General features: G+C 40.2%; 2 protein-coding genes and 2 pseudogenes across 5 annotated transcripts; 1 reads left to right on the forward strand and 3 right to left on the reverse strand.

Annotated features, from left to right (window-relative positions):
• Positions 1-9156: 9156 nt before the first annotated feature.
• LOC144216657 (transmembrane protein 202-like) lies at positions 9157-13837 on the reverse strand. Of its 3 annotated transcripts, none has more exons than XM_077746078.1 (5): positions 13748-13837; positions 13188-13440; positions 12414-12560; positions 11696-11827; positions 9157-10767 (listed from the first exon to the last, which is right to left on the reverse strand). In XM_077746078.1, the coding sequence occupies exons 1-5, from the start codon at positions 13823-13825 to the stop codon at positions 10232-10234; spliced, it is 1146 nt and encodes a 381-aa protein (XP_077602204.1). In that variant the 5' UTR covers positions 13826-13837; the 3' UTR covers positions 9157-10231. The 3 variants fall into 3 exon arrangements, with proteins under 3 accessions (XP_077602204.1, XP_077602212.1, XP_077602220.1); XM_077746086.1 differs by having other exon boundaries at positions 13665-13837; XM_077746094.1 differs by lacking the exon at positions 12414-12560.
• A 10773-nt stretch (positions 13838-24610) lies between these two features.
• Positions 24611-34378, reverse strand: LOC144216673 (transmembrane protein 202-like). 2 transcript variants are annotated; one of them, XM_077746110.1, is made up of 5 exons: positions 34271-34378; positions 33796-34051; positions 25964-26113; positions 25492-25623; positions 24611-25015 (listed from the first exon to the last, which is right to left on the reverse strand). In XM_077746110.1, the coding sequence occupies exons 1-5, from the start codon at positions 34349-34351 to the stop codon at positions 24819-24821; spliced, it is 816 nt and encodes a 271-aa protein (XP_077602236.1). In that variant the 5' UTR covers positions 34352-34378; the 3' UTR covers positions 24611-24818. The 2 variants fall into 2 exon arrangements, with proteins under 2 accessions (XP_077602236.1, XP_077602230.1); XM_077746104.1 differs by having other exon boundaries at positions 33796-34075; positions 34271-34301.
• LOC144218922 (small ribosomal subunit protein uS8 pseudogene) lies at positions 32009-32404 on the reverse strand (annotated as a pseudogene).
• A 3224-nt stretch (positions 34379-37602) lies between the features above and the next one.
• On the forward strand, positions 37603-39169 carry LOC144219014 (NADH dehydrogenase (ubiquinone) complex I, assembly factor 6-like; annotated as a pseudogene).
• The last annotated feature ends 32597 nt before the right edge of the window (positions 39170-71766 follow it).

Genomic DNA, 71766 nt, shown 5'->3' on the forward strand with positions numbered 1-71766 from the left:
AAATGGTATATAGATTTTATAAAATTCTAATGCTGAGTTTTGAGAGGAGAGCAACAGGAACAGAATGATGATTTGTAAGAACACAAATTACTACAGGTTTTCTAGAGGGCAGTTTGTAAGCAAGAAAAAAGAAAACCTTAAAATGATCAAATGCTTTAAAAAAATTTTTTTAATGTTTATTTATTTTTGAGAGAGGGAGACAGAAAGACAGAGCATGAGCAGAGGAGGAGCAGAAAGAGAGGGAGACACAGAATCCGAAGCAGGCTCCAGGCTCCAAGCTGTCAGCACACAGCCTAAGGCGGTGCTCGAACCCACGAACAGTGAGATCATGACCTGAGCTGAAGTTGGATGCTTCATCGATTGAGCCACCCAGGTGCCCCTTAAATGATCATATCCTTTAATCCAGCAACATTTTTTTCTAGTAAATTAACCTAAGGAAATTAGTATCAAAGTCTAGCTCCAAAAATATTCAGGGAATGAATTGGTAAAACAAACTATAATATAAAATCAAAACCTATGCTACCACTTAAAATGATACTGTAGAGAAATATTTGATCTGGAAAGATCGTCATGATATCTGGATAAACAGGAAAAAGGAAGTTAAAACCAGTATTAGAGGATAGTTGTACAGTGTATGTGCTTTTGTATGGGCAGAAAGAAAGCTAAGAGGATTCTTCACTCACATATTGTAAAATTTTATTTACATACCATAAAATTCATCCATTTTAAGTATATGACTCAATTATTTTTAATAGATTTACAGAGTTCTGTAACCATCACGTTTCAGTTAAAAGAATTATTCTCTTCTTATTTAAGCCTGTTTGTTTATACATCTGCAATAAGCATATATAATAGGTCATTTTAAAAGTTAAATTCCTCCTTTACTACTGACTTCTCAAAAAAAGGCAAAATATGAAATGTCAAAATAATTATAGTAGTAGTTAAAATGTTTTCCAAAGAATAAAAAAGGTAATGAGAAAACACACTTTAATTCTTATAGAGGAACTGAAGACCTACTGAGATTGAAAGATCTGCTTTCAGTTTGTGGTAGTGTGCCTATTTGCAAAAGGGCTTTACTCTTTTATCTCCATCTGCCTTCTCTCCTTGACCTTGCTGATCTTCTCAACATATTTCACCTTAAAGGAATAAGGAGTTTTAATTCTGGGGCCATTATACTTCTAATTCAATCTTAATTCTTCTGATTTTTTTTTTTAAAGTAAGTTCTACACCCTACGTGGGACTTGAACCTACTACCCCAAGATCAAGAGTCACATGCTCTACCAACTGAGCCACTCAGGTGCCCCTAATTCAATCTTAACTCTTACATTGGATTTGGACTTGATAAACACAAAGAAAAATGAATTCAAGAAATAAATAGAACATGGAATCAGAAAAAAATGATAATAGAATAGATGGATGTTTCAAAGATGAATGTATGATAACCAATTGCTATAACTGTGGAAACTATATGATATGTTCCAAATAAACACTGATTTCATGGGCAAAACCACAATGATTTTCTACCAGTAAACATCTAATGCCACCGTGGAGAGATCAGATCTTAAAATGCTAGATAATTAGGGATGAGATTTAAAATTTCCTAAAATTTTATCCTGCCCAAATACATTCTGTTTTGTAGAAATAGAGATAGAACACACACCTGTGTTTCACTGTTATTATGTAAGCTAGTTCTGGAATAAATATGAAAATAAGGGAAAATGATAAAAATTCCAAAACCTTTCCATGCAATGTCAGGAAAAAATAAAATCCAAAAATACATTTTTCACACAATAGGATCACAGAATAATATGAAATGAGATTCTAGTTATCTCTACTTCAATTTCGTTTCTTTACAAATGAGAAAATCAGAAAGATCATGATCTGTCCACAGTGATATTATTAGCTCAGTGTCACAAAAACTAAAAACCTTCATCTCTTTCTTCTTAATCTACTGGTTTTTACCTTAAGCCATGTTCCTATGGGAAGCAATATAGTAGAGGCTCCGGAGTCAAAGGGTTTGGTTTCACAAACAAAGAAAAAAAGAGACAAAAATAGATTCTTAATTATAGAGAACAGAGTGACAGTTACCAGAGAGGAGGTGGGGGGGGGGATGGGTGAAATAGGTGAAAGGGATTAAGAGCACACTCATCATGATGAGCACAGAGTCATGTATAGGATTGTTAGATCACTATATTGTATGCCTGCAACTAATATAACACTACATGTTAATTATGTGGAATTAAAAAAATTATTAAGTGTCTGGTTTCAAATCCTGGGTCACTACCTAACTAGCTATATAAACTTTGGTAGGTCACTTTATCTTTCTGGCTCTCATCTGGAAAGTGGAGGAACTAATGGAACTTATTTCACAAGAGTATGTAAAGATTGACATATTATATATAAAATGCTTAATAGAGCTGCTGGCACATAGCACTCAATAAACAGTATTATTATTCAATGTAAATAAAGTTTTTAAATGATAACATGATAGGTAGAAATGTCACTAAAACACTGCAGAAGTGGGAGTCAAAGAAGTTGAATTTGGGTGTGGAGGTAGGGGAAAAAGAAAATGGTATGAGGTGCAGAGGGAAACTGTGAATTAGGAAATACACTAGGATTGAATTAGAGAAAGACAATCAGAAGAAAACTGGATCATATGAGAATTTTAAATAATGGACCAAAATCTCTGTCGAAATCTGACCTGTGGTGGAATTGTGAGCCTTTGAGTCATAGTAGCAATAGGCTTCCAAGACCATGTTCCCTGAGCCAAGTGTGAAAACAAGCCAGTGTTAGATACTTGTCCGTCCAGAGCAACTGAAGGAAGGAGCTGAATTCAGAAGTGGGTAGAAATAGCATGGGATCAGCAAAATGTATTAGGCTTCTTTTGAGAAACCTAGGTACAGTAGAGATTGACCGTTGCATGGAAGGAATGAGTTCAAGACATTGGAGAGTAAATGCACAAAACTAAAAAACACCAGGGGCACCTGGGTGGCTCAGTTTGTTAAGTGTCCAACTCTTGATTTTGGCTCATGATCTCGCAGTTTTGTGAGACTGAACTGTTATATACTTATGTCATACATAAGTGTATACATACATATTTATTTTTTTAGTTATAAAAAGGTAACTATTTATACTATTAAAAAAGCTGGACTGTGATGTGGTTTGCAATATCCTACCAAACCTAGAGTCAGAGCCAAAACAGTTTTGGGGGGTAGCTACCAGCACACCCATTTACCGTTAGTAAACAAAGAGGCTTTATGGCTTTTTGTCATCACTTTCTCTAGAGAAGTTTGTTCAGAGTTGCCGTAACAGTGATAGCACACGACTTCTATGGACTCCATGTAGAACCTTTCTTCTGAGATAACAGAGCTCCACATGCATAATCTCTCTTTTAAATTATTTTTTTAATGTTTATTTTTGAGAGAGAGAGAGGGAGAAAGATAGAGTGCCAGCCAGGGAGAGGCAGAGAGGGAGGGAGACACAGAATCCAAAGCAGGCTCCAGACTCTGAGATGTCCACCCAGAGCCCGAAGCAGGGCTTGAACTCAACAACTGTGAGATCATGACCTCAGCCGAAGTCGGACACTTAACCTACTGAGACAGCCAGGAGCCTGCATAATCTCTCTCAAACTGTAGAGAAAATTGGAAATTAGAATCTGTATAATGTGCTTTTCGTTCCTCTGAATGTTCAAACAAGTGAAATTGACTAGGTTTAGAGCTGGCAGGGACTTAAGAAGTCCTTCATTTTATAAAAGGAGAAACTGAAGCTCAACAGAGTAAACTGTCTTGCCTGTTCCCTAAGTGACCAACAGCAGAGTTGGCACTAGAATTGCAATTGCCTAACTTCTAGGGCAATGCTCTTTCCACTATAATGGATTATTAACTCGTATTTTTAAACTGATCTATAACAACAAAGTCTGGGGCATCTGAGTGTCTCAGTCAGTTAAGTGTCCAATTTTTGGTTTTGGCTCAGGTCATGATCTCACAGTTTGTGAGACCGAATGGTCATAGCAACAGTTTGTTCTTTTTTTTACTGCTGAGTAATATTCCATGGCATTTATAGACCACAGCTGAACCATTCACATCTACGTTTCTTCTAGTTTGGGGCTACTATGAAAAAACTGCTACAACCATTCCTGTATATGTTTTTTGTGTGAATATAAGTTTTTGTATCTTTATGATAAATGCCCTAGGATATAATTGCTGGGTCATATGGTAATTTTATGTTTAATTTTATGAGAAGCTACCAAACTCTTTTACAGAATGGTTGCACCATTTTACCTTCTCACCTGCAATATATGTGTGATCTGATTTCTCTGCATTCTCAGTAGCATTTGGCAGTATTCCCATTTTTTGGCCATTCTGTTTTTTAAAATATTTTTAATGTTTATTTATTCTTGAGAGAGAGAGAGACAGTGTGAGCAGGGGTGGGTGAGGGGCAGAGAGAGAGGGAGAGACAGAATCTGAAGCAGGATCCAGGCTCTGAGCTGTCAGCACAGAGCCTGATGCTGGGCTTGAACTCACGAACTGTGAGATCATGACCTGGGCCGAAGACAGATGATTAACCAATTGAGCTACCCAGGCGCCCCTGTTTTAGCCATTCTAAATAAATATGCAGTGATATCACAGTGTTTAAAAAATTTTTTTAATATTAAAAGAATTTTATTTTTTTATTATTTTTTGTCTATTTTTTAGCATTTTTTTTTACAAAGTGGATCCTTTTATAAAATTTTTTTAATGTTTATTATTGAGACAGAGAGAAACAGAGCATGAGTGGGGGAGGGGAGGGGCAGAGAGAGGGAGACACAGAATCCGAAGCAGGCTCCAGGCTCTGAGCTATCAGCACAGACAAACCATGAGATCATGACCTGAGCCGAAGTCGGACGCTTAACCGACTGAGCCACCCAGGCACCCCTAGTGTTTATTTTTGAAGGAGAGAGAAACAGAGCATGAGAAGAGGGGGGGAGTAGAGAGAGGGGGAGACACAGAATCAGAAGCAGGTTTCAGACTCTGAGCTGTCAGCACAGAGCCTGTTGTGGGGCTCGAACTCACAAGCTGTGAGATCATGGCCTGAGCCAAAGTCAGATATTTAACTGACTGAGCCACCCAGGTGCCCCCATCCCCCCAATATTTTTAGAGACACAGAGAGTGCAAAGGAGAGGGACAAGGAGGGCGGAGAGAGAGAGAGAGAGAGAGAGAGAGAGAGAGAATCTCAAGCAGACTCCACGCTCAGTGTGGAGCTGGATGCAGGGCTCAATCCCACAATCCTGGGATTGTGACTCGAGTCAAAATCAAGAGTTGGACACTTGACTGAGCCACCCAGGCACCCCATCACAATGGTTTTTTAACTTACTTTGTTCTAATGTCTAATGATGCTGAATATGTGCTTATTTGCTATCTGTATATCCTCGATGGTAAATTGTGTGTTCATGCATCTTGCACATTTGCTAATTGAATCGTTCCATTTTTAATTGTTGAATTTTAAGAGTTCTATATTCTAGATACTAGTCCTTTATCAGATATGTGGCTTGAAAATATGTTCTCCCAGTCATCTGTAGCATGCTTTTCTTCTTCTTAATGGCGTCTTTCATAGAGCCAAAGTTTTTAATTTTCATGGGTTCCAATTTATCAACTTTTCCTTCCATTGATTCTTTTGGTGTCATATCCATGAACTCTTTACCTAGATCCAGAAAATTTTCTCCTAGTGCCTATCCTAAAATTTTTATAATTCTAGTTTGCATTTAAGTCCATGATCTATCTAATTTGAGTTAATTTTTGGATCAGGTGTATGGATTAGGTTGGCATTCATATTTATAGCTATGCAATGTCCAATTGCTCCTGCACCATTTGCTAAAAAGTTTATCCTTCCTCCACTATATTGTCTTTGTGTTTCAGGTGGGCATATTTGTATGATGTCTATTCTGTCTCACTGATCTATGTATCAATTCCTCCACCAATACCGTATTGTCTTTATTATGCAGCTCTATAGCAAGCCTTAGTAGTGGGTACAGTGATTCCTCCCACTTTTTTTTTTTACAGATTTTAGGTTTCTAGGGCCTGTGACTTTCCATATAAATTATAGAATAAGCTTATTTATGTCACCAAAAATCCTTGCTGGGGTTTTGATAGGAATTGCCTAGATCAGTCTGGGGAGAATGACCATTTTCACTATGTTGAGTCTCCTAATCTACAAACATGGTCGGTCTTCCCATTCATTTAGAATTTCATGGAATTTTTTTTCATCAGTGTTTTATAATTTTCAGCATACAGATCCTGTTTTGTTAGGTTTATACCTGTGTATTTCGTTTTTCTTTGAACAATTGTAAATGATGTTATTTTCTGAATTTTTTTTCTACATGTTCATTGTCCATCCTATTTTAAAATCCTCTCAATCACTTTGCTTGGGGCATACATTTTGTATCTAACACTCAGATTTTGTTTTGTGGTCCAATCTGAAACATGTAGTTCTTTTATTAGTTAAATATTAAGTATTCACATTCATTAATGAGTTATTTGGGTTTTGAGGATATCATTATTTTCAGATATGCTTCTGTTATAAATTTTCTTCAAAATGTGGTCTGTGCTTCCTTCACTTTTTGTGTTTCTTCTAGTAAGTTGGAAAGTTTGCATCTTTTCTATTGAATACACTTATAATGATAACTTTATATATACCTTTAATTCCCTTTAAAAATTTTTTTAAAATGTTTATCTTTGAAGGAGAGAGAGACAGAGTGCAAGCAGGGGAGGGGCAGAGAGAGAGGGAGACACAGACTCTGAAGCAGGCTCCAGGCTCTGAGCTGTCAGCACAGAGCCTGACACAGGGCTCAAACCCACGACCTGCAAGATCATGACCTGAGCTGAAGTTGTATGCTTAACCAACTGAGTCCCTCAGGCGCCCTTTAATTCCCTTTGTTACAGATGGGTCTAATGACTTCCTATTATGGGAATGATTAAATGAGCACTAGAGTATTTCTCCTCATTTTCCTTCTCTTCCACCATCTGATTTTATATTTATGTTTTGTAGTATTTATACTTTGCATTTGCTAGAAATGTATGTAGCTGCCTGTAATAGAAACCCCAACTGACATTGTCTTTAAAATTAAGGCTTTTTTTTTTTTTCACATGAATTTCACAGGAATTCTGGAAGGAGGTCATTCTTGACATTGTTTCACCAGCTCCACAATGTCATTAAGGACTTAAGCTTTTTTTCTATATTTCTGCTACGCCATCCTCAGATGCTGGCTTCTACTTCATGCTTGTTGCTTCGTGTTTCTAAGATGACCTGCTGCAGCTCTAGCCATCACACTAGCATTCAAGGCAAAATGAAAAAGCTGGGAGAAGCACCAGGAGTGTTTGCCAAGCAAATACATATTCTCTATAACTCCACAGCATACTTCCTCTGATGTCTCATCGGCCACAAACATGTAATATGATCACCTCTAGCTATAGAGGAGGCTGGAATGTGACTAATTAAGTGGCATATTCCTATTTAAATAAGTTTTCTGTTCTGTCTTATAAGTTCTAGTTTTCTTCACATAGATCCTTCACGTTTGTTTTTATCATGTATTTACTCTTATTAGCTTTATTGTTACAGTTTTGCTACTGGTTATATGGCTAATTTAAATTAGCTGTTGGTTTTTGAATGTTGATTATACTGTCTTTATTCATCCGTGACACTAAAATTTTTAATTTAGTTCTGAGAGTAAGTTGGGACAGTGAGGAGGAAGAGGAAGCACTGACGCTCTGGAATGAGGCATCGATACTCTCTTCCTTAGTCCCTCCTGCAAATGCAGGCCCTTTGAGCTAGCTTAGCCACGCAGGGGGGCCCAGGATCCTTGAAGAGGAGAGCAGTGAGGCAAATACCTCCTCTAAGTGTAGAGGAACTATAGCAATTTCCCACCACAGAAGGACTAGAAAGAAAAGGATCATGGTTTAATATTGTTTTATGTTGTTTTCATCTACTCTTAGAAGGGGAACTTATAGAACAGCTTTTCAAAAATATTCCAAAGAGCAAATATAACTGAAAAGGAAATAAACCCTTCCTTTAATGCTAGATCATGGACCTTTTCTAAAACCCAGAGTTTTATACAAGGTTTTCAAATAGTTACCTGAGCCCTTGGGTCTCCATAAGGAAACCCGGAGGTGATATTGGGTATAAGGTTTGAAAAAAAGGTAAAATTTCCATGTGTAGGAAAATGTGGGAAGGAATGGATATTACTCAAAAAAGGAATGGGGTAGCAAAAGGTAAACAGGACAAAGGAAAGAAAGGAGAAAGGAAAGCCAAGCAGGAACAAAAATGGCTGAGTAAATTTTGTTTTTCCTTCTTACCTTTTAAGAACAGGTTGCTGTAATATTATTCTGTTTCCAGAAACTTTGGGAAAGTCAGTTTTACAAGAAAGACTTGTTCAGTGATTCTCCTCCTAGATGAAGTTCTAGTTATCATTTTTCTTTTTCAAAATAGAGCTCGTTCATGTTTTACCAGTTCCAGGGGCTTTCCTTTAAGCCCCTAGACTGAATTGGGCTGAGCCTTCTGTGTGCTATGAGAATTCCAGAAACCTGTTTTTTATCCTTTACTCTTATTGTCTCTATCCCCCTCTACACAGTGAACTACTTGTTAATGTTCAGTAACTCTTTTACAATTTTTTGATGAATGGATGATGCATGGAAAGACGGGTATGAATACAAGAAAATGGCGGTTACAGGTTTCCAAACTAGTCAAACATCAGATACTTTCATGGTTGTAGACAAAGTTGTAATGGAGATGAAGTTTGTCTTTACCAGTCTCCCACATTTCTTCTTACTCTTTCAGTATGCCTGCCCCTCCCCCAGGTAACCAGCCCCTTCATCCTGACAGAAAGCTCTCAAAATTCTCCCCCCACTACACCTTCCCTTTGCAAAGTGTCTTCTTTCTCCTCTCTCATCTATCAAAGCATCTGCTTAATCGCATTTGGCTATGTAAATATCTAATTGATTTAAGTAATACAAATTAAAGTATGGCCAAACTTTTAACTATCCCCGTAGAGAATTTGCACTTTAAGGCAGACATCTGTTAATTCATATTTGCTGGGAGGATTATCTTTTAATGCTTCCTGCCCTGTCCAACTTCTTCTGTCTCCTGGTTCCTTATCTAACCAGAAAAGCAAATATGTAAAATATGTGGAATAGAGATGGTATCATTTATTGAAGCCACTTTTAAAGATGACAAAATTAAGGGTCATAAAATTTGACTGACTAGCTAGAGGTGCAGGCAGCCAGCAATAGTAAGATAGTGACTATTTAAGGAGTTAAGAGTGGGTTTTCATGGTGAACTACTAATATTTCCAACCAAAAACCTAACTTCTGGTTTCAAAGCCCACAATCTCCTTTGTGAAACTGTTTAAGGCCTCACTGAAATTCCCTGGGTCTATGTGGTAGACTCTGTCACAGAGTCTCAGTCCTTTTGCCTTTCTCTCTTTTCTTCCTTTCTAGTTATTCCAAACAGTTAAAAACAGTGGGATTCAGCTACATTTTTAAATGAGACACCTAAGTGAAAAAATAGGAAGTGAGTTGCCAAAAGTAGCCTTGAAGATAGAGAACTGAATTTAGTTCCTCTGACTAGACTAAGTGACTTGCTAAAATAATCTGGGGTCATAGGAGCCAATGGCCAAAGGAATAACTTCTCCATTGTTTATCATTCATGGCCATAAATAGCACTAGAGGAAATCTCAGACTCTAATTGGTCAATGAAGGATGTTAGGCCCAAGAAAGTTAAATGCTTGCCAAAAGTCAGCCTAATGAATTAGGGAAGTAAGGATCAAGAATGAGAGTTTGAATTTACAAACTGAAAGCTTTTTCAGTTCCACTGACATGTGCCATGTGTGGTCATGGAAATCTGGAAAGGCTCGGTGGCCTGGGCGTCTCGTCTCCTGCCAACCTTTCCCGCTGAGAGCACATAACAGTAACATGGAAACTTCCTTTAATAAGCTTTGCATTTCTTTCCTTGTGATCCTTACATTATTGGTACCTTTGGCCTAACCCATACAAATGGCTTTCTTTCATCCATAATACCAACTTTCTCCGTGAAGGAGGTGTAATCCAGCAGGGTGGGGTTCAAAAGAGTCATCATACTATTATATCAGAATTACTTCTGATACTCCTACCACACTTCTTACAGACCCAACAAAACATCTTTAAGCCTGCTAGGGTTTGTTTGTTTTTTTAATATCACTGCTCTCATTACCTTATAACTAAGATTAATTTTTTGTCTTGTCATCCTCATTTTTCTCAGCTGAATCTCTATCCTCATAATCCCAGTTTTTGGTCATTTTGTTTTCATTACCCTGAAGGGTATTGCTTGACATATCTTCAGCCACACTCCCAATTCCCTCTGCCTCAGGCCTTGGCTCTACTGTGTCAATTGGTTCTATCTCAGTAGCTAACCTTGTAGTTATTAACCCATCTTTTATTGCTGATTCACTTCCTATCTCTGGCTCTGTATGGGTCCCTGACTCAGCCTGGACCTCTGGTTCAATCTGACTTTCTAGCACTTTTGGGGTTACTGCCTGTGTCTGAGTCCCTTTCTCTACACAGACACTTGACTGTGCCACTGAACCCAGCTGCCTTTCTGGTGCCTGACTCATACACGTAGAAACACCTACATTTGTTTCAGTTAGCCCCTGGTCTACTCTGGTTATATTTCCTATTCTTGTCCTTGTTATAGGAATCACAAGGAGATTTTGATCTGGAGAAGAAACCCGAGAACTTATGTGATTGAGTCCAGAGAGGAACCCTAGAGAAAAAGAGAAGGTCAGGGTCAGCATTGTAGATTAGTAATAGATAAAATCTTAAGTCATCAAACTCCCCTGATGTACTGGCTTAATTATAATAGAATTTGCTTTACATTTCTGAATGTCCTGTTCATTATCTTTAGGGACCTGGGATTCAAAACCTTGATCCCAGCTCTTCTGTAGGTACAGTATTTCCCAAGGGGTATGCAAGCCAATTCATTGGGGCACAGGAGGAAAATAGTTTCTTTTTGTATTTTTAAAATGTTTTGTTTTCAGGTCCATTCTGAGTATATTTTACAATGTAATGAATATATTAATGGTATAATACATGTACATATTTTATAAATAAACGTGTCTTTTCAGAATGCTTGCTAAAAAGTGTTTTACTAATAGGGTGTGTGATGCAATGGTTTGGAGACCACTGTTAATTAATGAATAAAAATAAGTATGTGGCCTAGAAGGATTAAAGGTGGAATGTTGCACAAACAAAACTCCTATATTATAGCCCTGCTTTATATTGGTAATATTACAGAGGAACATATGTCATATGTTGAAGCTTTATTTTGGAGATCCATAAGTTGGAGAGGTTATTTGGTATAATAAAAAGGAAATTTAAGAGCTATCTTCTGGAAGGACAGAGAAACTATTCATAGCTCAGTTAATGTCTTTTCCTTGTTCCTCTACTTCCTGAATCTTGCTCCTTCCTGTGTAGGGACAGGTATCATTATAGAAAAAATGTTTTAAATTCGAAGGACTTGCTATTAAGAATTGTTCACTGACATAGAAATAACTCTTGTAGAGCCCTTCCAAATTATGAGATTCTAACATGTCAAACATACAACCAAAAGAAAGCAGAAGAGAGAGAGGGGGACCAACTATGTAGAAATGCCTTTTCTGTGCCTTCACTGTTTAACAGGAGCATTAACTCACCAGCTATCATGTAGAAGACACTGCCCCACCAACTGAGGCGGTAGGCTAATAGGAAATGGGACTCCAAGACGTTCCTACTGTACAATTTCACTTGCATCAGGAACAAAATGAGGCAGAGTAGTAGGCAGGTGCCTGAGATCAGAATGAAAGCTATCACTACCCATCATAACCCTCCTTCTGCCATCCCTCCCATTCCACCCTCTTCCCTCTCTTTGCACTTCCTTGTCACCTCAACCATCTCAATTATGCCATGGAGGCCTATTCCATGGCAGTGGTTATGGGAAGACCCATTTGGCAATTAACTAAGATGAGAGAGCAAAGGGCTTCTGCTTTGATTGGAATAAGGTTATCAAGGTGGGGCCTATAGATAAGACCAATAGAGCAGTTACTAGCTAGCTACAAAGAATTTTTTCTTCATGCCAGAAGGGCCTCCAGCCTAGGAAATCTCCTCTACTAGTCCATCAGATAACAACTCCTAGAGATGTTTCCATTGAGTTAGGCATAATCTCTTCAGGGTCCCCCCATTAAAGAGGCAATAGCCCCATAAGGAGTAAAAGCTTATCAAAAGCCTTCTTCCTTGTGTGAAGAGACACTGTCCTATGACAGCAGTGTTGATGTGAGGCAGGGAATGACTCGGTAAAATAAGGAAAATTGGCCCAGAAGGAGAAGAACTACAAGGACTCCAGGGACAAACTTTTCCAACCTCATCATGTTGTACCTGAGATGAAGGAGAAGATGGATATGCCCAGATCTATGTAGGTTTTGTCTCCTGGCCCTTTGGTGGGAGAGATGCTGAGCCATATAATAATAATGAGGATGATGAAGACAGAGATGAGGAAGAAGGCCCTGGAGTATTGGAGGTAGTCTGCCAGGAGAAGTGGAAAAGGAGAGGCTTGGATGGAGCAGAGGTGACCTGCCCCCTAATAAAGCTAGACAGGTTCTAGGGAAGGGACTGAAGGGCAAAGGAGGACAGAATTAGTGCTTGTCTTACATATAATGGAGTCAGAGTTAAGGAGCCACCAAGTGGGTGGCTTCACAGGCATCAGTAAGGACCCTCTTTCCATCTCCTCATTGACATGTGGAATTCCTTTAACAGGGAAGGAAATAATTTATTCCACGATGAGACAAAAGTTGAAGTTATAACTATAACCTGAGAGGTGTATTATGAGGTAACTTTCATATTAAGGTGCAAACGATTACTTTGTTTCCCCCTAGGGAAGTTGTGAGTACAGAGGTAAGTAAAAGCACAAGGTCACTAGGCATTAGCTTCCAATAATTAAGGAGCTGTGGCTTTGAAGTCGCTAGAGAAGTCTAGTCTAGACAAACTTGGGTAAATTTACCCTGTTTGGAGGAGCTGCCCTTACATGCTTGTGAATCAGGGGAGAAAAGAAGAGGTAGGGTTGTGGGAAGGAGAAAGGGAGAAAGGCAAGGCTGTGAGGGATCTGAACAGATCTACCAAAGGAGGGGGCTCTAGGATTTGGAAGGCACTCACAGGGTGCTTTTGGCACATGGCTCCAGCAGAGATCATGGTGGCACACGGTCCAGAGCCCCGCAAAGAGCTTCTTCTTATCTTTCATTACCATGAATTGCACCCAATGTAAAGGGGACAAGCACATCAGCAGGACAAAGATGAAGCCCAAGAGGCCAGCACAGAAGATGCGCATGTAGCTTCTGGTCCTCTCCAGAAACTGCCGCTGGTATGGTGACAGGGAAGAGAAGTGGTACATGCGGTAGGGGAGAATTGGCTGTGGTGAGGAAGGGAGGAGGACATCATGAATGTCATCTCAGGCATCTCCACCTCCGCTCACAGAAAAGACAAGCCCTGGGTCCTCTACTAGGTGGGAACTCCTCCTCCCTTCACACATCAGGGTCTTTTTCTCCAGAGCCTCCCACAACTTGTAAATATATTCCTTTTTAACTGTCCCCAGTTAAAAAAAAAAAAAGTTAGAGTGATCTTTGCCTTTCCTACCTTGACATTTCCCCCATGCCATACACAAGCTGCTTCCTGCAAAAGAACCCCACACTACTTAGCCTACAAAAAGGCTACCTCACCCTATATGTTGGGTAACCCAAGATGCTGGAATTGTAAACTCTGTGGAAGGGCATGGCATTTCCTTCCCTTCTTTCCATCTTAGTTTCTGGGTCACTGCTCTCCTCAACTGCCGTAGAACCTAACCCACTCTGACCTAACACACTTTCCTGCCCCTCCCCCACACCAGGAAACAGAACTAACAGGAAGTGTACAGTGTCTCTGTCTCATTTGCTAGATCTAGTCCAATCCCTTCCTTCAATCCAGATGTCTACTGAGTTCCAAACACCTAGCAAACTGCCTGATAAACGCAAGTTTCCTATAGACACACCACACCTGAGAGGTCTCGAGACCTCTTTTCTTTTCATCCTATACCGCCTTCCTATGTTCTTTTCTTGTCTCCCACCAGTCAATCACACCATCTCCTGCAATTCCAACTCTTTGATGCTTTTAAGTCCATCTCATTTTTGTTTCCTTTTTCTTAGAACATCTTGTTGTCATATCTGCCTTAGATTGCTATAACAGCCTTTTACCTGTTACTTCTGCTATAAGGCTTCAGTTTATTCTTGACAAATTTGCCTCTAAGTTGCAAATCTGATGTGTGTCTCTTCTGTTCTGATTGCACCCCACTGCTATGAGGTAAAGTCCTAACTTCTTAACATGAATTAATTAAAACCAGCAAGATTAGACTTCTGCTTCCTATCTGACCTCATTCTATCATTCAATACCTCCTCTGTGCCAGGTGTTGTGTGTTCGGTACTGAGGTGTAGTGATGTGTTGGATATCTTTCATTCATCCCTTTGTATCCACTCTTCATCCTTGTTCTTGTTCAAGGAGGCTGACTGATATGGACTACATCAACGGATTCCCTAGCCGTCCAGTCTCTGATTAGGTTTAACCAATGGCAGATGTGGGCAGAAGATCAGAGGTCCAGAGGTCTGTGTGTTTATTCCCTGATTCTCTCCTTACCAGATTACAGACGGTTGTCTGTGTTCTTTTACCTAAAGTAGAGCTCCTCACAGGCAGCCTTCTCCACAGAGCCACCCTTTTCTGTTCTATTAACTGCTCCTTTCACTTGTATGATCAGGTTTAGGAATGGTAATGACTTTTCATCGATCATTTCCCCAAATCCTTTTCAGTTCAAAGAGGACTTTATAAATAGTTCCTTAACTCTCTCAGATTAACTAGTTTGAGTGAGCCATCTGTTTCCTGCTGAACATGGTCCTTATTGTCATGAAGTAGAAAGCCTAGTGACGTTTAGGCTCATTCTCTCCCTCCATGTTCTCTTGTGCTCCAAACAACTTTATTTTCCTTGCAGTTTCTTAAAGTAATCTTGCACATGGTGCAAATGGTATTTACCTTACACACGATGTCTATCACACTTACCACTTTATCTTTGTCTGAATTAATATTAGTCAAGATTCACTTGAATCTAACCCTTTTGGGGAAGGCTTCTCTGAATTCAGCCCTCAGTCCCAGACTTTGTGCTCCTGTGGCAGCTTGTGCTTACTTCTTTCATAACTTATGCTTAGTATTGTAATTTGTCTATACTTCCTTTTGGTCTGTCAACTTCAGCAGTAAGGATTTATCCTCGTATACTCAATATCTAGCAGACTGCTTGGAATATAACAATGATTCAGGAAATGCTTATTGATTGAGTGAGACTAAAAAACGTTAAAAAAACTGGGTTTCTACTTTCTCGTGCAGCATGCAGGAAGCTTGGAGATGGTCACTCCATTATAACAATAAGTAGAAAGCTAAACAATTGAAAAATCAACAACTCTTCTTAGATTTGTCAGAAAAATGAGATCACAAGGCAAATTGTGGCTCTCAAAATTGAAGAGATAGTCAAATACAGAGAATCACAACTGACTGGTATATAAACCCCTGCAAGAATCAATATGAGGATAGGAAAATCTGAACTGTAGCTGATGAATTGGTGGAGGTTTAATGTGGACAACTCTGAGAGATTACAAACTCTAGGGGTATCCAATCTTAGGGACATCCCTACAATTTAGTGAGTTTTACCTCCAGCACTTTGATCAGGCTTTCATGGTGAACATCAGAGAAAAGTCCTCTTACACCAAAGGAGGAGAAAAGGAACCATTTTGAAACACGCCAGAATATTCTGCTCTTCTTAACAAGGCCTTCCTTAAAGAGAAACTTTTTACCAGAGCCTAAACTATTGGAGTTTTATCAGAGCTTAATCAATCTGGGTAAAAGGAAATACTCAACTCCAGCCTGTTGTAACCTTTCATGTTACACTCACTCTCCCATCCTGTCCCACCTAAGGAGGGGAAACTCAGACGTACTTATGAATTTCACAGAAGTTTTCCTGCTAAGATCAGGAACAAGGAAAGAATGTCCCTTCTTACCACTCATTTTCAATATCATACTTGAATGCATTAAGACAAGAAAAGGAAATAAAATGTATAAAAATTGAGAAGGAAGAAATAAGACCGCCTTTGTTTACAAATGGCATGATTGTGTAGAGAATCCCAGTGAATTGACAACAACAGCAAAAATTCTTGAAACAATAAGTGATTATAGGAAGGTGAATATACAAAAGCCAATCATATCTGCAGTGCCTCGCTGGCTCTGATCTCAGGTTGTTAGTTTGAGTCCCACATTGAGTGTAGAGATTATTTAAAAAAAAAAAAGTCAATATTTCCCTATATGCCAGTAATGAATGAGTAGAACTTAAAATTAAAAACACAATATAACACAATATAATTTCCCCAAAATTAAACACTTGATTAGAAAGCTAAAAAATATGTACAAGATCTATATAAGGAAAAATACAAAACTCTGATCAAAGAAAACAAAGGGTTAAATAAATGGAAAGATATTCCTTGTTCATGGGTGGCAGGACTCAATATTGTCAAGATGTCAGTTCTTCCCAACTTGATTTATAGATTCAACACAATCCCAGTCAAAATCCCAGCGAGTTATTTTGTGGACACCAACAAACTGATTTAGTGTATATGTAGAGGCAAAAACAAGAACAGAAAAACACCCGCAAACCCTAGAATAGCCAACACAGTATTGAAAGAGAAGAACAAGGTCAGAGGACTGACACTACCCAACTTCAAGACTTAATATATAGCTATGGTGATCAAGACAGCTGGCACTGGAGAAAGAATAGACAAATAGATCAACAAAACAGAGAGCCCAGAAATACATTCACATAAACATAGTCGCCTGGCCTTTGATAAAAGACAAAGGCGGTACAATGGAGGAAAGAGTTTTTTCAACAAATCGTGCTGGAACAACTGGACATCCACATACAAAAAAATGAATCTAGACACAGACCTAACACCCTTCCTAAAAATTAATTTAAAATGGGTTATAGACCTAAGTGCAAAACACAAAACTATAAAACTCATAGAAGAAAACATAGGAGAAAATAGGTAACATTGGAGTATGGCAATGACTTTTTATATATAACACCAAAAACACAAGCCATAAAAGAAATAATTGATAAACTAAGCTTCATTAAAATTAAATATTTCTGCTCTGCAAAGACATGGTCAAAAATATATGAAGACAAGACACAGACTGGGAGAAAATATTTGCAAATGGCACGTCTAATAAAGGACTGTTATCCAAAATACACAAATAATTACAACTAAGAACAAATAACCTGATTTAAAAATGGAGGAAAGAACTGAAAATCACTCTCCAGAAGAATGTAACAGAGATCAGAGGTGCTATAATGTATCAAAGATAATGTCCAGAAGTCAACAAAAAAATGACTAAACCTGTGAAGAAAAAGGAAATATCCAGATTCAAGAAGAAGGTAGTGAAGAGAAACTGACCTCAAGATGATCCAGTGTTGTAGTGATCAGAAAAGGATTTGAAAATAGCCACTATAAATTCTTATAAGGACTGAAAAGAAGATAAATGCATAATGAATGGGTAGATGTGGGATCTCAACAAAGGTAGAGAAAATATTAAAAGAAAAACTAAATGGAAATTCTGGAACTGAAAAATACAGTAACTAAAATGAAAAACTCACTGTATGGATTTAATAGCAGATTGGAGGAAGTAGGAAAAAAAGAGTCAGTGAACTTGAATATAAGTTAATGGAAACTCCCATTCGAAGAACAGAAAGAAAAAATTTGAAGAAAAATAAAGTGTCAAATTCCAACTGGACCATAAAAGGATGAAATTGGAGTCCTGGAATAAATGAGAATAGTAGTTGCAAACTTACCAAATTTTATGAAAGACATTGAGGTATGGATCCAAAGAGCAGAAAGAAACCGAAAAGGATAAATACAAAGAAAATCACACCTAAACCTATCATAAATTGCTGAATCCAAAGATAAAGTCTTAAAAGCAGCCAGAATAAAGCTACATGTGACAGAAGATCAATGATGTGTATCTGATTTCTCATCAGAAATAATGATAGCCCAGAAGGCAATGGAATGACTTTTTCAAATATATATAATTGACATATATCACTATGTTAGTTTTAGGTATATAATTATTTGATACATTAATATATTGTAAATGATTACAACATTAAGTTTAGTTAACACCCATTGCCATACATAGTTATAAGTTTCTTCTTTTTTTTCTTAGCAATTTTGAAATACAGAATACAGTATTGTTAACTATATTCACCATGCTGTACATTACATCCCATGACTTATTTATTTTATAACTGGAAGTTTGTACCTTTTGACCACCTTCTGCCATTTCGCTGATCCTCCACCTCCCACCAATCTGTTCCTGTGTCTGTAAGCTGAGTTTTTATAAAAATCCACATATAAGTGGGAGAAAAGATTTGCAAAATATAGCTGACAAAGAACTTGTATCCAAAGTATCCAAAGCATTCTTACAACTAATAATGAGATAAACAGCTTAGTTTTAAAAATGAACAGGAGAATAACCATACTTTACAAAGGTAGATATACAAATGGAAAATGGAAATGGCATCAAAGAAATGCAAATTAAAACAACAGTGAGATACTATCTTTGTCCCACTTAGAGTGGATGAATTTAAAAGGATTGACAATAAATGTTGGCAAAGATGTGGAGCAACTGAACTCTCATATATATTACTGGTGGGAGTGTAAAATGGTACAACTGTGGAGAACAATCTGGCAATTTTAACGTTACCCTATGATCTGTGATTCCTCTCTTAGGTATTTAAGAGATTTGTAAACTTATGTACACAAGAGAACTTTACACAAATGTTCACAGCAGCTTCATTCACAACAGCCCAAACTGGCAACAACCTAAATGTCCCTCAGAAGGAACATAGATAAAGAAACTGTGGCATATTCATATAATTGCATAACTAATCTGCAAAAAAAAAAAAAGGAATAAATTGCATACACAACATAAAAGACTCTCATAGATGTTATGTTGAGTGAAAGAGACTGGGCACAAAAGAACGTGTATTTCCACTTATATAAATTTCTAGAACAGGAAAAATTGATCTTGATCTTCCTCCATCCTGACGTTCAAAAATTTTCTTCTCTTTGGGGGCACTTGGGTGGTTCAGTTAGTTAAGCATCTGACTTTGGCTCAGGCATGATCTTACTGTTTGTGGGTTTGAGCCATGTGTCGGGCTCTGTGCTGATAGCTCAGAGCCTGGAGCCTGCTTCAGATTTTGTCTCTCTCTCTCTCTCTCTCTCTCTCTGCTCCTTCCCTGCTTGTGCTCTCTCTCAAAAATAAATACAAAATAAATATTAAAACATTTTTTTCCTTCTCTTTGTCTACATGAACTGGCTCTTCCCATCTGTCTGGCCTCTTCCTCCACTATGCTTCTCTGTGACTACTGCTTTGTAGCTATATTGGCCATCTTTCAGTCTCAGGAATGTCCTAAACTCCTTCTTGTAAATGCTGTTTTTCAGACGTTCTTTCTTCTCCTGGACAAACTCTATTCTTCAAGTCTTAGATTAAGTATTACTTCCTCAGTGAAGGCTTCCCTGGCACTCCAGTTCAGCCTGGATTGACTAATTCTTCAATTACACACTCACAATCTTCTATACTTTTCTTCCTTAGTGTTTAACACAATTGGAATTAAGTAATTATTTGTTGTATAATACACCTCCTCCACTAGAATGTAAGCTTCAGAGAAAAAGGTATGTGTTTATCTTGTTTAACTGCCCAACTTCTTGTAGATACTGAATAAATATTGTTAAATGAATGAATGAATGAATGAATGAAAAGGAAATGAGATAAAAAGAAAACAATCGGGACCAAGTTCTGAGTAGTCAATCTCATGTGGACATCATATCTAGATAGGTAGATCTGTCTCAGCGGTGGAAGAATGAGATAGGCTTCCTCCTCCTTGTATGAAATAGCAAAACTTCCCTAGCTTTGCCTGGTAGAATTTTCTCAATGGTTATTGAGGTACAAGGCAGGTTCCTATTTTTCTGGCTCATCTTTTTCCCATTATCATGGATGGAATCTGAACGTAATGCCCCAAATGGCATCAATGCTTTGATTTCACATCTTTTCATCTTAGGATGTTAGAGCTGAACACAAGATGAGAAAAAGGAGTGTTTGGGGCCAGATATTGTATAATGTGGTAGAAAATAGGTTGAGTCTTTATGTGTAGAGTGGTTGCAGATGGAATATCAATGCCCTAAGTAGTGGTATTCCATTTCATCCAAGGTACAGTGTTTATTTGTCAAAAGGAAGACTACGTACCATCTTGGTGTCTATTTGTCAAGAGGAGAGTTATATAGCACCTTTAATTTAGATTGCCTTTCTGGGACCTAGCGCTAGTCAGTTCCTTGGCTCACTAGTGAGTGTTCTACAGACATTCTTAGGTCTAGTAGCAGATGCTGTTAGTGCACTGCCTGTATCTCTTGGGCCTTAACACTTGAATGTTTTCTGGAAGCCTTCCAGTACCCAACATCTGCACCTTTTTTCCTATCAGCTTCTCTCCTAACCTGACCCAGATGTTCTGGGGAGTTAACAAATCCCTACCCCTGTGTGGGGGAAGCATAATTTTGAAGCATGAGTTTTATATTGTTTCCCATTCTCTCTGCATGAATAAGTCCCAGTTGACCACAGTGGTAAGTAGCTTAAAAATACATTATTTATTGATTGCCATCTCTACCTTTTCTCGCTTCCTCTCTTCCCACCTTATGTATAGCCTAACATCCTGATATAGAGAATAAAGTATGAAAGGGAAGAAGTACTGATGCTATTTGGAGCATCAGCTCCTCCCAGCATTCCATTCGTACCTTCTAAATAACCTACTTATGCTTAAACCTTTGTCTAAGATTGTCTTTTGGAGAAACTCAAACTAAGACAGGTGGTACACTGGGCTGACTCAGCTAAAGAGGCAGAATCTATTGCTTGCTCAAAACTGTAACAGTTCTCAGTCTGAACACATCTGAGGAAGATGACAAACTTCCAAGAGAAACAGTATGACAAACTCAAGATAATCCCAGGTATGGCAAGAGACAGTATATGAAACATGAACAGCAGACAAACACAAGAGAAAGTCATTCCATTGAGAGGCAACATGCATCTGACCATTCTGACAACATATGTCTCATTGACCCACATGAAACAATTGCTAACTGTCTAAGTCACTTGAGACCATAAAAAGTTCTCACTATGTTTCTCCCTCCCTTCCTCTCCCTCTGCTTCATCTATCAGGCAATGTATTTGGAACAGAGGGAAGGTATGGAAGGGTGATTTACTGAGCTATCTTATTGCAAATCCACTTAAGCTTTTTAAGGAATTCTCTACAAGCAAAGAGAGAAAGAATAAAATAGAGCATTCAGCTTCTAAAGGAGCAATGAAAGGTTTGTCTCTTTCTATTTTTTTATTTTTTAAAAATGTTTTATTTATTTCTGAGAGAGAGAGAGAGAGAGACAGCGTGAGCAGGGGAGGGTCAGAGAGAGAGGGAGATACAGAATCTGAAACAGGCTCCAGGCTCTGAGCTGGCTGTCAGCACAGGGCCCGACGTTGGGCTCAAACCCACAAACCATGAGATCATGACCTGAGCTGAAGTCAGACGCTCAACTGACTGAGCCACACAGGCGCCCCTCTTTCTATTTTTTTATTTATTTATTTTGAGAGAGAGAGTAAGTGGGGTAAGGAACAGAGAGAGAGAGAGAGAGAGAGAGAGAGAGAGAGAGAGAGAGAGAGAGAGAGGAGAGAGAGAGAGAATCCCAAGCAGTCTCCGCACCGTCAGTGCAGAATCTTATGTGGCAGTTGGATCATGACCTGAGCCAAGACTCAGATGCTTAACTGACTAAGCCACCCAGGTGCCCCAGGTTGTCTCTTTCTTATAAGATCATTCCTTCTAGCAAAGTAGAAAACTTAGTTACAATTACTACCCATTCTCTCCTAGTAGGGCCTTTATGGTTACTTTCTTTTTTTTTTTTTTTACTGTTTTATTTATTTATTTCTTTTTTTTTAATATTTTTATTTATTTCTAGGAGAGAGAGAGAGACAGCGTGAGCAGGGGAGGGTCAGAGAGAGAGGGAGACACAGAATCTGAAACAGGCTCCAGGCTCTGAGCTAGCTGTCAGCACAGAGCCTGAGGCGGGGCTTGAACCCACAAACCGTGAGATCATGACCTGAGCCGAAGCCGGATGCCCAACTGACTGAGCCACCCAGGCGCCCCTATGGTTACTTCTTATGATCTAGCATTTTTCACACTCACTAAGACCTACTTCAATCCTCTTACCTCACTTAAAACTTCCATTTCCTGAAGAGTCATCAGTACTTAGCTCCTTGTCAGTTCAGTCTTACAATTAAAGTATTAAAACTGAATTATAAATAAAGCTTATCAACTCAATGAATCCCTCATTCATCATTGTGTGGGGTATGCTTAGTGTGGGAGGAGTGTGGGAGGATGAGGACTTCAATCCACAAGTGTTCTTACAACAGGAATAGCCTGAGGAGCCTCTGAAATGAGGCCCCCTGAAGTAAGGAGGTGCTAGTCATTTTGCTGTAACTAAGGTCACCTGTTAGGAAAAGAAGCCAACATGGAGAGTTTCCTAAGGTAGGGTCAAAATGAAGTGTGTGTATATATGTGTATGTATATGTATGTGTGTGTGTATGTATATGTACGTCTGTATGTGTGTGGCTGTATGTATGTATGTATGTATGTGTGTGTGTATGTGTGTATGTGTCTGTATGGGTGTCTCTATGTGTATCTGTATGGGTGTCTGCATGTGTGTGTGTATGTGTGTCTGTATGTGTCTGTATGTGTATCTGTATGGGTGTCTGTGTGTGTGTGTGTGTATGTGTGTCTGTATGTATGTATGTGTCTATGTGTATCTGTATGGGTGTCTGTCTGTGTGTGTGTGTGTGTATGTGTGTCTGTATGTATGTATGTGTCTGTATGTGTATCTGTATGGGTGTCTGTATGTGTGTGTGTGTATGTATGTATGTATGTGTCTGTATGTGTGTGTGTGCGTGTGTGTGTGTATGTGTGTCTGTACGTGCGTATGTGTCTGTATGTGTATCTGTATGGGTGTCTCTATGTGTATCTGTATGGGTGTGTATATGCATGTGCTGCTAAACACCTATCCTTAGGAATAAAATCTAAGGTATTAACCTAATTAGTTTTCAGTTACCACTTGGAAATGTTAGGGAATTTCTAATTAGAGATCAGGATTATCTACATAAATATCTACATAATTATCTACATAAAACTACATAAATTATAAGAACCACTCAAATAAAAATATCTTAAAAAGGCAAAAAAAAAAAATCCAACCCTACGTAATTGCTCCATGCCTGTTATGGAGCAACAGGCATGTTTGTTTTCTGCAAAAGTTACCAATAAATCTTTAAATTAAACCAAAAGGATGCAAAAGCTTATCTTTAAGAGCAGAAAGGGGTTCAAGCTGGGTGCTGCAGTCCTTTCCACTGCCGGGTTTGGGAAGAAGTATGCGCCTCAACCAGTAGATTAGTAGTGGCAGCTACTAAAGGAATAAAGGACAAAATGAATGTAAGGGACTTTCTGCATGGAATCAGATCTGGGTTTGAAAGGGGTCTTTAGTCGTCAAAAGACCTATGTGATTGCCTGACATCACCCCCACTTACTTAGTTTTACAAGGTATATAAAACATGGGGAAAACTTTTAACTTGGTCCACATCTATATACGTAGGCTGAAGAAAGTCCTTTAGCCTCATTTGGCTCATTAAAACAAAATTGAGTAACAGGAATCAAAAGAGTCACAGGCCTATCAAGAATCTGATGGAGTCTGTGGCCCTCTTCACAGAAAAGGGTATCCACAAGTTTTATGCAGAATTTCAGAAAGTTTATGGAGACCTGGCTAAGATATCTCCCAACCTAGGGAGAAGCAGTAGGTTCACATAATAGACTGTAAAGGTTTCAAATGACAAATCCTCATAGGAAATGGGACATCATGGACTCCCCAGAACCCACCTCTCACCCCAGCACCTTTCAGTGACTATGGATGACAGGTATTATTTCCACAGATGTGCATTCCATTGCTGATAATGATCTGCAATTCAGATTCAACAGTGTTGTCCAAGTACCTTCTACCCTGAGTGTGCCCAAGGCCACATATAATAAAGAAAATTTCAAGCAGAATTAGATGACATCTTTCTCTAGATGACATTTTTCTCTATGAATCATTCTGCTGTGCAAGATCCCTGATGCCCAAAGAGATCTCTGATCCACACACTGCATCTACTGTTAGATTCTTTCATTCATGATTCTAACCACAGATGCTTTCTCTTAGAAATGTTTTCTTGGGGTGTCTGAGTGGCTCAGTTGGCTAAGTGCCCGACTTTGGCTCAGGTCATGATCTCAAGGTTCATGAGTGCAAGCCCTGCATTAGGCTCTGTGCTGACAGTGAGGAGCCTGCTTGGGATTCTCTCTCTGCCCCTCTCATTCTCTCTCTCTCTTAAAAATAAATAAACTTAAACAAATTTTAAGTGGATTTTTATTATTTTCTTTCTATATCTATAATACATATCTTGGATCCAGTACACACTAAAGATAGTTTTACTGCTATCTCCTTCAAGTGACATGGACATGACATTAGGAGAGTTTCCTAGAATCTGCACAATCATTTCCAACTCAGCCTTTCCTCCATTTTTACAACAAGCAGTAATTGGGTTTTCGTAACACCATCACGGTTCTGCTTCAGGGGTTGTTTTCTCTTCCTCAGTTGAAGCTTCCATATCAGATCTTAACCCTTCATCTTCAGCAGCTAATTCTTTGGTCACTGGACCAACCCCCAGCCTTGACTTCTCTGTGGGATTTGCATTGACATTTCGATCAAGGGGAGGAAATCTGAAAGTTATGTAGTTGAGGAAGGAGATGATCCCTAAAGGAGGAGAAGAATTTGTGGTGAGTTTCAGGAGACAGATGGATTTTTTGGCTTTCAAAATTCTTATTGATGCTTCAGAAGAGGTTTTAAAGGCCTCTTCTTAGTGAAGCCAACCCTTCTCTCCCCTGGTGGAGTTACTTTACTCTCCTATGCTCTCATTGCATTACAGTATTTCTCATGTGGCAAAGACAAAGCTTGAACCTCCTAGGTTCAAATAACAGTTCCACAACTTTCTTTCTGGTCTTAGGCAAGTCACTCAACCTGTGCATGCCACAGTTAATGGTAGAATAGGTTACTAAATCTAGGTTCCCAGACTTCAAAATCCATGCTTTCTTCACCATACCATGCTGCCTCTCCATGTATAAATGTTCTGAATAGGAATAGTCATTTTTTCTATTTCTCCTCAATTCTACTCGCTTTCAAGAAGTGGTTTCTTCTTCTATCCTCTAGCATAAAGCAGGGGACTAACTCACCAGAAAACGTGTATAAGAAGTCACTCCACCAATTAATATGATAGGTCCACAGGAGATCTGGCTCCAAGGCATCCTTAGTATGCCTGTAAACCTGTGCCAGAAATAGCACGAGGCAGAGGAGCAAGGAGATGGCTAGGACCAAAAGAAAAGATGTCACAACCCATCAGTGTCTTCGGTCTGCCTTGACCCCCCCGCCCCCAAATCTTCTGCTACTTCCAGATGCCATATGCATGGCAGGATTAAAATTTAGGGATTAGCTAAAATGGGAAAGAGAAAGGGGCATCTCCCTCCCCTCTGGTATAAGTCAGCTAAGATGTGTTTTATGCAGTAAGACAGGGCCGGAAGCCGGCAACTTGATGTGATACTGAAGAAGAGGAAAGGGACAAGAAAAAAAGAATAAAAAGCTCCACAGAGAAACTTGGTTCATTTGACAGTTTTACCCTGGGATTACCCTGCCAGTCTAGGTCTGTACCTGAGATGAAGCTGAGTATGGATACCTTCAGATCCAAGTTGGTGGTCATACTTCCTCTTCTAGGCAGGCAAGAGGTGATGAGCCAGGAAAGGGCAACAAGTATAGAGAAGATAGAGATGAGGAAGAAAGTCCTGGAATATTGAAGGTAATCTGTCAAGGACAATGAGAAAGAAAAGGCTTGGTTAGTCCAGCAGGGGGCCTCTCTTAAGAAAACCAGACAGTTGTAGAGAAGGGCGTGAGGTCTAGGGAGGATGAAGCAGAGCTTGCTATGTGGTATCTAGGGCATAAATAAGGATCTTATCTCCAAGCTTTTCTTTTTGTTTTTCTTCAAGTTTATTTATTTATTTGAGAGAGAGAGAGAGCACATGCATGGCAGGGGCATAGAGAGAGAGGGAGAGAGACAATCCCAAGCAGGCTCCGAGCTATTAGTGCTGAGTCCGACACGGGGCTAGAGCTCACAAACCGTAAGATCATGACCTGAGCTGAAATGAAGAGGTGGACACTTAACTGACTGAGCCACCCAGGCACCCATTTCCCAGTTCTTCATTGATACTTGGAATTTATTTACGGTGATTGCCTTCACCGTAAAACTAAATATACAAGTAGTACTAGGTGCATTAACACGTTAACTTAGACATAAACTAGCTTATAGGAGACATGACTCCAACATTACAACACAGATTAAAACATTTTCTTGTTCTTAATTCTAATTCTAAAAGTAATACATGGGTGCACCTGGGTGGCTCAGTCGGTTAAGCGTCCAGCTTTGGCTCAGGTCATGATCTCACAGTTCATGGGTTCAAGCCCCGTGTGGGGCTCTGTGCTGACAGTTCAGAGCCTGAGGGTGCTTCAGATTCTTTGTCTCCCTCTCTCTCTGCCCCTCTCCTGCTCATGCTCTGTCTCTCAAAAATCAGTAAACATTAAAAAAGCTTTTTTAAATAAATAAAAGTAATACATGTTCAATATAAGGGAAAAAAATCAGCCACAATCCCACTGCCTAGAGGCAGCTACTGTTAGCATTTTATATTATTTCTTTCAGTATTTTTCTACCCTCTGTACTGAGTTGATATGATACTGAATATCAAGTGAATTTTTCTAAAGATTATATGGGAAGATTTTCCCCCAAATCACCTGTTGTAAACATCATTTTTATTCTTTTAATTTTTAAAATGTTTATTTATTTATTTATTTATTTATTTATTTTTGAGAGAGATAAAGAGAGAGAGCTCCATCCCACAAACCGTGAGATCATGACCTGAGCTGAAATTGAGAGCTGGTCACTTAACCAACTGAGGCACTCAGGCACCACTGTAAATATCATTTTTAGTGTTAGTTTCCTGAGGAAAGAGCCTAAGTGTCCATCAACAGATGAATGGATCAAGAAGATGTGGTTTATCTATACCATGGAATACTACATGGCAATGAGAAACAATGAAATCTGGCCATGTGTAGCAACATGGATGGACCTTGAGGGTGTTATGCTGAGCGAAATAAGTCAGGCAGAGAAGGACAAATATCATATGTTTGCACGTATAGGAGGATTAGGAGGAACTTGACGGAGGAACAAGGGGGAGAAGAAGGGCGGAAATGGTGGGGGAAAGGGAGAGAGGCAAACCATGAGAGACTCTTGAATGCTGACAAAAACTGAGGACTGATGGATGTGGGGGGGGGGGGGGATGGGCATGGAGGAGGACACTTGTGGGGATGAGCACTGAGTGTTATGTGGAAACTAATTTGACAATAAACTATTAAAAAAAAAAAAATATCATTTTTAATGGTTACCAAAGAGCTTATCATATTAACATATTTTATTTAATGATTTAGCCATTGTTGGACATGTAATTTGTTTCTATTTGTTTTTTCTCTTTCAAATAGATCTGGGTTGTACAGGCCTTGTCTTGTATATGACTACAAAATCAAGTCCCATTTACTTGAATTCCTCTCTTGTAATGATTTCAAGACCAAATTTTCTGGATTGCAGGAATTTAAAACCCAAAGAATATCTTTTTTTTTTTTTTTCCTGAGAGTCTCTCAAGGCCCTGCCTCACATTTGCTGAGAGAGAGATCTGCTCAAGTCCTTTTGCTCAAAAGCCCTTACCCAAATGCCAGAACACTACTTCTCCTCTCATCTCCTGGCTCCAGATCTTTGCTCTCTGAAGATTGGACGTTGGTAAGAGAGAAGAAGGGACATGCTAAACATTACTTACTCCTACCACCTCCCTAATACAAAACAGATCCTTCCCTTGACTTCCACAGCAATGTTTTAAGATACATGCACCCAGTATTTATAGCAGTATTACCTACAATAGCCAAATTATGGAAACCGTCCAAGTGTCAAGTATCTATCGACTGATGAATGCATACAGATGTGGTATGTATGTATGTACACACACCCACCCTCCCCCCCACACACACATGGAGGAATATTACTCAGTCATAAAAAGGAATGAAATCTGGTCATTTGCAATGACATGGATGGAACTAGAGAGTATTATGTTAAGTGAAATTAGCCAGAGAAAGACAAATACTCACATAATTTCCACAGTCCCCCACAAGACCTAGCAACCCTTGCCTATAACCCTGGATCTTTGCCTATAGTCCCCCAATTATAGCTAATTGGACCAACAAAGAGGATCTGACTCATGTTGGACCAATTTGATTCTTATGCTTGGAAATTTGGATTTGAGACTGATTCATGCTAATTCCTCTTTTCCTTGTTTGAGCCAAGAAGATACAAAGCTAGATTGGGATCTCACTTTTTGGGATCTGCACACTAACAAAACAAGAAAAACTGAGCTGTAGTGATAAAACAAAGTATAAACAAAGATGAGTGACACAGCAGCTCTAGAGAGACTGAGTGACTAGCAGACTTGATTTTCTTAGTCTGAGACCCCAATCGCTTCTGGAATTTCCTAAGGTACAGCATACTTCTTGTCTTTGGGAGTCTATGAGATTCTTCTGAATGAGTAAGTTCACTCTATATTTATACTAGTTCAAATGAAATATGATCATTAAAACACAAAGTGCACTAAGATTTCCAGAGTAAGTCCTATCTAAGATATGTCACAGCCTGGTCTTTCTTCTACCATGAGAGGAAGACTTGACTTCGTGTTTTTCTTACAGTCTTCTCTGTTTTGGCACCTCATCTCCTGAAACTACATGAACAAGATCACTCACAACTCCAGAGGAACAACTAAAGATTTGCAGCATAGAATAGTCTAACCCCAAAAGGAAGCCAGTCTACTAGTCATAATTATACACAACTAATTATCTGACCAAACTAAACACTTAACTCCATAGTATAAAATGGCTGCATTTGGTTGACTTCATAGTTTTTTTTCTAATTTATTGAACAAAACAAACATCCTAAAGCTGAATTCAAGCCTCCTTCTCCTATAAGACCAAAAGCTATTTCAGCTTTTAAACATCAGTTTTTACAGTAGCTTGTCAAAGTTGCAAAGATCTTAGGACCTAAGTTGCAAAAAGGCCCTACTTGTCAGTAATAAGCTTTGGTCCATGGAAAGAATATTCCTAGATATAAGGAATACCTACGTAGGTCACCTGTATCCAAATACTGCTTAAGATTTCCTTAGCAATATTCTTTGATGGCCTTGGTTTGCAGGAATAGCAAGGCAAACCTCCCAGGTTACTAAAGGCAATGAAGCTAATGCCCTGGGAAGAGATAGGATGTCAAGTCTCAATTTGGAGAGGAAGAAGTCCAAATCACGTGAAAAGCTTGGTAAGATCCTTGCCAGTGTTCTCAGGATCATCCCAGTCAGTGATTCTGTACTTCAGAGCACCATCGGGTAGGACATAAAACCTACCAAGACTGAAAGGGATACTACCCTACCGAAAAGCAGTAATGATACTCAGTGAATTAAGAACACTCATCATTTGGTAGTTTGGGGTGGATAGGATCTCCTTCTATTGTTATGAAAGTAAAACTTGATCCAGGAGGTTTTAGAAAGTGAGAGGGGCAGGGCTATAAGCCACCTTGCTCTTGTGAATAAATAAGCTTAATTAACATTAGATGCGCTTTTCCTTTACAGCTGTTGACACTCTGGAAGAAATCAATGGGGGCAGCCAAGATGATGTGAGAAGAAAGAAGCGTAGGAGAGAAGCCAGCCATAGGAAAAGCTAAGCACCTAGTACTCAGCTGTGTCAGAGAGATTTGGGGGTGGGATTCCTCTTACTGCACCCGAGTTCCTTCAGCAAAAATCAAAGCCAGGATAGGGAGGCAGTGCTCCAAAAGGATCTATCTCCTTTTAACTATGAAGGAGCTAGACTGAGTGCAGGTGGGGTTGGCTATGGATTTTGAGAATGAAGAAGGTACTGCTGAGGAGTCAGCCCACTTATTTAGTCCAATCTAAACCTCCATGCTATTGCCATTGTATTTTTATTCCAGTCACATTAGGCCAAGATAAAATTTCCCCAGCCTCATGGAAAAGAAGGTGGTTTTGGAATTCAAAAGTTGGAGACCTAGCACCTGGGAGAGGCAGCTGTGAAATCAGCATAGGATTTAGGTCCCTCACACAGCTTGGCCTTATTGTGCAATGGTTTTCAGACTCTGGCTCTGAAGGGTCCAGTGCTTTGACTAAAAGACCTAGTCTTTTTCTCCCAGTCTTCCAAATGTTTCTAGTTACTGTCTATGGCAAAACATTCCTTTATATTATGGTTTGATCTCACCTATGCTACAGACGAGTTAACAGAAGGGTCTGTTCTACACTTGAGAACTAGCAATAAAAGTGAAGAATGGTGTCCACTACTTCCCACCCCTTCTCCATTTTGTTAGCAACTGCTACAGCAGAGTCTATCAATCACCCAGAACCAGGTGAAAGCAGAGGCAGAGGCACAATGGTCTAATGTGACTCCACGACAGAGGAACAAGAGCACACACATTCTTGAGGCCACCTTAGAGAGTCCCCGTGACACTCACAGAAATGACAGGGGGTACTGTGGGAAAGGGGGCTAAATTCTTGCCATCAGTAGGTAAAAGTTTAAAGTTCTTGGATTTGGACAATAGTGTTTTGGGCAATAATAACATATTATTATAGCAAATTAGTTAAGAGCCGAACATACTCATGACATTTGGGGAATTCATTATGAGAATTGCAGACTACTTACTGATCCTAGAATTAGGACTAGTTAACATTGCAAACAGGGTAGATACTTGACTTAAAGTTGCCTAAAGGACTCAGGTGACCACCTCTAAATCATCAACAGTTGGCCTCAAAGGTAAATTCCAGGTTCTCAGAAATAAACTATTTGCTACTGTAAGTGACAAAATTCCAAGAATTTGACTCATTAAAAATTTAAGTAATCATTTTTAAGTCCTAAATTTTACCTGGGCATGATTATATAAATATGATTGCAGCTTAATTTTTATGCCTATATCGTTTCTCCATTTATCTAGAAATCTCTGGATACACATAATCATATTGCTTTGGTTTTAGCCATTTACATGGTCCCCAGTGTATATGAGAGTGTCCATCATTGTGTATAAGCATTTAAAAATCTCTGCTAGGGGCGCCTGGGTGACTCAGTCGGTTAAGCATCCAACTTTGGTTCAGGTCATGATCTCATGGTTTGTGGGTTCGAGCCCCGCGTCGGGCTCTGTGCTGACAGCTAGCTCAGAGCCTGGAGCCTGTTTCAGATTCTGTATCTCCCTCTCTTTCTGATCCTCCTCTGTTCACACTGTCTCTCTCTCTCTCAGAAATAAATAAAACAGTAAAAAAAATTAAAAAAATAAAAAATAAATAAAAATCTCTGCTAATGTCATGTTTGAAAAATCTTATCTTACTGTTCATTTGATTTGCCTTCCTTTAATGATTGATTATGGTTAAAATAGTTTTACCTATGTTTATTAAACATTTTTAGTCTTCTGTGAATTTTGCCTCGTTATCAAGGATTTATTTATTTGAGTATTTGCCTTTTTATTAATAATACTTTTTCTAACTATCAAGGCCATTAGCCTTTCTTTTTTATTTTTTATTAAAAAAATTTTTTTCCAGTGAGGAATTTTATTTGTATGAATGTATTACATCCCTAGAAAAAGAATCCCCCCAGGATTTTCCCTCCTGTGTGTTTTTGTCTTGCTTCTTCATGGTCCATGATGCCAGCTGAGGTTGTCAGTACAATGAAACCAAACTGGCGGGACCGGAGCAGATTATTCTGCCATTTTTCTAGATCTTTGAGTTGTACATCAAACCTGGGGCTGATCAGTCCACACTTGTTTAACCTGTTTGTGAGATTCACAACAATTTTCCCAGTTCTGTGATCATCGATGATTTCAAATTCGCCAATGTAACTATGCTTCATCATCACAGTCAGAAATCAGACTATGGCTTTGGAGCATGGCTTGGTAAGAACCTGGCATTTGCCTCTCTTTTCAGCATTGTTAACGCTCTTGAGTGCGTCTGCCAGGACATTCATGCGCACCATTGTGGTGGCAGGGGAAAATGGTGGAAAGAGGACAGGGCTAAAAAAATTTCTTAACCATATATTTATTTTTGAGAGATAGAGACAAAGCATGAGCACAGGAGGGGCAGAGAGAAAGGGAGACACAGAATCCAAAGCACACTCTAGGTTCTGAGCTGTCAGCACAGAGCCTAATGTGGGGCTTGACCCTATGAACTATGAGATCATGACTTGAGCCAAAGTTGGCACTTAACCAACTGAGCCACCCAGGTGTCCCAAGGCCATTAGCCTTTTACCTTTCATATTTGTTGAAAATATTTTCCTTAGTTTTTCTTTTAAGTTGAAGATGGAATTGAATTGTCTGCCTACCTTTGATTTTAGTTCCTTCTCAAGATTTTGTGTTCGGGTGCTGCCTTTGACTTCCACATGTCGTAGATGCTCCAGCTCAGGTGTGAGCCTAAGTGCAACCCCCTCAACCCCACCTCCAGCATCTGGGACCTCTGCTTATCTGTATCTCTTGGGGATAATAGGAAAACTGTTTAGTGTAGTTCTGTCTTTCCTCTAAGTCTTGTTTCTAATTGAAAACCTCATATGCTAAAACATAAAAAAAAATTTTTTAAAAGGGGGGGGCACCTGGGTGGCTCAGTCAATTAAGCATCTGACTTTGGCTCAGGTCATGATCTCACGGTCTGTGAGCTTGAGCCCCACATCAGGCTCTGTGCTGACAGCACGAGCAGGGGAGGGGCAGAGAGAGAGGGGGAGACACAGAATGTGTCTCCCCCTCTCTCTCTGCCCCTCCCCTGCTCGTGCTCTGCTCGTGCTCTGTCTCTCTTGCTCTCAAAAATAAATAAAACATAAAAAAAATTTTCTTAAAGAAAACCTCATATGCATATGGAAACTTCTAGCCCTAGAAACTTATTTTTCCGTGTTTTATATTGCATTTTCAGATCTGCTTAAGTTCACATAAAATTTGACATTAATAATTTACTCTAAATAGCTAGCATTTGTTATACCCCATATCGAACATGCATTTACATTTACAGTTGGCAGAAGAACACGCTGACCTTAAAAGTTAAATCTGATGGAGGCTGAGACACCTTGCTTTGTTTCCTGGTTCTGATCAATTACATCAATTTCTGCAAGTGACATTAGAATACCAATCACACTGCTTCACAGTGACAGCCTGTAAAGGCCCAATGGGTTCTTCCCAGAGAGTAAAGAGAGTATCAGGTACTAAAAAAGTCACACTGAGAACATCAAAGAAAAGGATGGTTACATTCACAATTTGGCTGAGACCCATCCTGAACTTGGAGAGGTGAGGGCAAAGAGATCTTGGAGGAGGAAAGAGGAAGGGCCAATGTGACAGAAAGCTCTGGAACTGTGGGGCCTGTGGTGTTTAATTTGGTGGAACTCACAGGGTGGTTTGGGTGTGTGGCTCCAGCACAGCTCATGGTTGCATGTGATCCAGAGTCCTGCGTAGAGCTCAAAGCCATTCTTGATCACCAGGAACTGCACCCAGTTCAGCGGGGACATGCAGATCACCATTAGGAAACCAAAACCACACAGGCTGCCACAGAACGTTCGGATGTAGATGTGTGCCTGATTCACGTGCTGCTGCCGCCTCTGAGGTGGCATCGAGGCATTCGGATATTTGCTGACGGGGAGCGTAGGCTACAAGGATGAGGGAAATATTGCCTACCCAGAAAGATAACCATTGATCCCAGGGTCACCTACTCAACTCTACCTTAAGTGTCCCCATGTGGGCTTGATCTGTGGCTGTCTATCCCTACCCAGGGAGATCTTTTCTCTATCTTTAGGATACTCTGTCTAGGCCCACCTTTAAGTAAGTCCTCTTCCTCCCATCTGACCTACAATTAGGTACTTCCTCACCCTTTGGTAGTACCGGTTCCCCTTAATTTTGGGAACCTTAGGATTATAGAAGGTCAAGGCCATTTGTTCCCTGCCCTCCATCTTGGCAGCCAGTTCACTTTCTAACTGCCACGGAATTTGTCTCAGCACCTCCCACTTGTGCTGGCAGAATCAAAATGGGCCAGAACCCATGGCACAGATTCCATATCTGTTTCATATTCTGGGTCTAATCAGATCAGGGAAAAAATCATCACATTTTAATCAGGTGCATGTATATGTGATGTTCCCCACTCCTCCCTTCTCTTTCAACTCCTTTATTAAGTAAATCCACAAATATTTTGTCAGCAGGTGCTCTGTGTCAGGCTTTGTCTTCCTGGGAACATAAAGATGAATAAGACAGGGGTGCTTGGGTGGCTCAGTCGGTTGAGCGTCTGGCTTCAGCTCAGGTCATGATCTTGCCCTTCGTGGGTTCGAGCCCTGCGTCAGGCTCTGTGCTGACAGCTAGTCTGGAGCCTGTTTCAGATTCTGTATCTCCCTCTCTCTCTCTGACCCTCCCCTGCTCACGCTGTCTCTCTCTGTCAGAAATAAATAAAAGCATTAAAAAAAAAAAAAGATGAATAAGACACAGCTCCCTAATAGCAAATAAAAAAGTTAACTCAGGTGTCTTCGGGACTCAATAGCTTGTTGTTAAAATTCAAGACTACTACTACTAGTAGCCTGGCATTCACACTCTTGCCCCTCCACTAAGTGGAAGGCCCTGGGTGTGTCTCAATAGGCTCACGAACCAGTTTGTCTGCCATAGTTCATCATGCAGCATCCTCCCCTTTTCTTCCTTCCTTGTCAGGTTCCCTGTCTTCAATGCCCTCTACTCATGAAGCCATTCAAGGGTGCTACGGTCCTGCCACTGCCAGTGCTGACAGGGCTCACTGTGAAAATGCCAGTATCCCTAGCGCAGGGGGCTAGCAGCCTGTGTGCTGAAAGCTACCATTCACAACACTGCAGAGTGCTGGGTTCTGTGTGAAAGCGAGAATGGCCTTTTCCTGTTTCCACAGCCAGCACAGCTTGTGCCCAGAGTGGCTCAAAGTCTTCTTTTCAAATAACTCTCTCCGTGTTGGTCCTAACTCCTCTCCCCACAAGGGTTCAAAATCAGTCCAAGATGCTGAACAGATGCCATCCTGTTCCACATCATGGACATTTATTCAAATAAATGCCCAGTTGCATTGCCAGCTCTTGTTTTCCATGAACAGATAAACTCTGATTCCTAAATTTGGGCTGAGTCAGAATGCCCTATCACACTTTTCTCCTAGCATACCCTCTCCTCGCCCGCCCCAACCTGTCAAAACCTATATTTTATGTCAGCTGGTGGGAACAACTGGCAGTTAGATCATTTATATCCATGCTTTAGCGTGAAGCTCTCCCTCTCCAAAAGTGTTATTTGACTCTCTGTCTTCCAGGACTTAGCCTAGTGCCTGGGAAGAATAGTATTTAATGTTACACGAATGAATGAATGAGCAATATATTTTTAAATAAAGGACAGAGGTTGGTACAGAGGACAGAATGGTTAACATTGTCAGAGGAAAATTAGGGAAGATTTATTGGAAGAGGTGATGTATTCGCTGGATTTCCAGCTAAGGAATTTTCCAGGTGACAGAGGTGATGGGGCGTTTGAGGCAAAGAGAATGGTATGTCTCAAGGCAGGAAGCCATGGACAGCATGAAGTTCTTGGGACATTAGAAGCAATGTGGTTCTATCAGGTACAAACTCAAAAGTGAGGGTTGAGGGTTGTAGATATCGGCAAAAGCTAGATCACAAAGAGTCCTTTAGGCCATGCTATGCAATTATATTGTGAAGTCTCAATTGCTGTAATACGCTAGTGCTACTGGCATGATTACAGGAAAGATTTTTCCATCTGCAGCAAACTGGCTGTATGGCATGACTATTAGATGCACATGCATGCCTAGGGAACTAGACATTGGCATTGAATACACAGGCCTATATTTCAATCCCCATTCTAGCACTTATTTAAGAAGTTCCAATACTCACAGCTAGGTTCCTTGGGGAAGTTTCCTTAATCTCAATGAACATCAGTTTCTTAATCTCTAAAACTGGGTTAATAATCATTCCTGCCTCATTAGAATTTTTGTGAGGATTAGGGGCGCCTGGGTGGCTCAGTCATTTAAGCGTTTGACTTCGGCTCAGGTCATGATCTTACTGTTCGTGAGTTCAAGCCCTGCATCAGGCTCTGTGCTGACAGTTTAGAGGCTGGAGCCTACTTCAGATTCTGTGTCTCCCCCTCTCTCTGCCCCTCCCATGCTCACTCTCTGTCTCTCAATAGTAAATAAAACGTGGGGTGCCTGGGTGGCTCAGTCGGTTAAACGTCCGACTTCGGTTCAGGTCATGATCTCATGGTTCGTGTGTTTGAGCCCTGCATCGGGCTCTGTGCTGGCAGCTAGCTCAGAGCCTGGAGCCTGTCTTCGGATTCTGTGTCTCCCTCTCTCTCTGACCCTCCCCTGCTCACACTGTCTCTCTCTCTCTCTCTCAGAAATAAATAAAACATTTAAAAAATTAAAAGAAAAAATAAAACATTAAAAATATTTTTAAAAAAGAATTTTGTGAATGTTAAAAAAGATAACATGCATAAAGCTCTTAGTACAGTGCCTTCATAGGTGCTCAGTAAATACTATTATTATTTATTCTTTTTATAAAACATTTTTTAACTGTTTTATTTTTTGAGAGAGAGAGTGCAAGTATGGGAAGAGGGAGAGAGGGGGACAGATGATCTGAAGCAGGCTCTGTGCTGACAAGCTGACAGGCTGACAGCAGCAAGCCCTATGTGGGGTTCCAACTCATGACCCATGAGATGATGACCTGAGCCAAAGTCCAACACTCAACCAACTGAGCCACCCAGGTGCCCTTATTTTTTTTTAAGCTAATTTTTTTTTAGTAATCTCTACACCTGATGTGGGGCTCAAACTCATGACCTCGAGATCAAGAGTCTCATGACCACCCAACTAAGCCAGCCAGGCGACACCTATTATAATTTAAAAAAATTTTTTAATTGTTTTACTTCAGAGAGAGAGAGAGACAGCGTGAGCAGGGGAGTGTCAGAGAGAGGGAGGCACAGAATCTGAAACAGGCTCCAGGTCTGAGCTGGCAGTCAGCATAGAGCCCAAATGTGGGGCTCGAACCCACGAACCGTGAGATCATGACCTGAGCTGAAGTCGGACGCTTAACAAACTGAGCCACCCAGGCGCCCCTATAATTTTTTAAACTGTCTTGCTAAGTTTGCTTGAACATGGCCTTGGCACAGGGCACCCAAGACAGATGAAATACTACATGTTAGTGGATAGCATATGTCACCTGTCCGCACTTCACTAGCAGCACTAAACGAAAACATTACCGAAGAGACGATATTGATGAAAAGTGGGGTAGGAGGTCACTTTGTGAACAGTGTCTGATTGGTAATGACACAACTCTCTAGCTGTTGAAGAAACAGGTCAGGCAGCACTGGACAAAAGGTAGGATGTTCTGGCCCGCTGGGAACTTGCTAGGGCCTGGACACGTATGACAAAACATTATTCATGCATCACTGGTGACCGGGTATATTGCCATTTTCCCCACTTTAAAAAGCAATTTGGGGTTCCCGGCCTGTTTGGCAGCCACTACCCCAGAGCCTGCAGGGTCCAGGAGGAGCATGGCCGAGGCCACTGGATCTTGAGTCTCCAACGCCAACACAACACAACGTGGAGCTGCTGCAGAAACCAGATTATGGGGGCTATTTAGGCTCCCAGCCCCTCCCTGCAGAAGCCTGGAGCTCTGCTCTTGCACTGATGCCTTTTGCTGTGAACTGGTGCAGGCTGGTTAAGGACTCAGTCTCTGAGAAAACAATTGGACTGATGTGAATGCAGTTTTGGAAAAACACGTGGACGATGTATACTGCAACATTCCACCACAGCAGGCTGTAGCCAGTGAACTAGGGGAGGCACCGCAGAGGCAGGCCCCCCTCCTGGGCCCCACACTGACCTCGCAGAGCCCCAGGGGGAATGAAAAGTCCAGCCCCCACCACGGGAGACTGAGAAGAAGAAAAAGCTGCTGGGAAGCTGCTATCAAAAGACGTACTCTGGGAAAAGACGGCTTATGGAAATCATTAGTAAAGGAGACAAAATTTGGATGACGAAGCATATCATAACATCCAGGAACTGAAAAATTATGCTGAAAACACACAGAGCTCTCCTTTTCATTTAACACTAGAGATATTGTTGGGGAGCCTGGGTGGCTCAGTCAGTCAAGCATCCAACTGCGGCTCTGGTCATGATCTCACAGTTCATGAGTTTGAGCCCCACTTCAGGCTCTGCACTGACAGCTTAGAGCCTGGAGCCTGCTTCCGATTCTGTGTGTGTCTCTCTCTGCCCCTCCCCTGTTTGTGCTCTCTCTTGCTCTCTCTCTCAAAAATAAATAAACATTAAAAAAACACACTAGAAATATTGGGTAAAAAGGAACTTCATACAGATCATGCCATAAGTCACCCCGGTAAAGCACAAGGCATTGTCACATGCTTGAAAGCAACACCCTCTCATGGTACCAGAAAAAGGGTATTCCTTCCCTTGGATATTTGCATGAATGACAAATGCAATACATGGTGTTCCACAAGAGGATGTTCTACAGAAGAATTAAGATAAAAATGTGGGAGACGAAGTATGTGCCATTGTTAGCCCAGCACACTGGTGCTTAAAACACGCTAGGTCCTTCCACAAAAGAGTTCTTGTGAAAACATTCTCTGCTTTTCTTCAAGCTGCTCTGGAGGACTATTTAAAGAAAATTCAACAAGAGAATTTTTATATATTCCACCCATCTTTACAGCAGAAGAATGCATAACTTCCATTACCTGTGTATATTCAATCATGAAGACAAAGAACTTAAAATAATTTCATGGTATTGCAAAAGAAAAAAAGCAGTTTCGTTAGAAGAAAATAGAATAACATGTTTGTGACCTTGTAGGAGGCCAAGACTTGTTTTTATTTTTTTTAAATGTTTTATTTATTTCTAGGAGAGAGAGAGAGAGAGAGACAGCGTGAGCAGGGGAGGGTCAGAGAGAGAGGGAGTCACAGACTGAAACAGGCTCCAGGCTCTGAGCTGGCAGTCAGCACAGAGCCCGACACGGGGCTCAAACCCACGAACCGCACCGCGAGATCGTGACCTAAGCGAAAGTCGGACGCTTAACCGACTAAGCCACCCAGGCGCCCCTAGAGTAGGGTAAGATATTTTCAATATGTGTATCTAACAAAAAACTCATAGAAGAATATAATAAAGAATTCTTACAAATCAATGGGAGAAACAACCTAATAGAAAAATGAGCAAAGTCCTTAACTGATGTTTTGCCAGAATAAAAGCATATACATATATAATATAAAAAAGTGTTCAGATTCATTAGCCATGAGGGAAATGCAAACTCAAACCAAAATGCCTTATCACTACACATCCACCAGAAGGACTCAAATGGAAAAATGTTGGCAAGTATGCAGAGCAACCGAAACCCTCATACACTTCTGTTGGGAGTGTAAATTGTTATGTTCATTGAAAAACAGCTTGGCAGTATCTGCTGGAGCTGAATAAATACATGTCCTTCTCATTCTATGTAGGTGTGCAACAGAAAATGTCCACATGTCCACCAAAAGATATGTATTACGATGCTCATAGCAGCACTTGTCATAATAGCCCCAAATTGGAAACTATCCAGTTGCCCCTCAATAGAAGAATGGAAAATCATGGTACATTCGTAAATGAAATACTATCTAGAAATATAAATAATCTATAAGCACAGGAGCAATATGGATGAATCTCATCAACACAATGTTGAGCAAAAGAAGCCAGATACAAAAGACTGCATATGCATGATTCCATATATATGAAGTACAAAACAGGCAAAATCTGTGTTGTCAGAAGTCAGAAATACCCTTGGGAGGAAGATGACTGGAGAGTAAGAGGGGACACGTAAGGGGACTTTGGGGTGCTGGAAATGTTCTATTTCTTGATCTGGGCGTTGATTACCATTCTACATGTGTATTATACTTTAATACAAAGTTAAAATAATAAGTTGGATATATAAAATCAAGAATCTTTTTTTTTATTTTTATTTATTTCTAGGAGAGAGAGAGAGAGAGAGACAGCGTGAGCGGGGGAGGGTCAGAGAGAGAGGGAGTCACAGACTGAAACAGGCTCCAGGCTCTGAGCTGGCAGTCAGCACAGAGCCCGACGCGGGGCTCGAACCCACGAACCGCGAGATCATGACCTAAGCGAAAGTCGGACGCTTAACCGACTAAGCCACCCAGGCGCCCCAAAATCAAGAATCTTAAAAATGTATCCTTTGTCTTAGTAATTTCACCTCTAGGAATCTAGGAAATTAATATTAGTTTTATAGCTTATTGATATAACCTCTTATCTGCTAGGAACAGTACTAAGTGCTTTACATATATTAACCAACTTGTTTTTGTGAATCACATTTTTCCTTTCTTTAAAACATTTTTAATGTTTTATTTATTTCTGAGAGACAGAGAGAGACAGCGTGAGCAGGGGAGGGTCAGAGAGAGAGGGAGATACAGAATTTGAAGCAGGCTCCAGGCTCTGAGCTGTCAGCACAGAGCCCGAGGTGGGGCTCGAACCCACGAGCTGTGAGATCATGACCTGAGCCAAAGTCGGACACTTAACCAACTGAGCCACCCAGGCGCCCCGTGAATCACATTTTTCCATTTCATCTTCTAATTTGTTACTGCTGACACAGAAATAAGTTATTTTTGTCTTTGTATTTATCTTTTATCAGGCCACTTGACTGAGTTACTTTAATTCCGATAGATCCTTTGCATGATTCTCTTGGATTTTCTAAGTAAACACCATATGGACTCCAAATAATAATAATTCTGTCTCTTCCTTTACAAAACTTGACTTTTTGGATTGATTGGACCTCCAAAACAATGTTTATGAAGGGTAGTGGGTGTCCTTATTTTACTCTTGACTTTAATGGAACGGCCTGTATTCCTTTTTGTTTCATATATATACCCATTTTTGTGTTAGTTTCATTCTGTTTCTATTTTGCCAAGAGTTAATATTTAGAATGGCCATATCAAATGCTTTCTTAACATCTAGAACATGGTCTTTCTCCCATTGTCTATTTACCGTAAATGTTGCCACAATACATTTCCTAATGTTTATCTAAGTTTGCATTACTGTACTTAAATGTTTGTGTAGGATACATTATTCATTTTTTCAGATTTTTATTTAATTTCTAGTTAGTTAACATAGTGTAATATTGGTTTCAGGACTAGAATTTAGTGATTTGTCATTTATATGTAACGCTCAGTGCTCATCACCTATTTAGCTCACCCCTTACTCACCTCCCTCCATCAACCCTCAGTTTGTTCTCTATAATTAAGAGTCTCTCATGGTTTGGTTCCCTTTTTCTTTTTTTCCCTCTTCTCATACGTTCAGTTGTTTTGTTTCTTAAATTCCACATATGAGTGAAATCATACGGCTTTTGTCTTTCTCTGACTTATTTTGTTTAGCATAATACACTCTAGCTCCATCCACACCATTGCAAATGGCAAGATTTCATTCTTTTTGATGGCCGAGGAGTACTCCATTATGCATATCCACCACATCTTTATCCATTCATCAGTTGATGGACACTTGGGCTTTTCCATAGTTTGGCTATTGTTGATAATGCTGCAATAAATGTTGGGGTGCATGTAAGTACCCTTTTGAGTCTGTATTTTTGTAACCTTCAGGTAAATGCCTAGTAGTGTAATTGCTGGGTTGTAGGGTAGTTCTATTTTTAACTTTTTGAGGAAACTCCATACTGTTTTCTAGAGTGGCTGCACCAATTTCTTTTTTTTCTTTTTTTTAATATTTTTATTTATTTCTAGGAGAGAGAGAGAGAGAGACAGCGTGAGCGGGGGAGGGTCAGAGAGAGAGGGAGTCACAGACTGAAACAGGCTCCAGGCTCTGAGCTGGCAGTCAGCCCAGAGCCCGACGCGGGGCTCGAACCCACGAACCGCGAGATCATGACCCAAGCGAAAGTCGGACGCTTAACCGACTAAGCCACCCAGGCGCCCCGTGGCTGCACCAATTTCTATTCCCACCAACAGGGTAAGAAGGTTCCCTTTCTCCTCAACCTCACCAACATGTGTTGTTTCCTGTGTTGTTAATTTTAGGCATTCTGACAGGTGTGAGGTAGTATTTCATCGTGGTTTTGATTTTTATTTCCCTCATGATGGGTGATGCTGAGCACCTTTTAATGTGTCTGTTAGCCATCTGGATGTCTTCTTTGAAAAAAAAAAACATCTATTTATGTCTTCTGCCCACTCCTGAATTGGATTATTTGTTTTTTGGGTGTTGAGTTTGATAAGTTCTTTACAGATTTTGGATACTAACCTTTTATTAGGTATGTCATTTACAAATCTCTTCTCTCATTCCATAGGCTGCCTTTTAGTTTTGTTGATCGTTTCCTTTGCTGTGCAGAAGCTTTTTATCTTGATGAGGTACCAATAGTGCAAGTTTGCTTTTGTTTCCCTTGCCTCCTGAGACAGTGTCTAGTAAGAAGTTGCTATGGCCAAGTTTAAAGTTGCCTGTGTTCTCTAGGATTGTGATGGTTTCTTGTCTCACATTGAGGTCTTTCATCCATTTTGAATTAATTTTGGTGTATGGTGTAAGAAAGTGGTCCAGTTTCAGTTTTTTGCATGTCACGGTGCAGTTTTCCCAAAACCATTTGTTGAAGAGACTGTCTTTTTTTCTATTGGATATTCTTTCCTGCTTTGTGAAAGATTATTTGACCATGTAGTTGTGGGTTTTCTATTCTGTTCCATTGATCAATGTGTCTCTTTTTGTGCCAGTACCATACTGTCTTGATTACTACAGCTTTGTAATATAGGTTGAGGTCTAGAATCATGCCTCCAGCTTTGCTTTTCTTTTTTAGGATTGTTTGGACTATTTGGGGTTTTTTGTGGTTACATACAAATTTGAGGTTTGTTCTAGCTCTGTGAAAAATACCGGTGGTATTTTGATAGGGATGACATTAAGTGTGTAAATTGTTTTGGGTAGTATAGACATTTTAACAATGTTTGTACTTCCAATCCATGAGCATGGAATTATTCCCCATTTTGTGTGTGTGTGTGTGTGTGTGTGTGTGTGTGTGTGGTCTTCAATTTCTTTCACAAGTGTTCTATAGTTTTCAGAGTTCAGATCTTTTGCCTCTACAGTTAGGTTTGTTCCTAAGTATGTTATTGCTTTGGGTGCAGTTATAAATGGGATTGATTCCTTGATTTCTTTTTCTGCTGCTTCATTACTGAGCTATAAAAATGCAACAAGTTTCTGTATATCTTTATATCTTATGATTTTGCTGTCCATGTATTAGTCTTAGCAATTTTTTGTGGCGTCTTTCAGGTTTTCTACATAGAGTATCATGTCATCTGCGAACAGTGAAAGTTTCACTTCTATGCTAACAAACAGGGGCAATCTGGAAGAATGGATTAATCCTAGAAACATACAAACTACCAAAACTGAAACAGGAAGGAACAGAAAATTTGAACAGACCTATAAACAGCAAAGATATTGAATCAGTAATAAAAAAAAAAATCTCCCTGCAAACAAGAGCCCAGGGCTAGATGGTTTCCCAGGGGAATTCTACCAGACATTTAAAGAAGAATTAATACCTATTTTACTCAAATTGTCCCAAAAAATTGAGATGGAGGAAATTTTCCAAATTCTTTCTATGAGGCCAGCATTACCTTGATTCCAAAACCAAAGGCTCCACTAAAAAGAAGAATTTATAGGCCAATATTGCCAGTGAACATAGATGCAAAAATTCTCAACATACTAGCAAGTTGAATCCAACAGTACATTAAAATAATTATTCATCATGATCAGGCAGGATTTATTCCTGTGCTGCAGGGGTGGTTCAATATTTGGAATTCAATCAACATGATACACCACATTAGTAAATGAACAAGAACTATATGATCCTCTGGATAGATGGAGAAAAAGCATATGACAAAATACAGCATCCATTCTTGATAAAAACCCTCAACAAAGCAGGTAGAGATGGAACATAACTCAATATCATAAAATCCATATAGGAAAGATCCACAACTAATATCATCCTCAATGGGGAAAGACTGAGAGCTTTTCCTTTATGATCAGGAACATGACAGTCATGTCCACTCTCACCATTACTATTTAACATAGTACTAGAAGTCTTAGCCTCAGCAATGAGACAGCAAAAAGAAATAAAAGACATCTGTTGTTCTTCTGATATAATTCTAGGAGTATTTGTTTTTATAGTTTTCCCCAGGAATTATTTAGAATTTAAAAATATATACATGTTTAGACTTTTTCCAGTTTTAATACATTATGGTCAGAGAACATGTCCTATAAGAATTCTTTTTCCTTCTCACCACAAGAAAAAAAATGTAACTGTGTATGCTGATGGATATTAACTAGACTATTGTGATTATTGTGGTGATCATTTTACAATACAAATATCAAATCATTAAGTTGTACTTATACCTAACACTATAACTAACTATAACACTGACATGTTATATGTCAATTATACCTCAAAAAATGAGAAAAAAAATAATCCCACTTTTTGGAAGTTAGTAATATTTGGGGTTTTTCACAGTTTTTCTCAATGTCCTATAGACATTAAAATTTTTTTAAGTCTATTTCTTTATTTTGAGGGGGGAGAGGCAGAGAGAGAAGGAGAGAGATAATCCCACGCAGGCTCTAGGCTGACAGTGCAGAACCCAATGTGGGGCTTGAACTCACGAATTTTCAGATCATGACCTGAGCCGACACCAAGAGTTAGACGCTTAATCAGCTGAGCCACCCGGGTGTCCCTGTCCTATTGACATTTAAAAACAAGGCATAAGGGTGTGTGTGTGTGTGTGTGTGTGTGTGTGTGTGTGTGTGTGGTATCATCTTCATTGATTTGTCTATCAATAGACGCTTAGGTTGCTTCCTATCCTGGTTATTGTAAATAATGCTGTAATAAATATAGGGGTGCATATATATTCTCAAAGTAGTGCTTTCATTTTCTTTGGGTAAATACCCAGTAATGGAATTATTGGATCACATGGTATTTCTATTTATAAATTTTTGAGGAAGCTCCATACTATTTTCCACCAGTGGCTGTACCAATTTATATTCCTACCAACAGTGCACAAGGGTTCCCTTTTCTCCACATCCTTGCAAACATTTGTTATTTCTTATCTTTTTTTAAATTTTAGTCGTTTGACAGGTGTAAGGTGATATCTCACTGTGGTTTTGATTTGCATTTGCCTGATGATTAGTGATATTGAGCAACCTTTCATGTGTCAGTTGGAAATCTGTATATCTTCTTTGGAAAAATCTCTATTCAAGTCTTCTGCCCATTTTTAAATCACATTGTTTGTTTTCTGGTGTTGAGTTGTATAATTTCTTTACATATTTTGGATATAAATCCCTTATCAGATATATCATTTGCAATATCTTCTCCCATTCAGTAGATTTTCTTTTTGTTTTGTTGATGGTTTCCTTTACTGTGCAGGAGCTTTTTATTTTGATGTAGTCCTAATAGATTAATTTTGTTTTTGTTTCCCTTACCTTTGGAGACATGTCTAGAAAGAAGTTGCAATGGCTGACATCAAATAGATTACTGCTGATGTTTTCTTCTAGGATTTTTATGGTTTCAGGTCTCACATTTAGGTCTTTAATCCCTTTTGAACTTATTTGTGTGTGTGGTGTTAGGAAGTAGTCCAGATTCATTCTTTTCCATATAGTTGTTCAGATTTCCCAGCACCATTTATTGAGGAGACTGTCTTTTTCCTATTATATATTCCTGCCTGCTTTGTCATATATTAATTGACATTTTGGTATCATTTTAAATGTCTCTTATTGGGGTGCTTGGGTGGCTCAGTTGGTTAAGTGTCTGACTTCAGCTCAGGTCCTGATCTCACAGTTAGTGAATTCAAACCCCGCATCGGGCTCTGCACTCATTGTGTGGAGCCTACTTCAAATTTTCTCTCCCTCTCTCTTTGTGCCCCTCTCACTCTTTCTCTCTCTCAAAAAAAAAAAAAAACTTAAAGAAACCAAATGTCTCCTATAAACAACATTTAGAAAGTTCTTTGCACAATCTGAGACAAAGGTCTTTGATTAGTGGAATTTAATCTATTTACAAATGGGTTGATAGTTTAGATAGATTGGGCTTAGTCCTGTCCTCATTATTTGTATTTTCTGTTAAATACATATTCTTGTGTCCTCCTCTTTCCCTCTTATTTTACCAGAATGATCCAGTTTTCTTTCAGCTTGTTCTTTTTCTATAATGACTTGGTTGTCATGTATGTTGTTTCTGTCTTGCTAGATATAACTTACCAATTTCATTATACATACAGTCACAGTGAATTTTAAGATATTAACAGGGGCGCCTGGGTGGCTTAGTCGGTTAAGCGTCCGACTTTCGCTTAGGTCATGATCTCACGGTTCGTGGGTTCGGGCCCGCGTCGGGCTCCGTGCTGACTGCCAGCTCAGAGCCTGGAGCCTGTTTCAGTCTGTGACTCCCTCTCTCTCTGACCCTCCCTTGCCCATGCTGTCTCTCTCTCTCTCCTAGAAATAAATAAAACATTAAAAAAAAAAAGATATGAACAGTAGCAATAAAAGGATAATACTAATATTGAAAAAGTGAAAAAATGAGCATTTTCTTTTTTTTAAATGTTTTATTTATTTCTGAGAGAGAGAGAGACAGCGTGAGCAGGGGAGGGTCAGAGAGAGAGGGAGACACAGAATCTGAAGCAGGCTCCAGGCTCTGAGCTAGCTGTCCGCACAGAGCCCGACGCGGGGCTTGAACCCATGAACTGCGAGATCATGACCTGAGCCAAAGTCGGATGTTTAACCGACTAAGCCACCCAGGCGCCCCTAGAAATGAGCATTATTGGTGAGAATGTCAGTATTTATCCCATGTTTCCAAGTATTTACAGAGAGTGAGTGGGGATTATATGGCTTAAGACAGGAAGGGCCTAGGGCTGTGGTCAATAACATCCAAGGTACAAAACTGAAGGATGAAACTTCCAAGTGAAAACAAGGATTAATGGTGGGATACGATGAAAACAGATGCTGGCATGACAACCAATATCCTCAATAATGGTCATTATACTATTGCCTATAAGTGAGAAAATTTGGAAGCAACCTAAATGTGCATTAATGGGAACTGATTAATTAATTATGGAACTTTCACAAGTATGGAACTTTAACCATTCAATCCAAATGTCCTTATCTATAAACTGAGAATAGTAAGAGCATCTATATCAAACATAAAGTTATTGTGAGGCTTAAATAAATTAACATAGGTTGAGCCCTTAGAATGGTGTCTGGGACATGATAAGTATGTTAGTGTATATTAGCTCCCATAATTATTATTATTTAGCTTTTAAAAACAGAGTATTACAGGGAGTAGAGGGAGGGGAAATGGGATGAAAGTGGCCAAAGGCACAAACTTTCAGTTATAAGATAAATAAATTCTAGGGATGCAATGTATAACATGTTGACTAAAGTTAATACTGCTGATCAGACAACAAAATGAAATAAAAGGCATCAGAATTGGCAAAGATAAAGTTAAGCTTTCACTTTTTGCAGATGACATGATACTCTACATAGAAAACCTGACAGACTCCACCAAAAGTCTGTTAGAACTGATACATGAATTCAGGAAAGTTGCAGGGTACAAAATCAATGTACAGAAATTGGTTGCATTTTTATACACCAACAATGAAGCAGGACAAAGGGAAATCAAGAAACTGATCCCATTCACGCTTGAACCAAGAGCCATAAAATACCTAGGGATAAACCTAACCGAAGATATAAAAGATCTGTATCCCGAAAACTATGGAACACTTATGAAGGAAATTGAAGAAGGCACAAAGAAATGGAAAAACATTCCATGCTCATGGATTGGAAGAATAAATATTGTTAAAATGTCAATACTACCCAAAGCAATCTACACATTCAATGCAATCCCAATCAAAATTGCACCAGTATTCTCAAAGCTAGAAGAACCAATCCTAAAATTTGTATGGAACCGCAAAAGACCCTGAATAGACAAAGTAATACTGAAGAAGAAAACCAAAACGGGAGGCATCACCATCCCAGACTTTAGCCTCTACTACAAAGCTGTCATCATCAAGACAGTATGGTATTGGCACAAAAACAGACACATAGACCAATGGAATAAAATACAGAACCCAGAATTGGACCCACAAATGTATGGCCAACTAATCTTTGACAAAGCGGGAAAGAGTATCCAATGAAAAAAAGACAGCCTCTTTAACAGATGGTGCTGGGAGAACTGGACAGCAACATGCAGAAGAATGAAACTAGACCACTTCCTTATACCATAAACAAAAATAAACTCAAAATGGATGAAGGCCCTGAATTTGAGACAGGAAACCATCAAAATCCTAGAGGAGAAAGCAGGAAACAACCTCCTTGACCTCAACCACAGAATTTCTTACTCAAAACATCTCCAAATGCAAGGGAATCAAGAGTAAAAATGAACTATTGGGACCTCATCAAGATAAAAAGCTTCTGCACTGCAAAGAAATCAACAAAACTACAAGGCAACTGACGGAATGGGAAAAGATAGTTGCAAATGACATACCGGATAAAGGGCTAGTATCCAAAATCTATAAGGAACTCACCAAACTCCACACCCAAAAACCAAATAATCCAGTGAAGAAATGGACAGAAGACATGAATAGACACTTTTCCAAAGAAGACATCCAGATGGCCAACAGACACATGAAATGATGCTCATCATCACTCATCATCAGGGAAATACAAATCAAAACCACACTGAGATACCACCTCACACTGGTCAGAGTTGCTAAAATGAACAAGTCAGGAGACTACAGACATTGGCGAGGATGTGGAGAAATGGGAACCCCCTTGCACTGTTGGTGGGAATGCACACTGGTGCAACCATTCTGGAAAACAGTGTGGAGGTTCCTCAAGAAATTAAAAATAGAACTCCCCTATGACCCAGCAATAGCACTGCTAGGAATTTACCCCAGGGATACAGGAATGCTCATGCATAGGGGCACATGTACCCCAATGTTCATAGCAGCACTTTCAACAAAAGCCAAATCATGGAAAGAGCCTAAATGTCCATCAACTGGCGAATGGATAAAGAAGATGTGGTTTATATATTCAATGGAATACTACTTGGCAATGAGAAGAATGAAATCTGACCATCTGCAGCAATGTGTACGGAATTGGAGGGTATTATGCTAAGTGAAATATAAGTCAGTCAGAGAAAGACAAATACCATATGTTTTCACTCATAAGTAGATCTTGAGAAACTTAACAGAAGACCATGGGGGAGGGGAAGGGGGGAAAAGTTACAGAGAGGGAGGGAGGCAAACCATAAGAGACTCTCAAATAATGAAAACAAACTGAGGGTTGATGGGGGGTAGGGGAGAGGGGAAAATGGATGATAGGCATTTTAGAGGGCACTTGTTGGGATGAGCACTGGGTGTTGTATGGAAACCAAAATGACAATAAATTATATTAAAAATGAAGTTAATACTGCTATATGATATATATATGTGAGTCATTAAAGGAGCAGATTCTAAGAATTCTCATCACAAGGAAAAAAAAATATATATCTATATGAGACAATAGATATTAACTAAATTTACTGTGGTAATCATTGAATGATATATGTAAGTCAAGTCATTATGCTGTACAACCTAAACTTATAGAGTGCTGTATGTCATTATGTCTCTATAAAACTGGGGAACCCCCCACAATATTAGCTCTTTTACATAATATATTAGTTTTTTAAAAGATTTTATTTAAATTTCAGACAATATACTGTGCAAATATTAGTTTCAGGTATACAACATAGTGATTCACCACTTCCATACAACAGCTGGTGCTCATCACAAGTGCACTCTAATCCCCATCACCTATTTCACCCATCCCCCTCCCCCACTACACCTCCAGTAACCATCAGTTCTCTATAGTTAAGAGTCTGTTTCTTGATTTGCCTCTCTGTCTCTTTTTTTCTCTTTACTCGTTTGTTTTGTGTCTTAAGTTCCACATATGAGCGAAATCATATGGTATTTACCTTTCTCTGACTTATTTCACTTGGCATAATACATTGTTAACTGAAAGATTAGAGCATGGCAATAGTTATATCATGTTCTCATTTTTTGTTGTTAGAGATTATGGATGTATGCATAGAAAATGGTATATACAGAAATGACCATACATACTTTGTCATATATATGGTTTTGGCACAGGTCATGATCTCACAGTTTGTGAGTCTGAGCCCAACACCGGGCTCTGTGCTGTCAGCCTGGAGCCTGCTTGGGATTATCTCTCTCCCTCTCTCTCTGCCTCTTCCCATCCCTCTCAAAATAAATAAAAAAACGTAAAATTGTCAGAAAAACCCAAATATTACTAAATTCCAAAAAGCAGGATTCTTTTTTTTTCATTTTTTGAGGTATAATTGACATATAACATTAGTTTTAGGTGTACAACTTAATGATTTGATACTTGTATTATTGCAAAATGATCATCACAATCGTCTGGTTAACATCCATCAGCATACATAGTTACACTTTTTCTTCTTGTGATGAGAAGGAAAAAGTAGAATTCTTATAGGACATGTTCCTTGGCCATATTAAAACCAGAAAAAATATAAACATGTGTATATATATATTTACATTCATATACATAAATACATATACATATAAGTTTGTACTAAAGTGCCAGTAGTCTTTATCTTTCTGGCTTTTATGTGGTCCCTTAGCACTGTAAAGAGCTCAAAAGTATGAAATAAGTCTTGGGAAGGGTATAAACATGAAGGACGATGGTGAACCCAAGAGATCAAGTGGTTGGGTCATGAGGTATCCTGGAAAATAAAACTGTAATTCCTATACAGCTGAGTTTGTGAACTGAGAGTCATCCTTCTACATACAATATTGTGCTTTTTGATTTTTTAAAAATAAATATATCTTGCTTTTATAATAAAAAAAATGATAGTCATTACCTCCCCACATAGTCTCTTCTAAGTGAATCTATTCCCTCACTAGCACCTGCTCAAAGATGGGAGTTGTGCTCATCTATGGTTTAGATGACTGCCATGTCTTACCAATAGCCACAGCTGTTTTGATCAAGAAGAGCATCTCTTCCTAACTAGACTAATCATAGCCTGTCTCTGGAGAACTGAAAACTGGAATACCGAGGGAATAAATCAGGTAGATAAAGAGAACAAAACAGATGCAGGGGTGGGGATGAGAGACTGGATGGGTCCTGTCCAGGGCAATCTTGATTCCTAATAGATATTACGGCCCATTTGACCTTGGCTATAGCTAAGTTCTTATGTTTAGATGCTTGTGAAGATGATTAACTCCCCGCTGTTGAGCTAGTTGGAATTTTCTCCCTCACAACTAAAAGATCTCTAATATAGTGTTTAACCTTTTGCACGCAGAACATGAAGAATTATATTGATTTCTGAAGCATCCTTATATTACATATTATCACTCATAGTAATTCGAAGGACTACTGTTTATTTGACCTTTGTCTCCATGGATAGAGCTCTAATTACCTTATAATTGTGTGTCCACTTGTTGACTTTGAACAATTCTTTATCCTTCCACTGGCCTCCTCCCACTATCTGGCTAATGTGGACTCAAGGAAGGTTAACAGATTTTACTGTTTTCCTGAGCAAACTTTAGGAAGTCAGCTACTGTCAAGGGAGAGAAAGATTGGCCAAACACAGTGATTTTATTACTTGCATCATTGCTTCTTTCTAGCTCTAAAGTTAATTGAAAGTTGTCATGCACAATCAAATCCAATGATCTTTTCTTTCTAGAATATGGTGGTGGGCTAAAAACAGGATGTAGGCCTAGTGGACTCCATGAATAAACTGCATTCAGTTCCCAGGAGACTAGAAGACCACAGGCATTTCCAGAGGCACAATCCAGTGGGGTAGAGAGAGTCCCAGTTAGGAAGGCCACACATCTGTAGTCTGGTTGCAGCCTTACCACTCTCTGGCTATATTTGCAGCTGATTGGATAATTGCAATATAAAAGTTTATTGGTGTGCCTACTGCATGCAAAGCACTGTATTATGTGCACCAAGGAATGAATTTAGTCATTTGACAAAGATTTACTGAGCACTTATGATGTACAGGTCACCGTGCTAGGTGCTGGAAGTTTCACTATGAACAATATCCTATTCTTGCTCTTGAGGAACAGCACTTTAACTTTACCTTGCTGGCTCTCAGTTTTTTTATCTTAAATGAGAAGTAACCTAGATAATTTCTAAGATCATATCTAGGTCTAAACTTTTATGCCTCCCAGAATTCTCCCCTAGATCTCTGTATCCCTTTCGGGGGTGCCAAGGGGGTTGTTCTGTTCTTGCTTTAATTCAAGCAAAAGTTTACAATAGAGGATTAAATAGTTTTCAAACATACAGTACAAACAGTAAACATACACTGTATATTAGATTTCAAACGTATACTATAATATGTATATATGCATGCATAAGTTTCTATGTTTGAAAACTATATATATATTGGTTTTTTCCCCAAACAGCATATATTGATTTGAGTTCAGTAGTGTAGTATTTATCCTTAAGATCTTTGTTAAAAGTTGAATCTATCTCTGGAATTTCATGAATGCTTGATCTTTATTCATGATAGTATGAAGCCAGGAGCAGAATATTCAAACCGTTGAATTTTGGCCAACTGCCTAATGTGGTTATAACCAAGTCCCTATGGAAGAGACATGCTGAGGATATTTCAGGCCAAGGAACACTGTAGCTGAGGTCTTGACCTGGATCTCGAATGAATACTCTATACACGTGAGCGAGGCATTACTACCCTAGGGCCACAAGGACTCCTTCTGCCTAGCCTACATCCTGCATCCTGCTCCATTTCTTCCTTCTTCTGGACACCTCCCGACTCCTCTCTCCAATTCCCTCCCAAGTGGGAGGAAGCCCCAGGGCATTTTCTGTGCCACCCACACAACAGAAAAATTCAAAGAACGATAATCAATCCCAGGATGGAAAAAAAGAAATCCAAGAGAAAGATCCAAAAGGCACTCCCAACAGAAGACCACCAAGAGGGCTACCCATAGCATCGTGAAATTGGACATTTTGGAAATCTGAATCACAGCAATATGCCAGTAATGTTTTCTGAAGTCAAACATTAATAGTTGGCCAAAGAACAGTAAGGTCGGAGGGGGTTATGCTCTAGGTTTCTTGGAGGCTATAGCTGGCTATTAGTCAAGGAAGAATGGACCCAGGAAGGAGGAGAATGGGACAAAAGCAAGGAAATGAGTGATAAATTTTAGGGCCAATTGGGGAATTCCATTGGGCAAAGGGTCTGAATGCTTTTCTCTAAAGGACTTACATAATTAATTTAAGGTTTCATTTGGTGCCCTACCTCCCTGAAGGGGGTTTCAGATTATGTCTGTGGGTTTGGCCAGCAAGAGCATTTATAACCATTGAGGCTCTAGGCATAAAGACCTAAGCGACTGGACTAGAGCCAAGATAATCCTAGTCCAGAGAAGCCATCAGGTTGCGTGGAGCAGGATGCAGTTTAAGCAAAAGGGGTCCCTATTGAAAAGGCCTTCAACATCACATAACGATCTTAACTATATAAATTTGCCTTTTTTTGGTCTAAAAATCCCAACATCAGAGGCTGCTGGCCCAACCTGGATAGGAGTTCTGATGTTTTCCCATGAGTTTATGTGACCTAGATGTAAGCTTAACGTAGGCAAGAGCCTTAATCAAACAGCTCCTATGCTAAAGGGGAAGCTAACACTATTTTTATCAGTATTTCTCTTCATGCACTATTGAGTCCAGACAAACAGAATTGCTCACACACCCAACAGCACTGCAGATTCTTCAGAGATCTTTGCTTAGGTTCATTCTATTCATTCAAAAATATTCATTAAGTGTCTGCGAGCCAGACACTGTTCTAGGACCTTCTGGATCCTAAATCAAACAGCTCTCCTTCAAATCTGTAGCCCTTCTCCAGGGACTACTTTTTGTCTATGCATTAAATTGACTGTCTTTAAAATATTAATACAAATGCTTCCTCATTCATGCATTCTTTCAACAAATACTTGTTGAACACTTACTGTGCACAGAGTCCTGGCTCAGGCAGTAAGGATACAACTGTGAAAAAGATACCACTCACTCAGCATGTGGTCTGTGGGGGACAACAGGTAAAGAAGGTATAAGTGAGGGTGCCATAAAGAAGCACCCAAAAGGAAGTGATGTTCTAAGTGCTTCTCAAAGTTTCTCACAGCACATATAGCAGAAGGCTCTTGGCTGGAGGTGACTGGCTAGGATGTCTAGCTGCCCCAGGCTCTGCCTGGCCACCCTAAGGATTGAGACGATCACTATCTCGGCAGACTCGTACCCCAGTCACAGCATACTTGCTGGTCTGGTCTAGGCAAAGGCCTGAAGGATAAGTGGATGCGAAACTGGAGAAAAGATATTCAGAATCCTGTAGGTGTTCATTTAACAAGTCTTTATTAAGCTATGTGCTAGACGATGTGCCTGGGGCTAGGAATACAGCAGTGAACACAGAACCTGTGCTTAAGGAGCTTTTACTCTAGCGGAGAAGACAGACAAATGGACAAGCAATAACAATACTGTGACATAAGTGCTCTAGTGGAGATAGGCTCAAAGGGTTATGGGATTTTACCCAAGTCTGAGAAGTCAGAGACTTACAGAGTAGTAAAAATAGAAGTTTGGACCTTCAAGTAGGTGGAGTGGGAGCAGGAGGTGGGAAAGGCATTCCAGGGAGAAGACATATGGTAGAAGTGAGATAATCGTGGCACATCTCCTTTTGCTATCCCCATAAGCCCTATGCTTGATACAGGCCCTCCACTATCTGAAAGTAGAGCATTCCTATGAAACCTTTCATAAATCAAAATAATGAAAAGCAAAGAAGCAGCAATTACCCTTAATTTATAAGGAAAACTTTAATTCAAGCATTCCCAGACCAAAAAAGTAACCTCTCTGAGGCTTTTCTCATACCTTAGGACACATCTTGCTAATGGAGGCCCAAAATAAATTGAGACAAAGCCCAGATGCTCACAGGCACAGTTCGGAGCTGTGGCGGCTGAACGTAGTTCCCAGGGAAGGGGCTTGAGAGGCCACTCTTGCTGCATGGGGGCACACACTGCCTCTATAACGGCTTGCCGCAAAGCAAACACTGAACACTATTTTCATTTTTTTGCCTTTTTTTTTTTTTGTAAAAACGAAAATCCTCCAGATTTCTCTGGCAAAAACAGTACCTAAGGTGATGTCAGTTTTTCATAAAAGCGAAGTGGCTTAATAACAACTTTCAAAAAGCAGGTATACCTATACGCCATCTTTAAAAAAAATTTTTTTAACATTTATACATTTTTGAGAGAGAGAGAGAGTGTGAGTGGGGGAAAGGCAGAGAGAGAGGGAGACACAGAATCCAAAGCAGGCTCCAGGCTCTGAGCTAGCTGTTGGGACAAAGCTTGACGCGGGGCTCGAACTCACGAGCAGTGAGATAATGACCTGAGCTGAAGTCGCTCAACCGACTGAGCCACCCAGGTGCCCCTATGCCATCTTTTTTCACTCTGTGCTTTGCCCATGCTCCACTTCCCTGGTTGGCAAACTCGTGCTTTAGGAGCCAGCAGGAAAGTCACCTCCTTTGTGAAAGACTTCCCCAGGCAAAATTTAGTCATTCCCTCCTCTCTGCTTCTACAATGAGTGTATGAATTAAAATTCTGGACACGCTGTCTGATAGTGAATTATTTTTCTGATAATGTAAACTAATTTTACTAGAAGCTATAGATATGAAATTAAGTCATGTTTCATTCACTTAGCAAGCTCTCTTTAATAAAAGGAAAAATAGAAAAAACAACCAAATATCATATACTATATTATGTGTCCTTATTCTTGTTATTCATCTGTTAAAAAATTGATAGCAACATTGTATATATACTAACTTAAAGAATTCGTATTGTTAAGTAACTTTAATTTTTGCCACTATCTCTATCTGGTTTCTTTTTTATTATTTAAAAAAAATTTTTTTAATGTTTTTTATTTATTTCTGACAGACAGAGCGAGACAGTGTGAGCAGAAGAGGGTCAGGGAGAGAGGGAGACACAGAATCCGAAGCAGGCTCCAGCCTCCGAGTTTTCAGCACAGAGCCTGACGTGGGGCTTGAACCCACGAACCGTGAGATCATGACCTGAGCTGAAGTCGGACGCTTAACTGACTGAGCCACCCAGGCGCCCCTGGTTTCTAAACATTCATATGGATTATGGCTTTTTTTAAGTTTTTAATGGTTGTTCATTAGTTTTCTGATTGATATATTTGTTAGAAAGAGGTTAATATGTTTAAAATATTCTCTCAACAAAAATCTTTGTATTTTCGGGCTGCCCGGGTGGCTCAGTTGGTTAAGCGTCCGACTTCAGCTCAGGTCATGATCTCGCGGTTGGTAGGTTCGAGCCCTGCATCAGGCTCTGTGCTGACGGCTCAGAGCCAGAAGCCTCCTTCGGATTCTGTGTCTCCCTTCTCTCTGCTCCTCCCCCACTCCTGTTCTGTCACTCTCTCAAAATTAAATAAACATTAAAAAAATTTTTTTAAATTGTATTTTTATTAGTAATTTTTACACTCTCTTTATTCGGAGTTCAGCTCCTTCATTCTGTGACATGAGTAAATGACTCCTTTCCCTTGGTACATGTTGAATGTCACGTAAAAGGGTGCCTTCCCACATGCTCAGTCCTGAAGTCATACTTTGACCTAATGCTCTTGTATTTACCCCTCTGTTTCTGGATACCCATCACTTCCTGGATCTACATACAGTCCTCTTCCTGCTGTACAGCTGTTCAAGCTGTTCTTATCTTACACCTCCAATAAAAAAAGGGCCCCTTCACATGTACCCCGATGTTCATAGCCGCACTCTCAACAAGAGCCAAGTCATGGAAAGAGCCTAAGTGTCCATCAACTGACAAACGGATCAAGAAGATGTGGTTTGTCTATACGATGGAATACTGCATGGCAATGAGAAGGAATGAAATCTGGCCATTTGCAGCAACGTGGATGGAACTCCAGGGTGTTATGCTGAGCGAAATAAGTCAGGCAGAGAAAGATACCATATGTTTTCACTTATAAGTGGAACAGGAGAAACCTAACCGGGGATCATGGGGGAGGAGAAGGGGAAAAATAGTTGGGGAGAGGAAGAGAGGCAAACCATAAGAGACTCTTAAATACTGAGAACAAACTGAGGGCTGATTGGGGCGGGGGAGAGGGGAAGGAGGGTGATGGACATGGAGGAAGGCACTTGGGCTGAGCACTGGGTGTTATATGGAAACCAATTTGACAATAAACTATGAAAGAAAACAAAAAGGGTCCCTTAACTGGTTTATTCATGCAACCATTCAACACGACATTGCTAAAATGCAAGTCTTTGGGATGCTTTTCAATTGCCAAAAGTGTTGACTCTTGGGCTTGCTATGTAAGCCCCTGCAGGGGCCTGTCTTTAGCTCGGGGTATTCCCAATCTTGCACCCAAAGTCTAAGCAGGGTCTAAATGCTTGCAAAAGTATATACTGTTCTGGGGGAGGGGATTTGGGGGCAATTACTAAGAGATTATCAACCATCAAGGGAAGAGGCCACACTAGAAGCATGGAACGGGATGTCTCCAGCTCGCTCTGAAAAGTAGATTTTTTTCCAGTCATAAATACATCACATTTTTGTGACCTCGTGATCCCTCTCAAGCAGAGCCAGTCAGACTCTCCAATTCCAGCCCCCTCCCACCCCCACAGCATTTCACATCACCACGACCTGTGGCTTTCATCCTCCCGCTTTCCTGCTTCTGAACTTCCCTGGGCCCGGGTCGTCCTCCACCTCCCAGCTCGTTCGCGCTTCAGCCTGGGAGACTGTCCCTTCCCGCACGCCCACGCCGCCCCCCACCTGGCGCCCGCGCCGTTCTGCGCGCCTCTAGGTCCAGGTCGCCGGAGGCGCGGCCGCGAGGCCGTCTCGGTCACCGCCGCACCGCGCTGGGAGAGGAGGGGCACAGGGAGCTGGTCCTCCGGGGTCGCAGCGTAAGGANCAGCGTTCGCCGGCCGGGCGCAGGCCCTCTGGCCCTGGCCCCAGTACATCCAAACCTCCGATTCGCACTATGCCATCTTCCCGTACAACTTCCGGTTCCAGTACCACGTCCGTTCGGCCGCACAGCCGGGCTGCTCCGTCCTCGACGAGGCCTTCCAGCGCTACCGCGACCTGCTCTTCGGCTCCGGCTCTTGGCAGCCTCCTGAACGCACAAGTGAGTCGGACCTGCCCCCGCCTCGTTCCCGGCTCTGAGAGGTCCTGCCCGGGGGGCAACTCCCCAGACCTCCGGACACGCCCTCCGTTTGACTTCTGCCCAACCCTGCCGTCTACTCCCAACCCTCTGGCCTCCACTTCTGCGCCTTTTCTCCAGCCGTCATCTCAGCGTCCCCAGCTCCATTCCCTACTCCGCTGAGCTGACTTCTGGAGCCAGGATTTCTCCGTAATCCTGCCCCCTGGCTCTGTTTCACCAAAAATGCCTGCCGCAGGACTACAGTTCAATCAGGATATCAAATTGCTGAAAATACTGTGCCAGGACACCTCGAAGGTGATCCTTCCGACCGTGTGCAAGTGTCGCAGGATCCTAGTGAGGCTGTGACTAGGGCTGGGTAGAGGACATCAGAGCTGACACCAAAAATTGGCAAGACATTACAGATGAATTGATCTGTGCAAAACTATGCAAAATTATACAAAAGTGTCCGACACATGGCATGCCCAGTGAGAGAAATCAGAGAACACTTCCATAGGGAAATGAATTTTGAGCAGCCACTTACAGTGGGGTTGGGGATGTAATTGGCCGGGAATGAAAAGAGAGTATTCTAGGGAGGAAGCAAGGCTTGAGCAGAGGTACAGATGGTTATGATTGAGCTCAAAGTGCTATCCGGGGTGTGTGAGATGGGGAGGGGGGTTGGGGGAGGGGGAAGAGTGAGGTTGGGGAAAGTGAGATTGAAGTCAGGAGTACTCTGGATATTGGTTTCATCTAAAACAGCAGGAGCTGGCAGTTTTCTTTAAGTCAGTTGCTGAAAATTGTTTGAGTATTATTTCACAGAAAGTTGGTAAGTAGAGCCAGCAATAGATAAGGATACAATTCTACTTTCTGGGCTTAAAATTTAGAGTTTTCTTGAAACTGTTTTTGGAATCTAGTTCTCAGGTGACCCTGGGGGAAGCCATATTTATGACTGGGCGGTATGATTAGCATCATTTTGTACTCTGTTCCAAGTGTGATTAAATTACTTTCACAAATGTTCTCATTTGATTTATAAAATTAAAGGCATTTCATTAAACAGATAGTATAGAGAGTGACAGATAATTTAGGGAAAGAAATAGAGTCTCAGCATCAGGGTAGTTCTTTTTTTTTCTGAAAAAACTAAACTTTTTTATGTTGCTCGGGTTCAGTGAGTATTACAAATGAAATCAGCTGAAATATGATGATACATAGCTGTAGGACTGCTATAAACACTTTCGGTTTCACAATTTACTGTTAAAATTCATCTAATTTTCATCTCAAAGCTGTTTCAAATGCGTAGCTGATTGAATCAGGCAGTTGTTGATTCTCACTATGGAATTTAATAGTACATTTGCAATTATATCAATGCAAATTTCCTGGAAAATGATTTTTTTCCTACAGTACAGACCATTCTTGTGCTTTCTTTCTTTCTTTCTTTCTTTGAATAGTTTATTGTCAAGTTGGTTTCCATATAACACCCAGTGCTCATCCCTACAGGTGCCCTCCTCCATACCCATCACCCCCCATCCCCTTCCCCCCACCCCATCTGCCCTCAGTTCTCAGCGTTCAAGAGTCTCTCATGGTTTGCCTCCCTCTCTCTCCCCCACTGTTTTTCCCCTTCTCTCCCATGGTCCTCCATTAAGCTCCTCCTAATCCTCCTATACATGCAAACATATTATCTGTCCTCTGCCTGACTTATTTCGCTTAGCATAACACCCTCAAGTTCCATCCATGTTGCTACACATGGCCAGATTTCATTCTTTCTCATTGCCATGTAGTATTCCATGGTATAGATAAACCACATCTTCTTGATCCATTCATCTGTTGATGGACACTTAGGCTCTTTCCATGTTTTAGCTATTGTGGAGAGTGCTGCTATGAACATTGGGGTACATGTGCTCCTATGCATCAGCATTTCTGTATCCCTTGGGTAAATTCCTAGCAGTGCTATTGCTGGGTCATAGGGGAGTTCTATTGTTAGTTTCCTGAGGAACCTCCACACTGTTTTCCAGAGGGGCTGCACCAGTTTACATTCCCACCAACAGTGTAGGAGGGTGCCCGTTTCTCCACATCCTCGCCAGCATCTAGAGTTCTCTGATTTGCTCATTTTAGCCACTCTGACTGGCGTGAGGTGGTATCTCAGTGTGGTTTTGATTTGTATTTCCCTGATGAGGAGGGATGCTGAGCATCATTTCATGTGTCTGTTGGCCATCTGGATGTCCTCTTTGGGGAAGTGTCTGTTCATATCTTTTGCCCATTTCTTCACTGGATTGTTTGTTTATCAGATGTGGAGTTTGGTGAGTTCCTTACAGATTTTGGATATTAACCCTTTATCTGATATGTCATTTGCAACTATCTTTTCCCATTCCGTCGGTTGCCTATTAGTTTTATGGATTGTTTCCTTTGCCGTGCAGAAGCTTTTAACCTTGATGAGGTCCCAATAGTTCAGTTTTGCTCTTGCATCCCTTGCCTTTGGGAATGTGTCAGGTAAGAAATTGCTGTGGTTGAGGTCAAGGAAGTTGTTNGCTTCATAAGATGAGTCTGGAAGTTTTCATTCGATTTCTATTTTTTGGAATAGCTTGGTAAGAATGGGTATTAATTCTGTTTTAAATGTCTGGTAGAATTCCTCAGGGAAGCCATCTGTTCCAGGGCTCTTTTTGATAACTGATTCGATTTCTTCACTAGTTATGGGTGTGTTCAGATTTTGTATGTCTTCTGGTGTGTAATTCCTGTATTTCTAAGTTAAGCCTTTATCTCCATTGCTATAGGTCTAGTGTTTAATGAAGAAAATAGAAATGGGGACAATTTATGACAATGGGTCCTGTAAATTACCCAATGAAAGATTGAGAGACAGATAAGAAAGTAAATAAGATGCTTATTTCAATTTGTTACCTTACTGTGAATGAATGTGCTGTATTTGAGGGTTCTTATCCCTTGAGAGATAATGAAAACTGGTTTGGATGAACATTACCGAAGACACAGAAGTAACTTCCTTCCTTATTCTTCTTATGAGCCTTCCCTTTGAAACATCAGTGTCCTAGGAGGCTTTCAGGTGACTTCAACTATAATCCTTTTTCTGCAAAAACAAGGATGAATCCCTGAAGGGGAAAGTAACATCAGCAAGGCCCACCAGACTATATTTCTCTATGGCACTGATTTTAGTAAAGAAAACAACATATGCAATTTAAATCTTAGCTAAGGGCTTTTCATCTCTTCCTTCCACGTAACTTCCTTGTAGGTTCTGGGCCAGTTTCTTTTTTTTTTTTTTTTTTTTAAATTTTTTTAAAATGTTTTATTTATTTCTAGGAGAGAGAGAGACAGCGTGAGCAGGGGAGGGTCAGAGAGACAGGGAATCACAGACTCCGAAGCAGGCTCCAGGCTCTGAGCTGGCAGTCAGCACAGAGCCCGACGCGGGGCTCGAACCCACGAACCGCGAGATCATGACCTAAGCGAAAGTCGGACGCTTAACCGACTAAGCCACCCAGGCGCCCCATCTGGGCCAGTTTCTTAATGTAGCACAACTTCTCGTTTTGATCTGAACCTGGAATTCAATGGAATCCATGCTTCCCTGAAAAACAAATCTGTCTGTGAGGTTTGATTTGATTCTGAATTCACCTTCAAGGGTTAGCTGTCATTCACTGATTGCTGAATGGTCTATGGAGGTGTTTAGTATTTGCTACCTGTCTTTGTCATTGAGAAGTGTTTCTGCCAACTAGAGGGTGTGTGTTGCATGCTGTTAAACCTGTTAAATGGAATTATTTTAAACTCTAGATATTTGAGTGAACCCACTTCTCTGTTTTGATTATTGAGTCACATCTTGTTTACGAATCAAGATCTGCTTCCTTGGGATAGCACCTGTCTGATGTTGCCACATATACTTTTTTGGATACCTGGTGGAGTTAATAAAACCCACATTTTTCAGGTAAAGTGTTAAGTCTGATTATGCCAGACTTAATGCCAGATTAATCTCATGCCGTTGACTGAATTCTTCTTTGCTTTTCTGAAACCAGTTAATTGAAGCCGTAGTATTTAATGGCTATCAGAAGTTCACATGCAGGGGCATCTGGGTGGCTCAGTCAGTTAAGTGTCCAACTTCGGCTCAGGTCATGATCTCACGGTTCGTGGGTTTGAGCCCCCGGGTTGGGCTCTGTGCTGACAGCTGGCTCAGAGCCTGGAGCCTGCTTCAGATTCAGTGTCTCCTCTCTCTGCCCCTCCCCTGCTCACGCTCTCTCTCTCTCTCTCTCAGAAATAATTAAACATTAAAAATAAATAAATAAATAAATAAATAAAAAGAAGTTTGCCTCCAGTTGTGATATTCACACACTCATCTCTGGGAGTTAATTAGGATACCATTGTCCCTGAACAGAATAACTCCATTTATTCTAGAATGAAAGAAGATTATTATATGAATATCTGGACCCTTCTGCAGTCATTATCAATATTTGATTTGCTCATCCTCAGATATGAAACAAGTGACTAATTTAATAAGTGGCATATTTCATTACAATCTAAATCTCCTAAAATATCTACTTTGGCTATTCCTTCTATTACAATGTCTGAAACTTAATACTTATTTGTTGGATATATTAACTTAAAAAGGCTACTTTGTATAAGGTAGAAAGTGCCATGATTTTGTCTAAGATCATCATAAAGGACATGATGTGCAGGTTAGCATATGACTCCAGGGAAAGGAGGACCGCACTATGCTGTGGTACCAACTCAAACTACTCTTATGCACAATTGGAGATGCCTTGGGAGTCATCTAGGGAGTGTAGCCAGGGAAACAGATAAGGCTGAGCAGCTAGGGTGGGAAGCAGGAGCAATGCTGATTAGTGCTGCACTCTTATTGCACTAGTGGCCATGTACACTTTACTCTTTTCTGTGACAAGGAAAAGTTATTCCTGGGAAGCCTCGATGGCACCTAAGTTTATTGTTTTAAAGCAAAGAGGAAGAAAACCATGCAGGAAGAGTGTTTTGTAGTTGAGTTACTTTTCTTGTGAAGGGATATGTGGAGAATGGAGGGATATATAAGGAGAAGAAATATAAGAATTTGGAAAGGGATGGGTAGCAGGAGAACAGTTTTCAGTGAGGGCCAGAATAATGGTTGTGATCTACTTTGAATTCCAGGACCTAGCCTAGCACGGCCTCCAATCTCAACCAGCCTCTCTTCGCACAACTTTATGTGTTCTTCATTATTAAATCATAATGCTTTCCCAATAGCCGGAGATAGTACTGAGCTTCTTGAAGCTCTTCTTGATCAGGATGTGTGTAGGTAGCTTGGGCCTGGTTTATAAAAAATTCAAGTCTTATTTCCTGAGCTATCATTGCTTCCCCTGGATATTCTGCTTGAAAACTAGATTCAGGGTCTGGAACAAGATTTATTCAACAGTCAGCCAGAGAATGTTTATCAATCACTTGTTTAACTATGTGCCCTCAAGCAAATCACCTCATTTCCAAGTAGTTGCATCTCCTTTTTTTAATTGCTCTACATTCCAAACATTTCTGAAGATAACAGGGAGATAGTGATGAATGTCTTTACAACCTTTGAAGGAGGATACAGTACAAGGAAGAAATTGGTGATTTTAAAATAAAACAATAAAAATTGAGTCTGAGCCTCAGAGCTGCCATTCCTCCTATCTGCTTCCACCTGACCGCCTCAACTCCAAACAGAGGAGTGAAGCAGAGCATTGCAAGTTTTTTGCCATTTGGTACTTTGTTTTTGTGTTTTGTTTTTATCAGCAAGTGTGAACTCTTTTTTTTCTTATGGCTATACAGTTTTGTTCTGCTTTGTTCTGCTGGGGCACATTGTCAATTTCTTAGCCTGATAAAGGCATAAACCTCAATCCTTTTCCTGTGGATTACGTAGAAGAAAAGGCGCTTTTTTTGCCCACTAGTACTTCTTTTGGAAATGGAAGAGGTCACTTGTATTTCTGCATCTTCCTAAATTTCCTCTGCTGGCCCTGGAAATAAATGGTAAGAGTAGGTGTGCATCACCAAGAGGTTTAGCCCGTTGGATTAGGAGTTTTCTCCCACCTTTGTGGACCACTAATGTGAAGTTAGCTGACTAGAGCCAGTTGGATCTATAGAGGTGATAGCTTTATGTGTGAAGGGTTTTCTGTGATCTGCCTCAAGGTCTACAGATCTATAATCCATCTTAATAGAGACATGGACTTGTTTTTCTCCTCAATTCCTGGCTATAGTGAATATAACCCGTTCCTCTGTCAACTTCTCTCTTTCATTTCCTTTGCTTCTGCTTTAAGCTTTTGTTATTGCTTAAGCTTCCTTAGCTTTGAACTCAGCCCTGATTCCTAGCCAATAGTGGTGTGCTATTGTTATATCCATTTCCTGAAGGTGATTAGGTATGGTGTAGAACTGTTTCCTTTGGAAGCATGTGCTTAGATGCAGGAAGTTTGGGTGCTTACCACCTTTGGTGTCACTAAGCAGCCTTCACTTTGTGTAAAGCTTTGGGAGCATAGGAGATGGCTTACCAGCTACCTTGTGTACTAGATGAAATACCTATTGTCATATTTGACCTTGTCCTGGTAGTAACTAGTACTAAGATCCACATTAGTGACTTTGGTCTTTGGACTAGAGCCACAGTCCTAGTTGGAGGCAGATTCAGAGTTCTAAGCTCATGTCCCCTTTATATGTTAAAGTCTCAGCCTATTTGCCATACTGGGTGGCATCACACAGTAGTAGAGCCTTCAGGCTTCTGTGAGAAACTCGTGAAGAGCCCTCACAGAAGCTGTTCCGATGGTATGGTTATACCACAAGGTACCCAGACTCTAGGCTCCTCTGGCCAAGTGGCAAAACTGACTTTTTAAGAAAAAGGAAGTAGAAGGGGGAAGGAAACTAGCATTTATTGAGTGTCTGGCGCTTGCTGTGTATTATGCCCTTTAATCTTTGTAACAGCTCTACTAGGTTGGTGTTACCCCCATCTTTCAGAACTGAGACTCACAGAGGCTAAGTAACATGTGCAGGGTTTCACAGCTGGTAGTGGGGGAGCAGAAATTCCAGTCAAGTCTGTTTGTCTACAAAGAGTTTGCTCTTTTCAATGTGCAACCTTGGGGCAATCTACTAGTCATAAATATTTTCACCAAGTATTATACCAGTTAACAATTTGGAAAACTACTGGCCTTCAGTAGGAGTAAGCCTTGACCATACTTTAGCATTAATTACCTCTGGTAGTAACTTCTAACATTTAATTGCTTAATCATTAGCACTCCAGTTATGAATGTTTTGATCCTGGGCCCATCATTATCAGATTCCAGTAGTATTTCTGGCCAGCTTCCTTCTTTCCATCCATCCTTAGTACAAGTAGTATTTTTTACACAACTATAATTTGTCAGTAGCACTTGTCCAAGAATATGAATTGAACTGTCCTTATCCTTAAAAAATTTACAGTCTCTGGAAGTGGGAATACAGACCAACAGTAAAGTATCAGTACAGTGATTTTTGCTGATAAATATAAGGTGCTTTGGGAACACCTGACCCAAGTGTGTGTGTTGGAGTGGAGGGTAGAGTACATTTTGAGAAGACTTCCATAAAGAGCTTTCCAATCATCTTAGAAAGTTGGATTTGGTGGGGACGCTAGTAGTAACCCACATGGAAAGAACTGCACGTGGGAAGAGCTTTCAGGAAAGAAGCCTTCATGCCATATAATTAAGAAACTCAGTGTCATTGTGGTTGAAGCACACATATCTAGGGTGGATCAGCAAGTTAGCTATATGGTACATCAGCTTGGGGGAATGAGTTGGAACACCTCCAGGGGACAAGAAGTTTCAAAAGGTGACCATGGGAGGGTGTTAAGGTGTTGTTGGGTAACTGCTAAGCTAGAATGTGGTTAGTTCTTCCTCTTGAGTGTTGAAATCACCTAAAATGATAGCCAACCTTGGAATGGAGACGATTATTGAGGAACATGATCTAAAATCTTGGGTAAATAAAGGGGTGACCAGGATATTGCAGAGTATTGGTGACCAGGAGAAGCTCAGGATATTACAACTGAAGGCCATGAGCCAGAGAAAAGAGGTGTTTTTTTCACTTGATAGTAGGAGCTGGGTGTCCTGGAAGCAGCTGAGAAGAAGCTGTTTCTCAGAGCAAGTTGTAAGCAAAATAGTATTCCTGGGAGAGCCAGGCTTCAGTTAGGGAGGAAGTAGAAGAGACTGAGGATGTTGGTAGTTCAATAAACATGGAACAGGATTCCAGAGGGCTGATGTGTAGGTGATGTGTAGTCCAGGTGGCTTAGTGGAGGAGAGGAAACAACATTTATAGGAACGGGAGTGTAGGTCCAGAACAGGAATGAGCAGAGGTGTCTATATACTGGGCAGAATGACAAGAGATTGTAGCAGTATGACATCATACATCCTCCTGACCATCAGAGTGCCACGAAAATAAGCTCCAGAGACAAGCAAAAGTTCATATACATGGGAGAATTTAATATATGGTAAAGGAAATATTTCTAATCAAAACCAAAAATGTGTTTAGTGAATAAGTGTGGATGGATGACTGGTTATCCATTTGGAAAAAATAAAATAAAATCCATACCTCATATCAAACACAAAAGTAAATTCCAGGTGGATCAAAAATCTAAAGATAAAGGCTATGCCATAAAATTATTAGGAGAATGTTCATATGTCCCCAGAGGCAGAGGAAGTCTTTTAAAGCAAACAGATAAAAGAAACCATAAAGGAAAAGACAAACAGATTTGAGTACATAAAAATCAAAGCAAGAGAGCCATAAGGTTAAGAAAATAAAGGACAAAATGGGGGAAACACTTGTAACCTTAAAAGACAAGGTTAAAATCTAAAAAGAGGTCTATAAGTCAGTTTAAAAATTAACTTAAAAAAAGTGCAAAGTGGGGCGCCTGGGTGGCTTAGTCAGTTAAGCGTCCAACTTTCGCTTAGGTCATGATCTCGTGGTTCGTGGGTTCGAGCCCTGCGTCGGGCTCTGTGCTGACTGCCAGCTTAGAGCCTGGAGCCTGTTTCAGTCTATGACTCCCTCTCTCTCTGACCCTCCCCTGCTCATGCTGTCTCTCTCTCTCTCCTAGAAATAAATAAAACATTAAAAAAAAAAAGTGCAAAGTATTTGACCGGTAAATGCAAAGTGATTCTCAAATTCAGTCATTATATTTAGAATACAGTTGAGTGGTACCTGGATGGCTCAGTTGGTTAAGTGTCTGACTTTTTAAAAATTTTTTTCAAGTTTATTTATTTTTGAGAGGGAAACACAGCGCATGAGCAGAAGAGGGGCAGAGAGATCGGGACAGAGATAGAGAATCCCAAGCAGGTTCTGCACTGTCAGCACAGAGCCCAATGTGGGACTTGAACCCATGAACTGAGAGCATGACCCATGCTGGAGTCAAGAGCTGGATGCCTAACCAACTGAGCCACCCAGGCTTCCCTAGTGTCTGCCTCCTGATTTCAGCTCAGGTCACGATCTCACAGTTTGTGAGTTTGAGCCCTGTGTCAGGCTCTGTGCTGGTGGCATGGAGCCTGCTTGGCATTCTCTCTCTCTCTCTCTCTCTCTCTCTCTCTTTCTCTCTCTCTCTCTCTGTGCCCCTCCCCTGCTCGCTTGCTCATTCTGTCTCTCAAAATAAATAAACTAAAAAAAATTAAAAACTAAAATATGGATGAATACAGTGGTATAATTTTTTATTAAGCTGGCACAGATGAAAAGGAATTGAGACAGTCTAGTTTTGGATGATGTGAAAAGATGGACCCATGTATGTCTGTTCAGATATAAATTAGTACAATAATTTGGAAGAGTAATTTGGTGGTGTCGTAACAGAAAATTTTCATCTTTGGTCTAGCATTTCTATCTGTAGGAATTTTCCTACAGAAATCTCTCAACAAGTGCTTTAAAAAAGAATATATATATATGGGGCGCCTGGGTGGCTCAGTTGGTTAAATATCCAACTCTTGATTTTTGGCTCAGATCATGATCTCACGGTTCATGAGTTTGATCCCTGCATTGGGCTCCATGCTGACATTGTGGAGCCTGCTTGGGATTCTCTCCCTCTCCTCTCTTTTTGCGCCTCCTTGGCACACATGCTCTCTCTCTCTCTCTCTCTCTCTCTCCCTCTCTCACACACACACACACACACAATAAATTAATAAACTTAAGAAAAGAATGTGTGTGTGTGAGAACATTGCTTATAAGATCAAAAACTTAGAAGCATTCTATCATGTCCACAAAGAGGAGAAAAGTTAGGACTTTCAACTTTTTCAAGTATACTTGAAAAATTAAATTTTATTCAGCATTTACAAGTAAAGATATAGATCTATATATATATTGACATTAAAAGATCTGCAAATCATCTTGGTAAGTGGAAAAAAGTTACAAACTGATATATTTAGGATCTCATTTTTGCTTTAAAAATAATAAATCTATGTATTTAGGAAAAAATTGAAAGACTGTGCAAAATGTTAACCAAAGTTATCTTTTGGTGTCTAGAATTACAGGGAATTGCTCTTGTGGGCGAGGGGTGAGGAGAGAGGAGGAGAACAGATTAAGTTTTAAAAGTGAGGGAAAATGGAAACTTTTAACTACAACATTTACAAAAGAAGGTGGAAGGGAGAACATTCAGGATTTGTTTGTGGGCTGGATCGATTGCACTTCTCACTAGGTAGTAGTAGTCTCTAGAGGGTGAAAAGGCAGGAGGCCCTCTGGCCCAGACTGAATTCAGCAGCACTATGGAAAGACTCTAGGCTCAGGGCAGTTGGGTTCTCAGACTCCTACTTCCCTGGGGCAAGAAGTTTGATAGGGGTGCCCTTGCCTCTTCCCCTATCCACAACTTTTGTATTGGCTACTTCTGAGGCTTGGAGTACCTTTTCTCCTCTTGGTAGCCTGGCAAACACCATCTCAGGGTTCAAGGTTCCGTTCAGAGGTCTTCTCCAAAGTGACGCATCCCTTCCTTTGTGGAGGTAGCTTTAATATCTGCCCTAGCCCTTATCATACTGTTTAATAATTGTTGTTTGTATTTGTTTCCTACTAGACTGTGAGCTCCTCAAGGGCAGGGACCAGGGCTTGTTTTTATTTTTAACTGCCCCAACACCTAGCACGGGTCCTGATGTACCAAAAAATGCTCAATATATCCTGGTTGGAATGAAGAAATGAATGGGAAATGAATGATTTCTAGGATCTTCATCAGCTTGAATATGGGGAGAGAAGGCCTGGATGTGACATATATAAAGGTGGAAGGGAGAGGGGAACAATGTGGGCTTGCAGAACCGACACTGGCACCAGCCTAGGAGAATACTAGGACACAGGGGGCAGGGTACACCTGAAAGAGTAGGAGGGGGCCAAAGGCTGGGTTGACTTCCCTAGTTTCCACTCCAGAAGCCAAAGCAAATGCCACTTTATAACCAAAATGAATGTTTTCTCTATGCTGCTAAAATTCTGTGAATTAAACGCATTGACATGATGGAAATGTTTTGATTTGAGGAGGAGCAGGTTAGTGCAGGGGGAAGCTATTGGCAGTAAGGTAAAGACATAGTTTCTGGGTACCCTAATGCAGGAATGAGCTCTCCCTTCAAGAGAAGTAAAAAGACCTGAATCTTTGGATTAATGGACCAAGTGTCCTCAAAGTAGTGCCTGAAAAGACATTTTCTGTATGTCTGGGTGTCTTCTTACCATCCCCCACCCTAATTCCAGCACTTGACAAATACTAGGTTTGGGCGTATATAAGTAATCTCTCCATTAACTATTTGCCATTTATGCCTGATTATCATGTAGCACAAGTATTATGCATACATAACATTAAATGTGCATTTTTTAATTCTAGCATCATTCATTTTTTCAGCAAACATTTATTGAATGGCTACCGTGTGTCAGGCACTGGAAATACAAAGGCACTGAGATTGGTCCCTGCTGTTGAGGAACTTACAGCCTCGGTGAGGAGATAGACAAATAAACAGCATATATTAAGATAAGTGTTATGAAAAATGTATGTATACATTGCTTCATGATCTCATAGGAAAGTCTCTTAGGAAATGGTGGGGGAATGACAGAAAAGCTTTATAAAAGGAAAACCAGGGCTGTTTCATAATTAGGTGAGATGTGGAGGCAATGCAAATTTGCTTCACTTGGAGGAAGCAATATGTGCAAAGAAAGTATGGAGAAAATGTGGCAACTCAGGATTCTGTAGAGTCCATTGTGTTACCGTGAGACTCCCTGCACAGGAACAGAGCAAAGATCTTCATTTTAAAAGATCCCAGAGGATAGTAGATTGAAATGGGTATATATGGAGGCAGGGAGAGCAACGGGGAGGTTTTGTAGTCATTCAGGTGAGAATTTATGAGAAGCTGAATTAAGGCATTGACCCAGTGGAGGTGGGAAGATGGTCATGATGATGAGATAATAAGGATTTTGTAGTTATAAGACTTAATTGGGTCTTTTTTTTTTTTTTTTTTTTTTTTTTNACAGATATGGGTGAATGAGTTTTTGATGTACTCAGAAAGATGGGACAAGGAGGAGGTTTCTGTCAGAATAAATCAATAGATGATACTGTTAGCAAACTGAGAGAGAAGATCAGCCAGGAAGAGGAATGAAGAGTTATTTCAATTTCGTATTTAAGATTTGAAGGGCCTCTAAGCCATTTGAGTGTAGGCCTGTGAGCCAAGTCCCAGAAGAAGAGCTAGCATGGAAAGGTAGATTTGAGAATCATCAACCTACTGTGGGGTGGATGACATTGCCTGTGGAGAGTGTAAGTGAAGAGACAAAGAGACGTCTGGAGGCCTGGAAACCCCTGGGAACACTAGCGTGTAGGGGTTGGCAACGGAAGGGGAGAATGAGGTCGTATATTCAAGGAGTCTGAAGGAAAACTAAGAGAGAACTGTGTCCCCTAAGTGAAGGGAGTTCAGTTTAAAGAACATCAGGGATGTCTGATGCTGCCAAGAAGTCCTAGAAGAAGTGAGTGGCCACCAGAAAATTACCTCTGTGACAGCAGGGATTTTTGTCTGTTTTGATCATCGCTGTGTCCCCAGCACTTAGAACAGCCTGGCACATAGTAAGCACTCAGTAAATAACTGTTGAATGAATGAATGAATGAACTGAAAAAGATTCCTTGAATTTAGTTACAGAACCACAGGACCTTGGTGAAGAAGGCATTTTCAGAGGAGTGGTGGAAAAGGAAGTCATATTATAGTGGACTAAGGAGT

This window comes from Crocuta crocuta, unplaced genomic scaffold (assembly GCF_008692635.1).
Source record: "Crocuta crocuta isolate KB4526 unplaced genomic scaffold, BGI_CrCroc_1.0 scaffold130, whole genome shotgun sequence".
Classification (NCBI taxonomy): Eukaryota; Metazoa; Chordata; class Mammalia; order Carnivora; family Hyaenidae; genus Crocuta; species Crocuta crocuta.

What these genes read in the sequence shown, in the direction of transcription:
- LOC144216657 (XM_077746078.1), bottom strand. Translation starts at nt 13,825, where the DNA reads ATGGAAAGAAGGGAAGGAAATGCCATGCCCTTCCACAGAGTTTACAAT. An exon ending in TGGGTTACCCAACATATAGG is followed by an intron (nt 13,441 to 13,747) that starts GTGAGGTAGCCT and finishes TCCTCACCACAG; the next exon opens with CCAATTCTCCCCTACCGCAT. An exon ending in CATCTTCTCCTTCATCTCAG is followed by an intron (nt 11,828 to 12,413) that starts GTACAACATGAT and finishes TTCTGATCTCAG; the next exon opens with GCACCTGCCTACTACTCTGC.
- LOC144216673 (XM_077746110.1), bottom strand. Translation starts at nt 34,351, where the DNA reads ATGGAGGGCAGGGAACAAATGGCCTTGACCTTCTATAATCCTAAGGTT. An exon ending in CCACACACCCAAACCACCCT is followed by an intron (nt 26,114 to 33,795) that starts GTGAGTTCCACC and finishes TGTCCTTGACAG; the next exon opens with ATTACCTTCAATATTCCAGG. An exon ending in CATACTCAGCTTCATCTCAG is followed by an intron (nt 25,624 to 25,963) that starts GTACAGACCTAG and finishes TTTTGGTCCTAG; the next exon opens with CCATCTCCTTGCTCCTCTGC.